The following is a 72,089-nucleotide window of genomic DNA, read 5'->3' on the forward strand; positions in this document are numbered from 1 at the left end:
CAGGAAGTCATTTCTGAAAGCATTTGTATGGAGTGTAGCCATGTATGGAAGTGAAACATGGGCGATAAATAGTTTGGACACGAAGAGAATAGAAGCATTCGAAATGTGGTGCTACAGAAGAATGCTGAAGATTAGATGGGTAGATCACATAACTAATGAGGAAGTATTGAATAGAATTGGGGAGAAGAGAAGTTTGTGCCACAACTTGACCAGAAGACGGGATCGGTTGGTAGGACATGTTCTGAGGCATCAAGGGATCACCAATTTAGTATTGGAGGGCAACGTGGAGGGTAAAAATCGTAGAGGGACACCAAGAGATGAATACACTAAGCAGATTCAGAAGGATGTAGATTGCAGTAGGTACTGGGAGACGAAGAAGCTTGCACAGGATAAAGTAGCATGGAGAGCTGCATCAAACCAGTCTCAGGACTGAAGACCACAACAACAACAACAACCTTCAGTACTCTACTGTGGGAGATTTTTCTATGTATGATCCAAGTTTCGTCGAGCTACGTTACTCGCCAGTAACACATCATGCGAAACTTACTTTAGTCCTTATCTTGTGCGCAGCAGTGCCTGCGGTTCTCAACGCTCCACAATGGCGTGAGCTGGTACCAGACTCCACGGCTGCCGTCCTGACAATTCGTCCTCCTTCCACTTTCCCGATGATGCATCCTTATGTGAAGTCATCCACATGTCGTCTCCGAGCCCTGTTGTACTGTACGACACCCGCTCAGTGAACTACTACTGCTTGCTGATTGACCCACAATGTATTTTCCCTATCCTTAAACTCGTTCGTGTTGCGGCGCCAGCCCTGTTTGGCGCAACAGTCACGGTGATCTTACGCCATGTGACGTACGTTTTCCTGTGCAAGACGACCTCTGCCATCATACCCCAGCCCATTCATTCAATTCCACCTAGTAGTTCAGATGAAGATCAGGCAAATAAAGCAAGACAAAGATAAAAAGTGAGTAAACGTTCATAACTTTAAAAGCAATCACCGTAAGTTTTAAGACATTTATCGCACTGCGAGACAATAGTGCTAATGTCTTCCTGAAAAAAATTTGCGGTTTCATACGGTATCATGATTGTACCAAGGCGTGCATCTCTTCATGCGCAGCAAATTAGCGACCACGAATGCCTTCCAGCAGGGTTCCAAAACAGATGAAAATCGTATTGCGAGAGATCGGGACCGTATGAAGGAAATGTAAGGGCTTCCCAGCGAAACTTTTAAATTTTTTCAGCGTAACATTCTCCATAATATATCGATCCCTCCCCATGCTATTTCCGTATTTTTTGTGCCCTGAATAAAGATGTCCGTGGCCGTCGATTTCCTTGGAGTGAAGAACTGTGCGCCTGGATACAATCATGATTCCTTAATCCCACAGTAAAAATTTTTCCATGAAGGCTTTGACCGTCTGGTACCACAGTGGAATATACACTGACGGAAGAAAAATGTCATAGCTCCTAGGAGGCATTGTGAGACATAGACGAAAGTTGGTAGGCGTTTTTCTACATCTGAAAGGTGTAGTCTGTTCAAATTTGACACCAGTCATATAAGACTGGCGCTAGCAGCGCCATTATGAGGATGAAAATCAGATGTGCTTTAAACACTAACTGTAACAGTCGTCAGTGTTAGCTAACTTCGAGATATGGAAATTCCGTGTGGCCAGGGCCTCCCGTGTGGTAGACAGTTTGCTTGGTGCAAGTCTTTCGAATTGACGCCACTTCGGCGACTAGCGAGTCTGTGGGGATGAAATGATGATGATTATGACAAGACAACACCCAGCCCCTGAGCGGAGAAAATCTCCGACCAAGCCGGGAATCGAGTCCGGGCCGTTAGGGATGACATTCCGTCGCGCTGGCCACTCATATACCAGGGGCGGACACCTTCGAGAATGGACGTGGTGAGATAATGTTAACAAGAACGCATTTATGACGACAAAGGCGCCATTATCATAACCTCACTGGGTTTGAACGAGGTCGTGCAATAGGGCTACGAAGGCTGGATGTTCCTTTTGCGATATTGCAGAAAGACTTCGCAGTAATGTAGCCATGAATACTGGCAGAAGTGGTAACGACAATGTACGGTCATCAGAAGACTGATTTGATTTACGGTCGCGAGAAGACTGGGCTCTGCCAGCAATCAAGGCTACATTACAGCTAAGTCTTTCTGCAAGATCGCGAAAGGACAATCCAACTTCACGTAGCCCTATTGCATGACCTTCTTCAAACCCAGTGAGTTTATGATAATGGCTACGTGGCACTACCGAGAGGGAAGACCATAGTGCTTGGAGTATGGCTCTGACAAATCGTAGTGCATCTGCAGAAGCAATTTGAGCAGCAGTCGGCACGACAGTGACACAAAGGATTGTTACAAATAGGCTGCTTCAAGGAAAGCTCCGAGTCAGGGCGCTGTTGCCTGCACTCCACTGACCCCAAACTCCGCAATTTGCTACTCCAGCGGCGTTATGCGCGAGCTCATTGGAGGGTGGGTTGAATATTTGTTGTGTTTTCTGGTTAAAAATGATTTTGCCTCGCTGTCATTGATGTCTGTGTGTTGGTAAGAAGGAGGGCAGTTGAGAGCTAACAACCAACCAGCATACGTGCTAGATACAAAGGAACTACAGCTGGAGTTACGGTGATTTCGCATGGCAACAGGAACACTCTCGAGGTTATCCTATGCACTGTGATTGCAAAATTATATATCAGTCTGGTGATTCGACCTGTTGTGCTGCCATTCATGAACAGCATTCCAGGGGATGTTTTCCAATAGGATAACGCTCGCCCACATACCGCTGTTGTAAGTCAACATGCTCTAAAGACTGTCGTCACGTTGTCTTGGTCTGCTCGATCACCAGATCTGTCTCCAATCGAGCACGTATTTGTTCATCATCAGTCAACAACTAAAGTGTCCAGAATGACATTTTCACTCTGCAGCGGAGTGTGCGCTGATATGAAACTTCCTGGCAGATTGAAACAGTTTTAATCCGCCAGGAAGTTTCATATTAGCGCACACTCCGCTGCAGAGTGAAAATCTCATTCTGGAAACATCCCCCAGGGTGTGGCTAAGCCACGTCTCCACAGTATCCTTTCTTTCTGGAGTGCTAGTTCTGCAAATTTCGCAGGAGAACTTCTGTAAAGTTTGGAAGGTGGGAGACGAGATACTGGCAGAAGTAAAGCTGTGAGTACCGGTCGTGAGTCGTGCTTCGGTAGCTCAGTTGGTAGAGGACTTGCCCGCGAAAGGCAAGAGTCCCGAGTTCGAGTCTCGGTCGGGCACACAGTTTTAATCTGCCAGGAAGTTTCAACTAAAGTGTCATCCACAAATATCATTAACCGTCCCTGGATTGAGAGACGAAGCGCAACAGGCATGGAACTCCATCCCTCAAATTGACATTCGGAATTTGTACAGCCCAATGCTTGGACGTTTTCATGTTTAAATTTGACATTCTGGCGGTTACGCCTGTTATTAATGTACCAGCATTTCACACTTGGAATGGATTATCTCGCGTTTAAATTAACCTGTGATCTCGCAGTGTTAATCACTCAACAATATCCAACAGAAATATATATTCATGCTACATTAATTACTTTTTAGTGTTGCAATTTTTTTCTTCGGTCTGTGTATTAACAATTATTGCTGTTGTTTTTGAAATAACAAACAGTTTACTTACTTTTTTCCACCTGTCTTGTTTTCATTTGACTGCCACCTATATTTTACTCTACTTCATAAAGCCCCTACTTACGTTTTGCAGAGAACTTTATGTACACAGGATGAATCAGAACTTCACCTACTAACTTTCGGAGGTGGCAGTATGTATCAAACCAAGAAGATAATATCCGTTAAACTCGGGCTCTGAAGTGCAAAAGTACTAAGAGCATTTGCTCGTCATCGCTAGTGTGAAACACATCTCATCTACTGAATAAGTGAATTCTTGTGGTATTTGCATTAGAGCCTATGTTTGCTGGATTTATTTCGCTTGCCTTTGTCCATACTCCACCTTCCTAAGTGTGGAAATCTAAGAGCTTGCACTAGACGCCAAATGTTTCGTGGTATAGAAGAGGTTATTCGGTTGAATTGGTGAAGCGGACCGAACAGTTAGGTCATCGGCCCCATCGGATGAGGGAAGGATTGGGAAGGAAATCGGCCGTGTCCTTTCAAAGGAACCATGTCGGCGTTTGCCTGAAGCGATTAAGGGAAATCACGGAAGACGTAAATCAGGATGGCTGGACGTGGGTTTGATCCGTCGGCCTCCCGAAGGCAAGTCCAGTATGCTAACCATTGCACCACCTTGCTCGTTAGTGTCGAAGAGGAGCATGTTCTCATAGTTCTTATGCTTTGCACATTCAGTCAATTTTTCCTAGATTTTTTTTTTTATTTTTATTTTTCCCAATACTAGCAGCTATGAATGTTCGTCGGTGTAGTTCTGGTTCATCTCGGATGTAATGAAGCAATATTAAATGTTATCTTTACATACTGAAAGACCTAGCTGCTCTGAAACTTTGTTTATGCTGACCATTTGTGATTTAATCAAATGAGTAACTGCAAATACATTACAATGGTAGGGAACCTGAACTGAATTTCTGGTCTTATGTATGCGAGGTGCCTTGCCAGAGTATGATAGTTATCGGTAAATGGTCAATACGTGTGTCCCCTCATAATACACAGTGTGAGGTCACCTGCGAACTCGGCGGTCGCTGCAACAGCCACTGTTAGTGGTGACGGACAAAATATTACGGCGTATATGGGAAACCGCGCAATGGCAGCCAGCGGCCGAATATCCACTGTAGTGGTCGATAGCGACGCCGACACTTGTGCCAGCAAATGGCCATCGCGGTCTGTTTGCATTATAAATAATGGGAAACCGCACGCGCTTCCCGGACCATGTTGGCGTCGCTTTTGGAAGAGTATGCGCTTCGCTTACGCATGTCATCTATTCGCAGCTGTAACAGCGGTGCGAAGTACTACATTTAATGTACCTATAAACTGTATAGTAACGCACGTGAACGTAGTGAGTTCTTACGTGTACGCTGTATCTGAAAGATATTTCAAGTATAGTGCTGTATCCCTCGATCTCCATTGCCGATGATTTCAGTCCCGTTATCGTATAATGTCTACATGCCACATGAAAATTCCTACAGGGTGTAATGGTTCTTTATTTACGTGACCATCACGGCACTCCAAACCCGGTTCTCGATACCGGTAATATCGTACTACATTTCTGCGAAGTAACAGACATATTTTTGCGACAATATTCACATTTGCTTTTATTAATGTATAGGTACTCCGATGTATCGATATATTACAGTGATATGGTTCTTGTGTGCATTCAGTTCTGTGAGACTGTTATAATCTTTGACTTACTTGTAACCATTTCGGCGCGAATGCGCACAGAGCAGTTTTTGTTTCACTTTGCAGAAGTTGTTATTTCGCTTTGTAAAAGAACAGTCAAGTCTTGTGTTTGGTTAAAGTGTAATTTAAATACATGAAGATTGATACAAAACTGTTTTCTTGATGATGTGACTATGAAGAAGAAGTATATGTGAATTTACAAGAAGTTTAATAAAAATGTGGATCGTGAACACCAAGTCAAAAATTATTTCTACCATACCATTGTTCTGATCTGGGATTGTTTGATCATTAAGAATTTCCTGAAAAACGCATTTGTTAGGTTTTCAAATATTGCTAAAATACAGATCTGGACCTTCTAGCAGTCAAGGTGGAATCACTCTAGAATCAACAAGATGAGCCATAAGAAGTTCGACGAAATCTACATGGGAATCCATTCAAGATAAGTGCCAAAATTAATGACTTTTTTACAGTGACTTCATTATTTTCATTCTGACGATACCATCCACAGTCAATAACTTTGTTGTTTCCCGATGAAGCGAACATATGCTGCATGAGCAACATCATTAATCTGATTTCTAACCTACTTTGCAAGTGGTGGTATTGTTAGAAGGGGGTGTCTGTCTGTGGATTTTGAGTCTACGTACTCCGTTTTTTACATGTTTTTTTGAGATTTCGTGTTGTATCTCTAGAGCTTCATTGATTTCCTTTCTGTTATTTTTTTACGACAGCTACATCAAGAACAACCGTCAGGCCTTTTTGCTGACGATCCTTTCCGTATGTCTGCCCATGTTTAACTGATTGACTGTTTTTTCCATGCCCTAATTATTTTCCTAAATCTAAGTTTAACACAATTGGTGACATGGTGACAGACCATTCGCCTCCTCGTCTCACTTTGTCTCGCTTCCGATCAATTCCGAGACCTCTCCCATTAATTACGATTTGGTTCTTGTATTTATTAATGGCTCCTTGATTGTCTTTTACACTGAAGATCCAAAGAAACTGTTACATCTGTCGAATATCGTGTAGGGCCCCCACGAGCACGCAGAAGGCCGCAACACGACGTGGCTTAGACTCGACTAGTGTCTGAAGTAGTGCTGAACGGAATTGACACCATGAATCCTGCAGGGCTGCCCATAAATCCGTGAGAGTACGAGCGAATAATGTTCAAGTCTGGAGAGTTTGCTGGCCAGCGGAAGTGTTTAAACTCAGAAGAGTATTCCTAGATCCATTCTGTAGCAAATCTGGACGTGCCGGTTGTCGCATTGTCCTGCTGGAATTGTCCAAGTCTGCCAGAATGCGCAGTGGACATGAATGGATGCAGGTGATCGGACAAGATGCATACGTATGTGTCACCTGTCAGAGTCATATCTAGACGTATCAAGGGTCCCATATCATTCCAACTGCAAACGCCCCACATCATCACAGAGCCTCCACCAGCTTGAACAGTCACCTGCTTACTTGCAGGTTCCATGGTTTTGTGAGGCAGTTTCCATACCGGTACACGTCGATCCGCTCGATACAATTTGAAACGAGGCTCGTCCGATCAGGCAACATGTTTCCTGTCACCAATAGTCCAATGTCGGTGTTGATGGGCCCAGGCAAGGAGTAAAGCTTTGTGTCGTATAGTCAGCAAGGGTACACGAGTGGGCCTTCGGCTCCGAAAGCCCATATCGATGATGTTTCGTAGAATAGTTTGCACACTGAGACTTGTTGATGGCCCAGCATTGAAAGCTGCAGCAACTTCCGGAATGGGCTCCAATTCTTTCAAGTTGAACGATTCTCTTCAATCGTCGTTGGTCCCCTTCTTGTTGGATCTTTTTCCGGCAGCAACAATATCGGATATTTCACCTTTTTCCCTTGTGAAACGGTCGTACGGGAAAATCCGCACTTCATCGCTACCTCGGAGATCATGTGTCCCATCGCTCGTGCGTTAACTACAACACCACGTTCTTACTCGCTTAAATTTTAATAGTCTGCCATCATAGCAGCAGAAACCGATCTAACAACTGCGCCAGGAACTTGTTGTCTAATATTGGCGTTGCCGCAGGCAGCGCCGTATTCTGCCTGTTACCTATCTGTGTATTTGAATACGTATGCATATATCAGTTTCTTTGTTGCCTCACTGTAGTTCTTGTTGTCCACCTTCATTTTTTCCAGTAAGTTGAAGAGTTTCTGTCTATGGAGTAGTAGACCTTCTTGAAGTGGACGAACGTTACTGTGCTGTACACAGACTTCCCAGTTGTTTTCAGGCACCAGGTCTGTTCAGTAAGGGAGTTTTTCTTCTTTCTTCCTGAACATTCCTTGACGTCCTTTTATCTGAGGCTGCAGCTGACTGAACAGGGTTTTGGATAGAGCTTTATATGTGACGGGTAGTATTGAAATTCCTGTATAGTCTGGGCCTGTTCTGTCTATTTTCTTGTGCAGGGGTTGTGTTAGGACTGACTCCATTCCTCTGGTACTTTCCTTGTTTCCTATGTTTCTGTGTGTTTTGAGTGTAATATTTCAGTGGTCTAATTTCCAATTCTCGGATATCAGTTTGTGAGGCGGCGGGTGGAATTATGTCAATTTTATGTTGTTTATATAAATGTTAGGTTTGCAGAATGTTAAACCAGTTCCTATTATTTACAATGTTATTTGTGCTGTCTTTCGCCGTTCTCAACACTGGCTCTCTAACTACAATATTGGCAACCAGAAAGTGATTAGCAAAACGTGAAGCCTGTAATTAGAATTCCTAGTGCCCACTTCATCTGAGAATACACTTATAGTTACAGCTTATAGCTCTGATGAATTAGGAGATTTTCTGGGATTTATAATCAAAAACGGTCGTGAAAAAACGTTCTGTATTCTGAAAGTCACAGATGAAAACAAAAGAATCCACACAATCTAACTAACAGAGCAGTTCAGAGTCTAATGTGCTGATGCAACTATAAATGTCCAAATTAAATGTTTAAATGAATACTCGCCATAATTTGATGATAAGATTCATCAAACGCCACGCTAACTAATGGTAGAATGTTTGTCCCGCGGCGGCACGTGAAAATACGACAATACGCAAACTGAAGATCGATAATTAAAGTCAACCCAGAATTAACACTTCACTCGAAAATGATTTCATGGTTACGCGTATCTCGAGTAACTTAATACGGCATCCGAGGCTGTTTGTAGCAATGATACCGACGCGACGCGATTCCCGACACAGATGGCGCGCCATTCAGCGTCTGGAAAGAACTGGGGCCTTGCTTCCTCGCGCAGCATTCTTATGTATAAAGCCGCGGTGCGGACGGCTAAGGGAACGCCTGATCAAATCGGCTCTCCCGCTGGGCTAGTAATGCACCACTTTAAGTTATTGAATAAATCATAGCTTCTTTTGCTGATGGCCGATGAAGCCCTCAATTTAAATGTGCCTTCAGCACACAGATAAGTAATCATTATAAAAGTTTGACGTGGCTAAGTTAAATATTTTGGGCTAGAGAATTAATTTAATTACATTGCATGCAATAGACGAGCTCTGAACTGGCCCTTTGAAGATACGCTATCGCTATAGTTTTATAGGTATTCAAATGAAACTTCTCACATCCTTATGGTTATAGCGGATCTCCATTCTACTTAAATATAAACATCCTAGCCTTATTTATTAGCCTACTTAATCTATCTTGCTTCCTTAATTTGTAAGACAAAAACCAGAAAATCATGAATTTCAATTAAAATCTTAAATTGTGAGATCCAGAAGACTGTTTTTATTAAATATTTATGAAAAAGGAGTCTAATTATAAATTTTGAAGTCTCTAGCTCTTTTCTGTTGCACCAATGATTTTTACAGAAAAACGTCCAAATTTCGAAAATGGCTAAAGTTATCGAACTGATATTCAACACATATTAATTGAATACTACTCCTGACATGTTAGAACCGTTTCAGGTTATTTGCTCAATTTTTAAAGTATTGCGCAACATTTATGACGTCAGAGCTAGTTACAGCGGACTGGCTGGCACACAATGGAAAGACTGATGTGAATTTACTATGGCGTGACTAGACTGCTTCCCTACATCACCCTCTACTTAATTTTTTTTTGTTTTTGAATGTTAATGAATGAAAAAAAAATTTAATTACGAAAAGGGAAGCAAGAGTACAGCTTAACTCCCTATCAAAAATTAAAATTGAATTGTAAACATATAGAAATATTAAAAGAAAACTGATTACCTACTTTAATTATTTAAATTGCGGTAATGTTCACTGCCTCTTAAGCAACATTATTACTCAAAATTTAAGCAAAGTCAATGAAACACTTTGGCATACATATTGCTTTAGACAAACAAACACACAATAATATGTAAAATTATGAAAATCTTAAATCCATTAAATACATTTTTACATACACAAATTCAAAGAAAATAAGTTATTCATGCCACATAAACAGATGATTATCTCTTAGCAGTCTTTTCTAAACCTGAAAGAAAATTTCACAAATATTTTTTTCACACGTGGTTGTAGCTGCTTTGGCTGGCGTTCTACACTTCCATTCACCAGGGTAGAGGAGGGGAAGTTGCTATGGTGTGCGTCCTTCACGTTCACTCTAAATTACATGGGGAAAGGGGAGGGGTCACTGCGAGCTGTGTCCAAGTCACTCCACGCTTTCACGCAGCTACCAGGCTGCCATTATCTGGTTTGTCCTATAGAACAAACAAAAAGAGTGCCTCAGACTCTGTTCACTTAACATCTATGGGTGGGTCACAATGAAATGGGGATATATACATTTTATCTTTCAATATTTTGCTGGAACAAAGTTAACAGAACTTTTTCAATTTTTCTCTCGTGGTTACTTAATTGTCAAAATCGATACAAAAAATGGCTCTAAACGCCGTTAGTCACTTACTAGATAAAATCTATGCTCAAGGCATACAATCATAAATCTCAATTTATTATTTCTGGGCCGAAGCACTGAACCAATGTTCGGTACATTCCTGACAAATCTGTATTTTATTCACTTAGCTAACTCATCTTTGATTACATTATTCTCAGAGATAGTACGAGTATATTTGATTAGTAGTTTTCTCAGCTTCTTTGTACATGTGAGTAACTTTTGGTAATAGTACAGTTCTGAGTGTTCAAACATACTACGTTTAGTTGACTACAAAATCCACTTATTGGCCCTCTCCTGCTGTGTCAGTTCCACATCTGCAATTATGTACTTTCTTACTTTGAAGTGTATTTATGGTGAGCTATCAATAATGTTTCACGTCTGTCATTATGTTACTTATTTACTTTGCTAGTGTATGAACTTAAGTAATACTCACTCTATTAACATTTAAAGCATTGGATAGCACATTTATAGTATACCTTTAGTGTATTGCAGCTGATCAGTTTGCTCACGTGGCAATCCATTTCCACTCGATCGGACGCTGTAACCTCTGGTAGTCTCTCTCGACCTACCACTAAAATGCATTAAGTATTTTTGGACGAGCGTAATGCTAAATTCCTTAAACCTATAGGACACCATGAGCTGCTCTGTCTCATCTAACATAAGGGTACCTATGGTCGCATTCACGCCTCCAACTCATAACCTCAATACATGTAGGTGTGTCCTGTCACACACTACACCTAAATAATGGCCAGCTCCAACCTTATAAATACTTCAGGGACGTGTCCTTCACGTCTCAACCACAAACACTGTTCAATTCTATTACACTGTCACTCCTTGCTACACAAGGTGAGTTTATTCTTACAACTTATCTGCATATTTTTCATAAAGCAACCTCTTTTATTATTTATTAGTTAGCTCTAATGCATACACTCGGTTTCACTACCACTTCAGATCCTGCTTGTACATGAATTTGTATATCTTCTTAAATTACTGTTGGTGGACCATTTCCAATAAAGCAACACTTTGTACTTACAATATTACCGTGGTTCTATACATAATTGTTACTCAAATACATTTATACCTTAATTACGTCATACTTCTCTATTGTTTGCGTCACTGTTAGGTTTGTCACATTAGGTTTTTTTTTCACTAATAGGTAGATAGAATGGTTACAGAACTCATGGCTTTATAGCCATGACGATAAATTTTAGTATTGGAAAGAAGGGGTCGAAATTTTTGTAGGTAGGAAAGATGAAGAATGAGTGAGACCTGAAATGGAAAGAAGGTCTCACACAGCTGGCACTGCACAGCTTCCACTCTGTGTAGAGGTTACAGAACAACCCCCTCCATACAGCATTCATTGGTTTCAGAAAATTTTCGTATTGGAAAGAAGGGGTCGAAATTTTATGTGGATAGGAAAGATGAAGAATGAGTGAGACCTGAAATGGAAAGAAGATCTCACACAGCTGGGACTGCACAGCTGCCACACTGTGTAGAATTTACAGAACAACCTCCTCCCTACAGCATTCATTGATTTCGGAAAATTCTCATACGAAATTTTTTGTAGATAGGAAAGATGAAGAGTGAGTGAGACCTGAAATGGAAAGAAGATCTCACACAGCAGGGACTGCACAGCTGCCACACTGTGTAGAGGTGACAGAACAACCTCCTCCCTACAACAATCATTACTTTATTATTGGCTTGATAACCATACCGGAAAATTTTGTGTTGGAAAGAAGAGGTCGAAATTTTAGGTGGATAGAAAAGATGAAGAATGAGTGAGACCCGAAATGGAAAGAAGATCTCACACAGCTGGGACTGCACAGCTGCCACACTGTGTAGAGGTTACAGAACAACCTCCTCCCTACAGCATTCATTCACTACCTATGAATTTCTTTACGTCGATCACGCTCCTGAGACCTAATAGCTTTTTACTTTTAGGGTACTCTAGCCTATATGCATTGGCATGTGGTTTTCCTATGATCCTAAAAGGTCCTTGGTATGCGAACATGAATTTCCTTGTTTCTGCATTTATTTTCTTTGATTTTTCCTTGGTTTTGACAAGGACTAACTCACCTATTCCAAAACTAGTAGGTACCGCTTTTGCGTCATGACGCTTCTTCCTTTCCAATGCTGTTTCTCTTATATTTGCCCTAGCCTTTAATTTCTACTCGTCTGTGGATATTTGCATTAGAATAGGGAATTCTACCATATCTGCAACCACATTGTGCGGTTCTTGGCCAAACATGAATTCGCAAGGCGCAAAACCAGTTGCATCATGCCTTAAGTTGTTAATTACACTTTCAAAATACTTAATGTGCTCTGCCCAACTTGAGTGTTTCTGAGCACAATAAGTCCTGCAAAGCCTATTCAATTCTCTCATAATACGTTCACTCATATTTCCTTGGGGGAAATACGCAGATATTTTCAGATGTTTCACTCCGGCCTTAGCCAGACATTCTTTAAATCTATCAGAAGTAAACTGAGGCCCATTGTCTGACAGCAAATTCTTCGGAACACCAACGTTCACGAAGAAATCCTTTTCCAATTTTTCTACCAATGTTTTTGCATTTGCTCTTTTAATTGAGTATAGCTTAACATATTTACTGAATCCATCCACAACAACAAAAACATGGGTGCAACCACCTCTCGAAACAGGAAGAGGGCCAAACAAATCACAAGCCAGTAATTCTAGGGTTTCAGTTGGCTCTACTGAATGCATATCCCCTTGTATTCTGGTGTTATCAGCACGGACTTTCTGCCACACTACACAAGATGCTAGACGCTTGGCCACACGGCGGTACATGTTGTCAAACACAACCTTCTCTTTTAATTTTGCAATGTACTTCTTTCCACCGTAGTGCCCATACCTCAGGTGTACATAGTCGATTAGTAAGTCCACATGTTGTGAGGGAAAGCACAGCTTCCACTCAGAAACACCTACCTTTTTCCTCCTAAACAGAATACCTTTATGCAGACAATAGTATTGCGAAACCTTAGGATAGTTCGCATTTCCTAAATAGCTCTTCACTAATTTCAGTTGGTCATCTGCATTCTGCTCAAGTTCTTAATCACTCTCTTTAATGCACTTTCTTCCTTTACTTCGTGCAATGCAAACATTCGAACTTCATTTAGGTCTGTTGCTGTAATGCCCGCGTCATCACAGAGCTCCGCACTTCTAGATAACCCATCAGCTACCAGATTGTCTTTCGCTTGAATATTTCTAACCTCAAGGTCAAACTGCTGGAGATACAATGACCATCTTACTAAACGAGCATTCCTCAACTTACAGGTCTTTAAAAAGGTCAACGCCTTATGGTCACTGTAAACAATTATTTTGTGACCTAATAGATACTGCTCAAACTTTTGTACCCAAATACAATTGCCAATGCTTCCAGTTCTGAGATGCCATAATTTCTCTCTGCTGCCTGTAAAGATCGACTTGCGAAAGCTATAGTCTTGTGCACTTCTTGTTCGTTCTCTATTTCTACTTGAAATACCTCCACAGCTATACCATAGCCACTAGCATCAACAGACATACAGAATGGTTTTTCAAAATCAGGATGATGTAAAATTGGACTATTAATTAAAGATTGTTTAAGCACCTCAAACGCCTGTTGACATTCTGCTGTCCAAACCCAAGGGGTATTCTTTTTCAGCAGGAGGTGAAGACAGGGCGCATTAAAAGCCTGATCACTAACAAAACGCCTATAGAAGCCGAACAGACCGAACATCGATCTCAACTGCTTCTTGTTTCTGGGAGCCTCAAATTTTTCAATGACTGCTAACTTGCCTGGGTCAGGCAGAATACTCTTTCCACTTATCATATATCCCAAGAAACCTATTTCCTCTTTAACGCACTCTGTCTTTTCAATCTTTAATTTCATGCCACCTCTCTCAATAGCCTCTAACACTTCCTCTAATAGAACTATGTGTTCTCTCCAGGTAGGAGTTGCTATTAACAGATCATCTACGTAGACTGTTATTTTATTACTTAAGGCTGGTCCTAAAACATGGCACATCACACGTACAAAGGCACAAACGGAGATATTAAGTCCGAAAGGTACCACACGGTATTGGTAACAAACTCCTTCGTACAAGAAAGCTGTGTACTTCCTTGAACTTTCCGCCAGTGACAAATTCCAATATCCACACGTGGTGTCCATAGAAGTTAAGAATTTTACTCCCTGGAACTTTTGCAATAACTCGTCCATGTTCTGCGGTCTATCACTTTCCCTAACCACTATTTCATTCAACCAACGAGCGTCCAAGACCAATCTGACACCCCCGTCTCTTTTTGGTACAACAACAAGAGGATTATTGTACTCACTGACCGCTTTTTCAATCACACCCCACTCCAGCATTCTCTGTATCTCCTTCCGAACCGCCTCCTTCCTAGCTACATGTATTTGGTATGGCTTCCTGAAAAACACTTGGCCAGGTTTCACCATTAATTGACATTCATAACCTTTGACCATGCCAGGTCGATCTGAAAATACCTTATGATGCTTTTTTAAAACCTGTCTCAGTTCTTCCTTCTGATTAGCTGAAATTTTATCGATTTCCTGCAATTTAGCTTCTATTTTGTCCAAAATAATTGCTTCTTCTTCTTCTGTGTTCAGCTTATTTTTACTAAGATTAACACCTTCGTCCCAATACCTCCTATTTTTCAGAACTCGTATAGGCAGCTCCCAATTGTCATCATTAGTTACTACATGTTTATCAATAAAAGGTACCGTAATTACTCCAGTTATCGTCAAGACCATTTTTAACTGGCTTCTTTCAAAGTCAACAACACCTTAATATTTTGACAAGAAATCTATGCCAACTAAAATTTCAATACTGAGATTATTTACAATTAAACATGGATGATCAATTAAATTACCATTAATGTTAAAGGGCAGCAAAGCTTCTTGCTTTACTGTTTTTGACACCTTGCCAGTAGCACCAATTATTCTTAGTCCTGATAACCTCATTACTGTAAGTTTGCCTTTACCAGGTAATGCATCAAAGAAGGACTGAGATTTCGCACTCACCTCACTTCCATTGTCTAAGAGACAACGTACATTAATACCCAACATATTCACTATTATTATAGGGTGGCTTATTCTAGGTTGTACAAGTGGTTCCTCAAACTCATCCAATAGTTCCTTTTGGATTTGTCTCCAACTAAAGTGATCGACATCTGTCTTCATTACATTTAGGTCAAAGTGTGTAGGGGTTTCCTGAATTACGTTTTCAGCTGCCTTTTCCAGTAGGTCTATTAATTTCAAATCGAAACACCGCACGACTTCATTACATTTAGTTTGCAGAACATGACCCAAATTACTGTAGTCTGAGCGATTCTGCGCCTTCAGACCAGGCATAACACTAGTTACAGCTAAACCACTTTTACTATTATCGTCGGGTTCCTTCTCAAGTGACAACTGCTCACAGCTACTGGGTTCATCGACCCCCAACAGGCTACCCTCTACATTCTCACTTACCTCCTGCCCCAAATCTATTAGTACAGTATCAACATCCTGCACAGGCACTTTAGATAAGAGCACATCATCCTCTTCGTAAATATAAGCATGAATTTCTTCTGCTTCTTCACCTGACAATTCAGTATTTTGTAGCTCTTCCCTACCATTACACTGCTGCGCCTTTTCTTTCTCTTCCCACTTAGAAAGCGTCTCTAACACGGTATCTATCAAATACTGTGAGTGATCTAATATTTCTGCTGTATTCTTAGATGCTACCGACCCTTTATCCACATGTTCAGTCTGAGTATTCTGATCTGTCTTACCAATTCCCGTAACTACTGGCTTAGGAAAAGTAACCGCCTGGTGAGTCTCAGTGTCCTCATAAACGGGAACTAGTTTTCCTGCCTCGGGCTACTACTGTTTCCTTTATTTCCATTATAGTTAACTGGCACAGTATTGCTTTCCGCACTGTTGGTTACCTGCATAATTTTGTCTGAAACAAAATTATTATCATTTCGATGCCATTGTTGGATCTGATAATTATTTCTCCAATTCCTACCTCTCTTAGGATGGCGAACACCTACTGTTCTGATGTTGACATTGCCATTCTGCTCGTTCTTAAAATTACTACTAGTGTTATTAGCATTTCTGTCATTACGTGCTTGCTCCTCATTGGCAGCAACACGTTCTACACGTTCCAAATATTCAATGAAACGATCCAGATTGTCTCTAGGGGCAGATATAATTGTAGTTTGCCAATACTATGGCAGTTTGGCTTCAATACCTAGTATAATCATTTCCGGTTTTAGCTTTTCCGCCAAATGTGACAAACGTGAAATCCATGACCTAGCAAATTCTTTAATAGATTCCTTGCCTGCATTGAAGCGTTTTCCACTCCAAAGTTCTCTCAACACTTCATTTTGCTTATTACTAGACCAATACTAATTAATAAAAGCTGTTTTAAATTCTGCTAATGTTTTACATTTCAGCATAACATCAGCTGACCAACGCATGGCGTTACCTGCTAAATGGTTTCTAATAAATGAGATTTTCTCTCGTTCAGACCAAGTTGGTGGAATCACATCTTCAAAATCGTTCCAGAAATCTAGCGGGTGGATATTTTTATCTGGATCGAACCGCAAGAACTGCCGACACTCGATAAAAGCGGCGTTTGCAGCTACAACTCGTTGTATACTACCATTACCAGAAGTTACTGAAGCTACTTTACTCTCAATGTTAGCAATGTTAGTACTAATATTTTCTACTTTCATTTCAACATTATCTACTCTTTGCACAATGTGAGTAGTGTCAGTTTTGATTGCATCTACTTCTGCTTGACATATGTTTACTTTTAGATTAACATCTTTAAACCTATCTGAGCACAGTTAAGATTCCGCCTCGATCTCTTCTGTTAACTTGTGCTCCAGCTTCACATCTTCCATTTGGAAGTCTCTGCGAACCTCGGCAACTTCGGATTTTACTGTTTTATACATTTCAGAAAATTGTTGAGCAACCTTTTTCTTAATATCCTCATGGTTGTAATCAATTTTATAATTTAATCTCTCCAGGTCCTCTTTCAACTTACTGCAGCCAGTCTTGAAGAAAGTTTCTAATTCAGCTTTATTGGATTCTAATTTATTGTCCATTACCTCAAACCGTTTATTAAAATTGGTCTGGCTGGCCACAGTCCTGTTATTTACCTCAATTATATCCGATTTTAACTCAGCTGTCATTCTAGCATTACTGCTTTTGACCTCAGTTATTTCGGAGTTTAATTCAGCTGTCATTCTAGCATTACTGGCTGACATTTTTGCATTACTGGCAGCTATTGCTTGTAATATAACATTTAAATCAATAGCCCCAGCATCTTTGGGTTGCTCACTAGGTGGCTTTTTATTACACTCAGGTGACAAAAAACTAGCTCAACACCAGAATCATCAAAACTAAATGAAACTTCTGATTGATCAGCCGTATCTAACTTATCCTTCTTAAACTCTACCACCTCTGTTGACTGTTTTGTTTTGAATTCATCAGATAAACTACCATCCAATAAACAATTTCTGATTTCTGCTTTACTACAGGGGTCTCTATTATTGAATCATTGCCCCTTTTCACACTACTGTCAGGAGACAATACTTCATATTTCACATTAATATTACTACTTTCATGCATATTTACACTTTAACCGTTGTCTGGGTTTACAGTCCCCTCAGCAGACATAGGTTCTGATTTAAGTATAACCACAGTGTCTTTTGGCGGTTCCATCGCCGACAATCTTTTAGTGCAGGTTAGTAAAATTTTTAACAGCTTTCCACTTAACTTAGTTCCTTCTGCACGAGGTATGGCGTTGCCGGCGTGGTGTACCAGGATTACTGATGCGACGCAGCTCGCTGAATTGCAGACGGCACTCCGACGGCTGTTGTGTGTTTGCGTGGCCCGCAACTGCAGGCGCGGCTCCGGCTGCTCCCGGGGATGACTGCGTTGCAGCGAAACTGGCTTTTCGCGATGCCGGCAGCGCCACTCAACTCAGTGCCAGCTCCGTCACTCCATATGCGTCGTTAATCCAATTGCGTCGTCCACATGCGCACGTAGCACTTTCACTGTTCTGTTACTCAGCTGCGTGTCGCATTTCACTCCGAACATTTAAAAATCACTTTCACTTTTACTCAGTCGTATTTCCTGGCCGATGCACCATATGTGGGGCTGCGGGTGGAATTATGTCAATTTTATGTTGTTTATATAAATGTTAGGTTTACAGAATGTTAAACCAGTTCCTATTATTTAGAATGTTATTTATGCTGTCTTTCGCCGTTCTCAACACTGGCTCTCTAACTACAATATTGGCAACCAGAAAGTGATTAGCAAAACGTGAAGCCTGTAATTAGAATTCCTAGTGCCCACTTCATCTGAGAATACACTTATAGTTACAGCTTATAGCTCTGATGAATTAGGAGATTGTCTGGGATTTATAATCAAAAACGGTCGTGAAAAAACGTTCTGTATTCTGAAAGTCACAGATGAAAACAAAAGAATCCACACAATCTAACTAACAGAGCAGTTCAGAGTCCAATGTGCTGATGCAACTATAAATGTCCAAATTAAATGTTTAAATGAATGCTCGCCATAATTTGATGATAAGGTTCATCAAACGCCACGCTAACTAATGGTAGAATGTTTGTCCCGCTGCGGCACGTGAAAATACGACAATACGCAAACTGAAGATCGATAATTAAAGTCAACCCAGAATTAACACTTCACTCGAAAATGATCTCATGGTTACGCATACCTCGAGTAACTTAATACGGCATCCGAGGCTGTTTGTAGCAATGATACCGACTCGACGCGATTCTCGACACAGATGGCGCGCCATTCAGAGTCTGGAAAGAACTGGGGCCGTGCTTCCTCGTGCAGCATTCTTATATATAAAGCTGCAGTGCGGATGGCTAAGGGAACGCCTGATCAAATCGGCTCTCCCGACTAGCCGCTGGGCTAGTAATGCACCACTTTAAGTTATTGAATAAATCACAGCTTCTTTTGCTGTTGGCCGATGAAGCTCTCAATTTAAATGTGCCTTCAGTCAAAATAGTGTACCAATATTTAACAGATTTTTTAGTGCTTGTATTCTGTGTATGGCCTTGTCTTTTGAAGCATAAACTCGGTGGATAATATCCTATAATATTTTCTCTGAATATTCTGCATAAGTTTCGTGTCTTGTTTTCGTTAAAATCCTCTTCCATCTCCTTCAGTTTATTGTCTTCATAACCTCTTTCTTTACCTGCTGATTATTTTGGAAGACGTCGTGTATGTCTTGTTTAATACTTCCTAATTTCGGATTTTTTTTGTGGCTGTTAAATATTTTCCAGATCTATGTTCTGCATTTTACGGCTCTGCAGCATGCCTTGGTCCAGCGTCTGTAGATAGAAATCTGTGGTTGCTACTATTTTATCAGTTCTTTCACATTTTGCTACATTTCTTTTTGCCGTTTGTTACTCTCTATTTCTAAGTAGGCTGTTTAGGTTTTTTTATTGGTAACGCCACCTCTGTATGAAAATCACTGGCTGTGCTGTGTGCAGTCTGTGGCTGCTTTGCATTGTTGTAATACTCGCCATTGCAGTGTTGGGCAGCGGCAGCTGGATGTGAACAGCGCATAGCGTTGCGCAGTTGGAGGTGAGCCGCCAGCAGTGGTGGATGTGGGGAGAGAGATGGCGGAGATTTGTAATTTGTCATGAACTGCTATATTTATATATGATGATATCAAGGTAAATACATTGTTTGTTCTCTACTAATATCTTTCATTTGCTAACTATCCCTATCAGTAGTTAGTGCCTTCCATAGTTTGAATCTTTTATTTAGCTGGCAGTAGTGGCGCTCGCTGTATTGCAGTAGCTTTAGCAGCGAAGATTTTTTTGAGGTAAGTGATTTGTGAAAGGTATAGTTTAATGTTAGTCAGGGCCATTCTTTTGTAGGGATTTTTGAAAGTCAGATTGCGTTGCGCTAAAAAAAAAATATTGTGTATCAGTTTAAGGACAGTCGTGTATAATTGTTCAAAGGGGACGTTTCATATGTCGACCCTTAGCCTAGGATACCTCACTGGAATCTTCTGATTTTTTTCTTGTAGTTTGTGTAATTAGTGTAGCTATTGTTTATTGCTAGCGTGTAATCATAGAGAGAATTTCCTTTGTAGTTGTAGTTTTTCATTGTTGTACAGGAAAACAGTTGTGGCATGCATGTAGATTTGCACCAAGTATTTCACAGCTGCGCTGGCAATTAAGTAGACATTATTTCCATTGCTATGTTATTTTATTTTGCTCTTCAAATTGCGCTTTTCTGTGTTATCGTGTGAAATACTGTGACAATAATGGCGTGTGAAAAACGTAATACTAGGCTCCAAAGTAAACTGAGAAATGACAGTGAAGACGAAAGCAGCGTGTTAGCGCCGCAGAGTAATGAATTAACTAATGTTCAAAGTAGTAATTTGGTAATTGCGCATAGGGAAATGGAGCGGGCGGCAAACAATGGTGTAGACAGTGAAACAGGTAGTGAACAGGGAAGCGTTATCAATCGATTGGTCGGCAACAGCTCGCCTCAGGAATCGGGAATGACAGAACACAATATTGCAAATACTGCAGACTCAGGTTTTGGGTTCCCACCGTTTTCTCAAATGAGTCAAGACACATTTTCCACTTGTCAAAATGTGAATGTTGCCGGTGCAACTTCACTGCCGAAAAGCACTGAGGAACATGTTTCGGACACCAGTGCATTGTTATTACAATTAATGCAACAAATGGGACAAAAGCTTGAAAAGTTAGACACAATGGAACAACATCAGAGACAAACACAGCAGCAGTTAGACACAATGGAACAAAATCGGAGACAAACACAGCAAAAGCTTCAAAAGTTAGACACAGTGGAACAAAATCTTAAAAAGTTAGACTCATTGGAACAAACACTTAAACAAACACGTGAAGATTTAACTACTGAGTTACATAACATTGAATCGAAATGTCAAAAAGTCTATAATGACGTAAAAACACAAATTTGTGAGCATTTTCAACCTATTTTCTCGCGGCATGAAAATGCATTACAGAATCACGAAGCAGCCATAAAAGAACTGCAAATTATTGTTCATGAAAATCATGAGACCTTGCAAGCTAAATTTGACTCAGTTGCATCTACCGATTCGGTTACGCAACTTGCAAAAACTCAGGAAAACTTTAAGGACACGGTAGATACTCTGAAACTTGGTTCAGAAAAACACACTGAAGAAATAAGTACACTATCGGAGAAAGTAGCCGAACTTTCGGATCAGGTCACTAACTTATCTACAAAGGTATATGATGATCTGAATGACACAAGACCCATAGCCTTCACTGACACAGAAGAGTATGAACAAATAAGAAAATTCAAACAAAATCAGAATCAAATTAATACACAACACCAAAGAGAAATCCGGGAAGTACTTGATCAGCTGACACAGGTAATACAAGAATTACGTATTTCAGAGGACACTGGCGCTCCAAACACGGGAAGAGGGACTTAGAAACACGGAAAAGCCGCAAAATAATAACACAGGGCATTTCGGAAGTTATGAAAGAAATTGGCAATGTGCACCGAATTTTGAGATGGAACGGCCGACACGACCTAACAATGACCGATATGCGACTCGCCGACATGATGATTTTGACTATAAGCTGTTCATTACTACACGTAAATTCAAAACATTTAAGAATTCTGGCAACGACATTCATCCACAAGCATGGCTCCATCAATTCTCTCATTGTTTTCCTCCCAACTGGTCGTTGGAACACAGATTAGAATTTACGTGTGGGTACTTAGAGAATGAACCAGCTGTAAGAATGCGATCGGTCATTCACGATTGCCGCAGTGAAGGAGAATTTTACCATGCCTTCCTCTCAGCATATTGGTCTCAAGCCACACAAGACCGAGTAAAACATGGTATCATAATGATGAAACATTTCGAACAATCTGAATTCTCCAGTCTTGTGAAATATTTTGAAGACATGTTGCACAAGAATCAGTACCTGTCAAACCCATACAGCCCCTCAGAACTCATCCGCATTTGCTTAATCAAATTACCTGAACATTTACGGCATATTATTTTAGCAGGACGTTGCAAAGACGACATTGAAGCTTTTCAGGGACTGTTACAAGAACTAGAAATTGACACTGATAATCGCGGAATGCGAAAACAAGGACACAACAATTACAGGTCACATCCGTCACAATTCCGTGACGACAGAAACAATAACCGGACACGACTGGTCTATTCTTACAACGCAAATCGTGACCAAAATTGACACCACCCGTACGACAACCGTTGGCAGAGTAGTAATAATTACAGGGAAAGATCACCTCTCCGCGGTAGTGACTATCACAGAGACAATTAGAGAAACAAACAATATGGGAACCAAAATAATTATTATCAAGGGAGACAGAATAACTTCAGACGCAACAGTTCAGCGCGCAGTTACGATTCAGGGAGAAATTCTCCACCACTTAACCGACAAGAAAGAAACTACAGGAACTACCGACATGACGACAGACGATGTGATCGTAACGACAGACCTGAATTGCATCAGAACTGGCGGGATTCAAACAGAGCAGGGCCCTCTCGAGGAGGTGAATTTGTAGAAGTTAGGTCTCCAAATCCCAATAACGACGCGCGCCAACAAAGAGACAATAGGCAATGACTCACCCCGCTGGCAGCCACAAAACGTTCTTATGACACTAACGACGCAGCTGCCGTAGCTAGTAATTACGTAAAAATGGAAGACATTAGGGACATCTTACTCCAGGAACACGACGTAAAACATAACAACATTGCATATCCTGTGATTCACATTACTGTAAATGACGTAAAATTTACGGCAGTACTTGACTCTGGCAGTCCCATTTCAGTAATCAGTGAAACAGCCTTTAGCAAATGCAACAAATCGAACGATTGCCCCACACTTCCGTTACGTAAGATTAAATTACAAGGTGCAATCTTTGGAAAAAGTGTAGATGTACGCCTACAAACCAATTTAGAATTCTTTTGTCAAAGCCACAGCTTCTCTATGAACTTTCTCATTGTTCCATTATTGTCGACGGAAATTATATTGGAAGTAGACTTTTTGAATGAATACAAAGCAATTTTAAACTTTCACGATGCTGAAATAAGTTTAGAGAAAGAAGGTAAGTCAATAGCTTTGAAATTTGAAGATTGGCTCTCAAACCATGACGAGGAAAATAATCGGCTTTACCTTCTGTTAGACAACAGTTCGGACTTTTCTACGGAACTAGACACTAACAATCACTCTGCAAGTACTGACAGGGATGATATCGACGGCGCATTTGACACTAATAAGTTAATTCAGAATAAAATTCAAACAATTGAGAATTGTAATGACACTGATAGGCAGGACCTTTTTGAGATTTTACAAGCACATTCCACAGTTTTTACTCATAAAACAGGAACAATCAAGGGATTTCAATACCAATTTCGTGTTCGTGAGCATATTAAATTTTGTGTTAGACCATACGTAATTCCGGCGCATTATAGGGACCGTGTTAGAACAGAAATACAATCTATGCTTAATGAGGGCATTATTGAGCCTGCAGTAAGCTCATACAACAATCCATTACATGTTGTTGAGAAGAAAAATGGATCGATCAGGCTTGTCTTAGATTCGAGACAAATCAATACGATCATTATTCCTGAAACTGACAGGCCGCAAACGTTAGAAGAACTTCTTCAAAATTTTAATGGTGTAAAAGTGTTGTCTTCCATTGATCTCAGATCCAGCTTTTATCAGATCGAACTTCATCCAGAATGTAGAAAATACACAGCTTTCCTTTGTTTCGGCGTTTGTTATCAGTTTCGGAAACTTCCTTTTGGTTTGAACATTTCTTCGGCAGCATTCATTCGTGGGTTAAATTCCATATTACCTGAGTTCTTAAAACGTCACATCACCTTATATGTGGACGATATTCTGATAGCAGAAGCTTCATGGGAACAACATAATCGCATCCTCAACAGTTTGTTACGTATTTTTGCAGAATCTGGAATTACAGTTAACTTGGAAAAGCCTGAATTCGGTAGGACAAAGGTGAGGTTTTTGGGACATATTATTTCTTCTGAAGGCATTCAGCCGGATCCTGAAAAGTTAGAAGCAATCAGAGCCATTCCAGTGCCATCCACAAAAAGACAAGTCCGCAGTTTTCTAGGTCTCGTAAATTTTTACCGTCGTTTTCTGAATATGCAAATTCTTGTTACACCAAAACTTTGTTCTCTCACTGGAAAAAATACTATTTGGAACTGGGACGAACAAGCACAGTTGGAATTCAATTCTTTGAAAGAAGCGTTACTTCACGCGCCAATCTTAGCTCATCCAGATCTGTCACAAGATTTCTGCCTTAGCATGGATTCTTCTAAAGTCGGTCTTGGTGCCCATTTATTTCAAGAAGCCATAGAAAATGGCACTACCATTCAGAAAACCATTGCTTTTGCTAGCCGAGTGCTAACAAAATCTGAAAAAAAATTATTCCGTTACTGAATTAGAAGCTTTAGCTATCGTTTGGGCATTTAACAAATTCCGTTTCTTTCTTTCTGGTAAGCACGTAAAAGTATACAGTGATCATCGTGCATTACAATTTCTTATGTCTTCAAAATTAAATCATGACAGGTTAAAACGTTGGGCATTGTTTCTGCAAGAATTCCGCTTCACAATAGTCTACATTCCCAGCAAGGAGAACATTGTTGCGGACGCACTGCCACGCGCACCGGCTGGGCTTGAGAAAAGTACCACAGAAGGCAACCTCGAGAAAAATTTCAGTATTCTTTACATTCAGAAAGTCGCCTTTGAAAACTGCATCACCACATCGTTAAAGGACATTGCTCATGAACAAGATAAAGATCCGATTTGGAAAGACATCAAGAGCAAATGGCATGAAAAGACACACACACAGATTCGGCATTATTGACTGGGTAGAAACAACATACTGTTCAAACGCTGCACTGTTGATGACAAGCTATGGGTACTTTGCATTCCTGACGATTTTGTTAATAAGCTCATTTGGTACATTCATTTCAGCTACGCACATTTTGGTCCACGAAAATGTTATCATATTCTTCGAACGACTTGTTATTTTAACAATATGGGAAAGAGAATTCGAAGAGTCTTGTCTATTTGTAAACTTTGTCAAAAGGCGAAACCATCTCCTGTCTCACATCGTGCTCCGTTGTTTCCTATCATTCCTTCTAAATTAAAAGAATTTGCTGCTGTTGATCTCTTGGGACCGCTTGTCAGAACATCTAATGGATTTTCGTACGTTCTAGTCGCTGTTGAACTTACTTCAAAATTTGTTTCTTTCACACCGTTACGTAAAACCACTGGACGGTCTGTATCCAACGCCTTTGTTAAAAATTTCTTAGGTGAAGTTGGCCACGTTGCTAAAGTCATTTCAGATAACGGACCGCAATTTAGATCTGCTGTTTGGTCACGCATGCTTCGCAACCATAAAATCAAACCTGTTTTTATTTCATTGTACTCACCACATTGTAACCCCTCCGAACGGATTATGAAAGAAATCAATAAGCTCTGCAGTCTTTATTGTCACAGAAAGCATCAGCATTGGGACAGATATTTACACTTATTTCAAAACGTGCTGAATGAAATGCCTCGTGATTCCACTGCTTTACCACCTACTCTTGTACTGAAGAATGAAGAACCACCGAACAGAATCAGAGAGCTTGTACCTTTCCCGAATACACGTAAACTTCGACAAAAAGACATAATTGATTTGGCTCTTAAAAATATAAAATCTGCAGCAGACAAAAGGAGAAAACTACACGGTAAAGCAAATGCAAAGAAATTGTATATTGGTCAGAAAGTTCTCATTAAAGCTCATTCATTGTCACATAAGAAGAAACACTTGAGTCACAAATTCTTTCTAGTTTACAATGGACCATACAGAATCCGACGTATACCACATAATAATTGCGTTGAAGTTGAAACTCTGCGTACTAGGAAGAGTAAAGGTTTACACCACATTTCACATGTAAAACCATTTATTGAAAGATAATCTGCTTTTTAACTTTGTCTTTGCCATAAAACTTTTCACTTCACATTTCTAGTATGCTTTGTCACACTTAAGAAACTGTTAACATGCAACAATGTTTGAAGTTAAATATCCAGTCTAGAACCTAGGGAACATTTTTAAACAGAAATTACGAATGCATTGTAATAGTGAACAGACGACACAGTGTTGTATTTGTACATTCTTGCTTGTTAGTTGCACGATTACGTAACGACTATCAGGCTTACATACTTAGGACACATACTGGCACTGCTAATGAGATTTTAATGCAACATTTTGGTTTACTTGAAAATACATTCTGGGTTTAATGTACTTTCTGTGAGATACCAGACGACACAGTGGTTAGTTTAAGTGACAACTACACGGTTTTATCACGACGCTTCTAATGAGTGACAATTTACAATGTTGTTTTTGTAGTGTTTCTGTTTTATTTCTGCACAGTTTTTCTGTTTTATTCTGCAAAGTGAAACATGTTTTAGTAGTAACTTTTGTGGTATAGCTACAATGAGATTGCCTTTTCCGTAGCACAACAATACGTTACAGCACAGTACTTTCTTCATCATGGCAATAAGCGTAATAACTAAGATATCTATACATAAAGCATTTCACTTTTGTTTATCATGAGGTAAGTACATTGACTTCTGCAGAACTTAGCTTTCAGAGGACGATAAGTACGACACTTCCACAGAATTATCTTACAGCAAGACGCACATTTAGCGCTACAGGACACGCATTTGAGAGATTAATTTTGTACTTAAAACATTTATTTTTAAAGATATTTGAAGTACAATGATACAAAGGTTTTCAGTGATACATTTCATTTCATTGCTGTAATCTGTAACACCTGAGGGTATAATTACATTAATCCTCAGGGGGTTACACACTTACTTTGTGTACCATGTGTTTGGCAACCACAAGGAACCCTAGCTAATATGGTATTTGCTTATACAACTTTACACACCAGTACCATATTTCTCTAACACACAAATTACCCAGCTATCTGATCATTTAACTGAGAGATAAACATTTTTTTTACTACATCAGTGACACATGTTTACGCAATACACAGTTGGGTAACTTCACACTTATGAAACTGTATTTTGTCTGTACTTTGTAAACTGTTCATATTTTTTTCGGAATCATTGTGATACTATGAGAGCTTTGAATGATGTATTTGGTAAGGGAGCATGATTTTAAAGTACGTTTGAGGAAGATGACACTATTGAAATGAGCAGAGAATTTTTTTTAGGTTTTGAAATTATTGCAGAAAGCTACGACGTTTTTGAGATTTGACTGAGGTGTTATGATGTTATTATTATGACGACGATGTGTACTATGCTGTTGAGATATGTTTATGATCAATAAGATGATGCTACCGTATATGAGGAATAAGAAGTATGTTGGAAACCAAGAATCGTACTTTAAGAGTTATGAAATGTGCGTAAATTCGTGACTGTATCACAATGCTGACGAATATTTTATTTGGACACTTATATTTATAGGATTTTCTTTCTACAGATTTGCAACGCTAATTCATGACCTGTGAAATATTTTTATGTGAGACTGTCACTGTAGCAGAAACTGCTGTCGTAAATATTTCCGTAAGAAAGTTAAGTGACCACCTGCACGTAATGCGTCGTGGGCACCCACCTGGGCGACAGCCGCCCGAAAAAAAAAGCCATTAGCCTTTCAGAGGCGCAGGTGGAGAAAAAAAAAAAGGAGAGACCATTAACCTCGCTATTGACATTCCTTTGTGGAAAGCATAGCAAATAAGACACGCTCATTACTTGGAAACATATGATTATATTGTGGAGTGCCTACTTTCTGCTACTTACTGAAATGCTTATAAACTGATGGGAAATATTCTTACATCTGCAAACCTGATAATGACAAGTGTCTTTCTACGAGAGTTGAGAACTACTGACTTATGAAATGTCACATGACTATTGAATGATATTTGTATGCTTTGGTTTGCGTAATTGCTTATTTCATTTGATACCTGTATTCCTGTTGTGTTACAGCATTAGTTTTATAAAATAAACTTAGATGCATTTGCTAATGTGAACACTTTCTGTCAACAGATCTATTAAATCATAATTTTGTAATCCACATTCTTTAAAAAAAGGAGCACTTGGAAAGGAAAGAACAATAAGAAGGGACTAGTAACAGTAACTGGACACATAATTTTCTTTTCAAGTACATGGTAATATTTTTTTTACAATAAGTTGTTGTGGTGCACCACTTTAATTACTTAGACATTAAGATGTGATTATATATTTCCCTTATCTGCATTGTTATCTTTAGTGTACAATTTTTTCTGCTTGAGCTATGTCATGTTTAGGTATAAGTTACTGCTGTTTGCCAGGCATAGTGCTACTGAACTTTAATTTGTGTTACTCTGCTAAGCCAGATTTATTTTTTTGTTTGCTGCGCATTGCCTCATATTAGTTGTAATGTTGAATTGCTTGGTAATTTAGATTTACTGTAGCTTGCTTTGCGATTTTCCATTTTTTTTATTGCTGTTTATGTTAATTGTTTTATGTGCTGCTGCATTGCCTCGTCCCTTAGTTTAGCATCTGAGCTCAGTAGATTTAAGTTAGCTTAAGAGGGGGTAGACTATATAAGAAACCAACTATTATAAATTTATAAGAAATAGGATACTGTACAGTGGAGAAAAACTATTATTGACAGAGGATGTGAACAAAATACAGAAGGCAGGCTTAGATAGGACTTTTTGGGAATAATGATGAACAAAGGGAGATCTCCATGCAAAATACTGCAGTAAAACAAACCCTGTCCTTTCCCTTTTGTGTTATCCCACTATATGTTTGTGTACCCTTGTGTATTTGTTTTCTTCCTGTCTCTGTGTAGTTTCATATAATTTTTTCTTCTTTTAATATTAAGCTACATTCACTATGATGAGGAATACTGTTATCCTCAAATATAATTTGCATTAATAATATGTTATTTACCTTGTAAATATGCTTAGACATTATTTATTCTGGTTTGTTGCTCACATGTGAAGGTGATGTTCCAAAAGTTCTTGTGATCTTTATGTATTTACTTATGTCATAATTCCTGTAACACTGATGTATATGTCTATTTCTATTCTTTTGTAAAGCCTGTACTACAAATGTTATCTGCATTATTACGTTCTTTAATGATGTATTTTGTACCTTTGTAATTGTATTTTCATGTTGTAAATTTATAAAATTGTAATTGACACCAGTTCATGATATTATTAACTTGTTAGTTACATTTCACTGCACACGTTTCTGTTGGTCATAGTATATGGACAATATGTGAGAAGTTGGGACTGTTAGTGTTTGCACGTGTGTTACTAATTCAGCAAGGGACTGGATAACAGCATTGCTGGTTCTAAGGACAAATCCAAAAACTTTGTGAATGCACAAGTGGTGGTTATGGACTTGCTATATTATTCGCAAGACTCTTCGATGGTGATTGTGCACCTGCACAGTCGCAACAGATCGCAACAGATGGCTGCTGGCCATCTCTACAAGGACTACAGTGTGTCTGCATCTTTGATGACCCACCATGCCATTATTTCTACAAGGACTGCAGTGGGTCTGCACCTCTGGTGGCCCACCAATACCACAATCTCTACCAGGACTACAGTGGGTCTGCTCTGTGATGACCTAACTACCAATATTCTTCAAAACGTCGACTGACTCTGCTGTGGGTTTACTCTGTTGTGGCACATTACCTGTCTGCATGTCGAGTCAGCACTGTCTTTCCGTTGGAAGGACAGCACTACTTCTTCAAGACTGCATGGAAATCCACTACGTCTGTGTGCATTGTCTTTTACTGCTCAGACTTTGAGAAAAACACTGCAATTTTACTGTGACGAATGATGAGGACTGTCTTTATGGATTGTGAGAATATTTTAGCTTTTGACCAACATTGTATCAATAAGTGTCTGCCTTTGATTTCTTTGTTATTGTAATTGTGAAAAAAAGTTTTAACAAATATGTATTGGCCAGTGCCCAAAAAAATTTGTAAAATTTTTTTGGGTAGCATGGGGGCTATGTAAGTAGGCTGTTTAGGTTTTTTTATTGGTAACGCCACCTCTGTATGAAAATCACTGGCTGTGCTGTGTGCAGTCTGTGGCTGCTTTGCATTGTTGTAATACTCGCCATTGCAGTGTTGGGCAGCGGCAGCTGGATGTGAACAGCGCGTAGCGTTGCGCAGTTGGAGGTGAGCCGCCAGCAGTGGTGGATGTGGGGAGAGAGATGGCGGAGATTTGTAATTTGTCATGAACTGCTATATTTATGTATGATGATATCAAGGTAAATACATTGTTTGTTCTCTACTAATATCTTTCATTTGCTAACTATCCCTATCAGTAGTTAGTGCCTTCCATAGTTTGAATCTTTTATTTAGCTGGCAGTAGTGGCGCTCGCTGTATTGCAGTAGATTGAGCAGCGAAGATTTTTGTGAGGTAAGTGATTTGTGAAAGGTATAGTTTAATGTTAGTCAGGGCCATTCTTTTGTAGGGATTTTTGAAAGTCAGATTGCGTTGCGCTAAAAAAAAAATATTGTGTATCAGTTTAAGGACAGTCGTGTATAATTGTTCAAAGGGGACGTTTCATATTTTCTTAATTTTTCTGTTACCTTTTTCTTGTTTGTTGGTTCTTTGGGGCTGTTCTAACAGCTGTGCTGGTTCTCTCGATTTTTCTGTTAGGTATATATTTCGCTTTAATTCAGAGAAGATGATAATCATGTTCGAAACATTCTGTCCTTGTTCTAACACTAACAATTTCTCTGGTGTTCTTCGTGGCCACCACTATGATGTCTATTTTAAATTCTCCTAGGGCATTGCCGGGAGGATTTTCAAGTCAGTAGTGTCTTATGCAGTTCCTGGAATTACACTGACAGTTTTGAGGTCGACATTACTGCAGAATATTATGAAGTACTGTCCATTATTGCGTGTCCTGCTGTGCGCAGCCTGTTTTCCTGTTGTGGCTCTGAATTTCTTTCGCTGCCTAACTGGGCCTCAAAAATTGCCTACTAACGTTTTTAAGCGCTTCGTGTGCATTTTGCTGGTGGTTTCTACCAGATATTTCCAGAAATCTTCTATCATTTACTGCTTTTTATTGTTGTTGTTTGGGGGCATAACCGGGGATTAGTGAACGGGCTTTGTTTCCAGATCGTATCGTGAGTGTCAGCTTTTTTCCTGATTTTGAAGTCAACAGTCTTCTGACTGGTTTGATGCAGCCCGCCACGAATTCATCTCCTGTGCCAACCTCTTCGTGCACTTGCAACCTATGTCCTTAAATATTTACCGGATGTATTCCAATTTATATCTTCCTCTACGGCTTTTTTCCGTCTACAACTCCCTCTAGTACCATGGAAGTCATTCCCTGGTATCTTTGCGGATGTCACCACCCTACCCCTTCTCCTTGTCAGTCTTTCCCACATGCTCCTTTCCTCTCCGGTTTTGAGAAGAACCTCCTCATTCCTTACTTAATTTTCAACATTCATCTGCCGCACCACACCACAAATGCTTCTATTCTCTTCGGTTCCGATTTTCCCACACTCCATTTATTTTAACATAAGATGCGGAGCTCCAAACATATATTCTCAGAAATTTCTTCCTCAAATTAAGGATTATTTTTGACACGAGCAGACTGCTCTTGGCCAGGAATGCCCTTTTTCCCAGTGCTAGTCTGCTTTCGACGTCCTCTTTGTTCCATCTGTCGTTGGTTATTTTACTTAACTTGGTTATTTTAGTTAACTTCATCTACTTCGTAACCATCAATCGTGATGTTAAGTTTCCCGCTGTTCTCTTTTCTATTACTTCTCATTACTTTCGTCTTTCTTCTGTTTACTCTGAATCCATATTCTGTACCCTGTAGACTGTACTCTCCATTCATAAGATAGTGTAATACTTCTTCACTTTCACTCAGAATAGCCATGTCATCAGCGAATCGTATCATTGATACCCTTTCACGTTGAATTTCAATCCCACTCCGGAAACTTTGTTTTATTTTCATCACTGCTTCTTCGAAGTAAAGATTGAATAGTAGGTGCGAAACACTACATCTCTGCATTACACCCTTTTTAATCGTTCTGGGTCATCTGTTCTTAATATTACCTATTAGCTCTTGTGCATATTGTTTATTATCCGTCTCTTTCTCTTAACCCTAATTCTTCGGAATTTCGAACATCTTGCACCAATATACATTGTCGAACCCTTTTTCCAGGTCCACAGTTCCCATGAAAGTGTTTTGAATTTTCTTCAGTCTCTCATCCATTATCAATCGCAACGTCTAAACTGCCTCTCTGGTGCCTTTACCTTTCCTAAAACCAATCTGGTCGTAATCTATTACATCATTAATTTTCTTTTCCATTCTCCTGTATATTATTCTTGTCAGCAACTTGGATGCCCCAGTTGTTAAGCTCATTCTGCGATAAGTCCCGCACTTATCACGTCTTACAGTCTTCGGAAATGTGCGGATGATATTTTTCCGAAAGTCAGATGGCATGTCGCCAGACACATACATTTCACACACCAACGTCAATAGTCGTTTCGTTGCCAATTCGCCCAATGATTTTAGAAATTCTGATGGTATGTTATCTATCCGTTCTGCTTTATTTGATCTTAAGTCCTCCGAAATTCTTTTAAAATCTGACTCTAATACTGAAACTTCTAAATTGACTGCTGTTTCTGTTCTATCATATCAGACAAATGTTACCCCTCATAGCCTCATAGGAGCCTTTAATGTGCTCTTTCCCCCTATTCGCTCTTTCTTCTGCAGTTAACAGTGCAATTGACGTTGCCCTCTTATTGTTACCATCGTTCATTTTAATTTTACCGAAGGTTGTCTTGACTTTCCTATATGCTGGTCAGTCCTTCCGACAACCATTTCCTTTTCTATTTCTACGCATTGTTCACGCAACCATTTCGTCTTAGCTTCCCTGCACTTCTTGTTTATTTCATTTCTCAGTGACTTGTATTTCTGCATTCCTGAATTTCTCTGAACATTCTTGTACTTTCTTCTTTCATCGATCAAGTGAATTATTTCTTCTGTTACCCATTGTTGCTTCGTAGTTACCTTCTTTGTATCTATGTTTTCTTTCCAACTCCTGTGACTGCACGTTTTTGAGATGTCCATTCAACTGCACTGCCTACTGAGCTCTTCCTTACTGCTGTATCTATAGCCTTCGAAAACTTCATGAGTATCTCGTAATTCTTTAGTACTTCTGTATCGCACTTCTTTGCTTACTGATCCTTCCTGATTAATCTCTTAAACTTCACCCTACTCTTCATCACTACTACATTGTGATCTGAGTCTATATCTGCTTTTGGGTGCGCCTTACAAACCAGTATCTGATTTCAGAATCTCTGTATGACTTTGACAATGCTGTAATATAACGAATCTTCCCGTATCACGCGAAATTTTTCAATTATACCTCCAACTCTTGTGGTTCTTGAACGCTATTACTAGCTGAAATTATTACAGAACTCAGTTAGTCTTCCTTCTCTTTCATTCCTTGTCCCAAGCCAATATTCTCCTGTAACCATTTCTTCGGCTGCTTCTCCTACTACTGCATTCTAGCCGATCATGGCAATTAGACTTTCGTCTCACTTTATATACTGTATTACCATTTCAGTATCATTTACTTCCCCTAGCTCTTCGTCTTCAGCTTTCGACGTCGGCATGTATACCTGAAATACCGTCGTCGGTGGTTGTTTGCTGTCGATTCGTGATGGCCTGTTCGGGAGGAGTTTAGTTTAGGTGATATTATTCTATACTCATCAGGTCATAAATCAATGTCTTCTTTCCATTTCACTTCACTGACCCCTACTAATCTAGATCGAACATTTGCATTTCTCTTTTCAGATTTTCTAGCTTCCCTACCACGTTCAAGCTTTGAGATTCTACTCTTCGAGTCGTAGAACGCTATGCTTTCGTTGATTATTCGATCTTTTTCTCATGGTCACCACCCCCTTGGCAGTCCTCTTCCTGAGATGTGAATGGGGGACTATTCAGGTACCTTTTGCCACTGAAGAGACCAACATGATACTCTTTCAGCTACAGCCAACACTTTATGTGTCTTTAATGCAGTGGTTTCCATTGCCTTCTGCATCCTGATGCCGTTGATTATTGCTGATTGGGGGCAGTTTCCTACCCCAAGTTCAAGAGAATGCCCTGAACTTGTCCGTTCCTCCACCTGCATGTTACATAGATCAGTATCAATATTTGTACTAGAATAAATGTTCTTAAGAATTTGAGACTTCTTCTTGATGTGGTTATGGTTTATAAATAAAGAAATTTATTAACTTATCTAGACAGGTTTAATCACAAATATCCGCATGTGCCATTCAGTAAATGTGTGTGTCACTACATTACTTTAGTATCCTAATCTATATGACAGGAAAATCTCTCATCAACTACTAACTATCGGAACGGCACGTAAGGGTCTCAGTGCAAGAAAAGTGCATACGTGGAGGAAACCTGTACTGGCGTGCAGTCCTGTACCTCTCCTACGCGTTACTTCCTCGATGTGACGGGACCTAAAATTATCTTTTAGGTTAATTAGACACTTTTTAGAACATAAGGACTGTTATACTAGTTACATTAGTTGAGCATCCATGAAGTAGCGGACTAGAGAAACATTCTCTATTTATTTGCATCCCTAACACATCTCACAGATTTCAATTAAACACGGGTTTTCATCAGTGGAACATTCTCTGTTTTTTTGCATTCCTGATAAATCTCGACAGATTTCAATTAACCATGGATATTGTTTAGTAAATTAATATGTTTTTGATCCAGTAGTATTTGTCGGTAATTACTTGTACAGGGCGTCGCTGTAGTCTTTCACTTATTCTGTTCGCGTGATCTGAACAGAAAACAACATAATTTTTCGGTGGATAACGTTTTTCCCACGTTGGCGTTTTGTCGTCTACAGTGTTCTTCCCTGTTTCTTTGCTCTTCAGCTTTACTTCTACCGGTTCTTGTCGGTTCCTGACTTCTTTCCACACACCATTATTCCTATGATACGTATCTCTCAAATTTCGGTAAGTACCTCGTGTGATGATATTTCCTTTTTATCTTGTTTAACTTATCACACAATATTCAACCCCTGCTTATGTCATTTGTGATTTCGCACCCCAGCATCCTCTTTTCCGGATCTATTGATATGCCGCGGTGATCCGAGTTGTCCACAGACACTTTTATCACTGTTTAGCTTTTTTACCTTTCTCGGCACCGTTTCATGTCGTTTGTAACTACATACAGAAGGGACCAACCCCAGGAAGGGACATTTCCTCTATGCCACAAAATAATTTACTATCTCATCTTCCAGTATAGCTGCTGCCTCATGCTCCTTTCCAGTCTTTTGTTAACATGTACCTTATTTTTAACCTGCTCTCAAGGTAATCGCCTCCTGTGTCACGAGCCATCTCTTCGTACCGCCTCTGATGTCAGTACGCTGCTTGTCCGTTTCAGTGACGGCACGGAAAATAAGTTCGGCAGAGATGGAGAGAGTTTGCAACGCCCGTTCCTCTATAACGCGAGTGCCACGCGTTCACCACAAGTGCACCGTACCGCTCCGTCTTCAGTTAGTTGTGGCTTTGTGGCGCGTAATTTCGTAACTGCTCTCTGGTTGTAGTAGTGCTCCAGTAATGTTAATTACCAGTATGAAAATGGTACCAGATGTTGGCACGTAACTAATCTGCATCCAAACGCACGTACGAGCCGCGAGTTAAAATGTTCGCACAGGACGGGCGTATCACAGCGCTCCACGAATTACCGAGTTCACCAGTGTTTGCAGTTTAATAAAGATTCTGCACGCTCCAAACTGTAATTAGCAAACATAAATTGATGGTTCTCCAAAGCTGGGTCACTGACACTCGACGACCTAATATCCGGTTGAGTGCAACCGCAAAACCGCAATTAAGCGATGACGTCTGAGAACGGGAATTTCTATGACAGATCGATGACTGAGAGCATGCGCAGAATTTGCTAATGACTCAGTCATTATCATCACAGTCATCTTCATCAACAACATGCACATTTCAACGAGCAGCCAAACCACAAACTGCGAAAATTATATACTCGTATCTGTCTGTCCTCTATAATGCGATTAAGGCGCATGGAAATTGAACACAATTGCCCTTGATTTATTCTAGCTATTTCATTTTCTGAACATAATTTTATCTGTAGTTTTTCTTGAAAATTGGGGTCACTTCTGATGGCTACAAGGTTACAACACACAACAATTCTAAATGTTGCATTTTCCGGGGGTTATTGTTCCTTCTAGCGGTATTGTAGATGAGATCATACGGTGCTTGATACTTCCTGCATCGCGGTCACCATCTCTCCTTACCATCTTTAGCTTTTTTCTACAGCATTTCAAGATGTCAGAGGACGGTATCTTTTCTTTCTAGTGCCGGAACATTGTTTATAATCATTTTTCGTAGCCGATCTTCTTCCTTTCTCACCTCCCGTCCATACCACTCCTGCAACTCTTAACCTAAAAATTAGACTTTAGGTTCTTTCATTTACATAAGATTTCTTAATTGCTAAATTTACACTCCCTGTATTCTTGCACTTATGAGAGCTGATATGCTCGTTCCAATTCTTCCATGTCTAAGGCTTCAAAACCCACATTTTGCTTTGTTGGTAATATTTCTTTCCACGCTAGTAATGGAATTAGCAGTTGATCTTTGTTCTCTTTTACAATTTACTATGTTATAACAATGATGAAATTGTCCTATTGTCATTCCTTTAAGGACACATGTCTCGTTTACATGGAGCACTATCCATATCGACACTGCCCACATTCCTGTTCATTTTCTCGTTTTATATATTAAACTGTCATACATTGTCCCTCACAAATGTTTGAATTATCTATTCTCTACTACGTTATAAAGACAAGTCGTTGTTTGAAGATATTATCAAAAATCTACTTTCTTATTAATTTTAAACTTTTTCATTATACTTGCAGGACATAAAATTTTGTCACCAAAAATCTCGAAAGATCTACAGCGATATATATATATATATATATATATATATATATATATATATATATATATATATATATATATATATATATATATATATATGGAGGAGAAGGAGGATATTAGTGTTTCACATCCCATCGAAAATGAGGTCACTAGATATGGAGCACAAGTTCAGATTAGAGAAGGAAGGAAATCGGCCATACCCTTTCAAAGGAGCCATCCTGACATATGCCTGAAGGGATTTAGGGAGATCACAGAAAACCCAAATCAGGATGGCTGGGCTTGAGTTCGAACTGCCTTCCTCCCAAATACTAGTCCAGTGTGGCAAGAGCTGCATCACCTCCCTCAGTCATATTTATATATTTTGATATGCATAATATGTAAGTCTATATGTAATATGTAAAGGCGAAACATTTTAGCCAAAATCTAGAAAAATTCTTCACCTTATTACTTTAGTTTTTTTCATAATACTCTAATGGTCATTTGGAAACGTGTACAGTATATATTTTCCAATATTTAAATACATATAATACAGGAAAGGGAAGCTGGTTAACAAAAATCTTGAAAATTTCTTGGTCGATTTACATGTTTTTTCATGAAGATTTAACAAATGTTCAGTTGGACAGACAACTTATAAATATATATGTAACATTTAAATGGAAACATTGCCACCAAAATCTTCAAAAATTTCTTGATGAACCTACTTCATACTTTTAAATGCTACTCTACTCAACATTATAAATTATATAATATATTTATGTACCTGTAATGTGTGAAGTAGAAATGCTGTTACCAAAATTCTCAAAACCTTCCTCACCGATTTACTTTAAATTTTTGCCATACACACTTTCTAATATTTGGATGGACGCTGGCTATGTATTTTTAAATATTCATAATACATAAATTATGTATAATACATGAAGGGGAAACATTGTTATCAAAACCCTCAAAAAATTCTTGACTGATTTACTTGAAATTTTTGTATCATACACTAGTATACATTTGAACAGGCATATGTTATATTGTTTTTAAACGCCAATGTACAAGTTTTATGTTAAAAACGAATGTGAGGAAGGAAATGCGCTATTCTGTGATACTCAGGTTTGATTCCTGTCTTGAGTCAGTTTCTACCAAGATAAGGCAGCATGTAAACAATTAGACATATTGTTAATCAAATATGTATTTTTTCTCCCTATATATTTTTGACAAAAATTGTATATTGAACAATGTGCCATTTTTTTCCACACTATCAGTTTTAAATGAGTCATGACAATGATCCTTATGGCTTATTGGCTTATGATTAGAATACTTCGCAGCAATGTGAATCATCTGAAATTTTTTTTCCTAGCCAGTCGCATATTCAAACTATGCAAATTATCTTATTGAAGCTCCTATCCTCATATATACAGTAGATAGCAGTAACTGGCCGCTTTTGTCACAGTGAAAGTGTCTAGTAGTGCTTTCAGGACTTTATCGTCTTTTTTCAACACCATATTGTAATCTTTCCTAGAAAACACTTTCTTAGAGTATAGCTAATCAAACTGGATTCAAATATTCATCACAGTTCCTTGCACCGGATAACTACTCTTCTAAAGACACTGGTGTACCTAACAGGATTACAACCCAGTCATTGTTCTTCATGTTTTACTTCCACAAATCAGATAGTTACAGTTGCAGTCTCAGACCTTTCGCAGATGATGCAGTAATCTATATGACAGTAGGTTTTGGTAATATTTTTCATGAAAAATAAGTCCACTCCAGTTGTACTTGACATATCTTTTATTTGAATAAAATCGCACAAACCACCAAGGATTCAGGATGTAAATTCCATCTTCAGGCGCTATCAAAAAAGAATAAAACTAAGAGGATTCTTGATCAAATTAAGGGCTGCAGTATATCACGAACGCCCACTCCGACCAGTCAACACGCTGTGGTGCAAACCCAAATAAGACTCCATGGGAACTGACAATGAGTGTGGGTGGAACCACCCAAGAAATCATAGCTAAGAACACTGCAACATTCAGACGTTTTCTACGAAATATTACCTGCTACTAAAAGTGCTAAGACATCCATACTCATGCATGGAATAAGTTAAGGTAGGCCTAGTGCAGAGCAAACAATATAAGCAAGTCATGCAATGCATTATCCAACTGTCAGGAAAGAAAAATAATAATAAGGTGTAATAAAATTTTCAGGAAATAAAACTAATAATACCATACAGCAAAATATGTAGTTAATGAAACTAGCACAGAGTATGAAAGTGGCCTGACACACCACAAATTATACATGATAAAGATATGTCAACATCAGAGTACATCATATTAAGAACATAAGGTTACAGATGCAGATAGTGCAGCACAACATAGGGAAACCTTCATAATCAGGGCGCATAAAGTAATGGAGAACCCAGTGTGATTAATGAGCACCAAAAAATGCTAATTATGCTCACAGCTGCAGAGTTACACTTTAGGCCCTAGAATGAGAAATAATATATTATGTACAACCCATTACAAGAAAACTTCAAGATAGTTTTGAAAACATTGTGCTACATCACACAGTCGACAGAACCACCAAGATAAGGGAATGAGATGTTAGACATACAGCTTATGCCAAGATGACCAAATACGAAAACCCGTTGTACAGGAGACAGCTGTAGCCCATTGCAATTAGTTGCTCAGCGTCCTCTTATGTTTAATTTAGGTTTTCACATTGTGGCTACTGTCTGGATGTTGAAATATGCACTTCATAATTTCTAATTCTTCAAAAATGTTAAGGACTAGGCCTCTTGATTGTATATGCAAGATTTCTAAGCTATCCTCAATGTCATACAAGCTGTGAGTAGTTATCATTTGAGAGTTCTGTTGCTAAGTGAAAAACTAGTGAAAATACTAAATTTTAACACTAGAATTTTAAAAGTTAAATTTTATAATCCTCACTGTTCTATTAAGTATCATTTTCTTGAAACATTATCTTAACTGTCGTTTTCTTTCCTTTGAAAATACTGAAAAATACAAGAATATTATTTTGAATTTCCACCTCATGGTTAATAAATAAAACGGTTAAAGTTGACAAATTAAATTTATTCGTTATTTTTTAATAATTTTCATGATAACCTAATTTTTGATGTTTCCAAATACATTTTACAAAAAATACAAAAATATACAACTTTTTGATAATAATCATGTTTTGTTAAATATTTTCTGTCCTTTTTTCAGAACAGTGATGAGTATATTTAGAAATATTTTTAACTACTGTTTTAGAAATTTCACAAATATATGTTTGATTATCCCAATAATGAATTTTCATATTGGATTTATTCCATAGAGAATTTTTCTTTTTCCTCAAAAGATCTGTTATATATCTAAGTTTAGTAAGATGGTGAAGATAATAGAATCAAATAATTGAATATACAGAATCAAAAATTAAGATAGGATAATCTATTCTCAGTAAGATGATAAAGGTAATGGTATCAAAGATCTAAGATATTCAGTCACTAGAATCGAAAATTATGGAAGAACTAGTTCAGATCTGAGACAATAAAACTATCATTACAGTCATTATAATCAAAATTAAAACATATCAAAAATTTTCAATCATCATTAAAATCAAAAATAGAAAATTCCATAAAATAGTTTCTAAAAAATAATTAATGCTTTTAAAGTAAGTAAAAATTATATTGATTTTGAGGTAGAATATTAGCTGAGGTATAAGAAACAGTAAATGGTTATAATGTTGTTAAGAAACAGTATGTAATAAAATAATTTGCCAATCACTTATATATTCAACTATTTTAACACAATTAAATGATTGTTTTAATAAAGAAGAATAATAGAATTTAATCAAAAAAGTCAAATACACTAGTACTTTGACTTAATTTAATAGTTATGTAACTAAAATGTTATTTCATGAAAAGATTAATGAACTTAATGAAACTAATCTAACCAATTACTTCACAAACAAGGAAACAGGAAACAATTTTTTTCGGATTACTTCTCAAAGGTGTATTAACTAACCTTCAAAATGAAATATGTGATAAACAGGTGAACTTTCTTCTATAAAAGGAAATGATCGAAAAAGGCGTAATTTCGATGAGTATGACTGTATGCTTAAAAAAATCGTTATTATTATTGGAAAAGTAAATAAAAATTGTATTTTTTACAGTTTCGATATTTTGTTAAGTGTACTTGATAAATTTCAGAAAATAACCAAATCTATCAAACCAATAAGAGTATTTCATGATTAAAGTTTTATTGCAGTAATATTAATAGATTCTACTAAACAGTACTAGTATATTTAAAAAAAATTTTACTTTTTGAATTGTTGTTAGAATCAAATGAAGATGAAATGTTGGATCTGTAATCATCTAACCGATTTATTTATTAAACTTGAAATGGGAATTCAACAAAATCCTTTTGTAATTCTTAACATTTTCAAAGGAAACTAAATGACAGGTGAAATAGTTCTTTTAAACCAAGTGACAGAAGAACAACCAAGAACTTCAAATCTAATCATTAAAAGTTATGATTTTAACTAACCGTTCACCTTGAACTTTAAAACATTCTTTTAACCAAAACCTAAAATTTAACCATTAAAACTTAATATATTAAACGAATTTTCACATGGCATTAGAACGCTCAAATGATAACCACTGCTGTGCATACTGCATGCCAAATGCACCATTACACCTGACTTCAGAATCTCAGTGGCACCATCTTATCTAACGCTATTTAGAAAATTTCTCCCTGTATGCTCGATATATCCAAACCCATATTGTGGGTATTTGACACTGTAAAAACCATTATTATGAAAAATTTATTAATATGAAAAATTATAGCAACAGTGGTGGCTGTCTCACAGTGAGTACGTTTTTGGTAATAACTGAAATATTATGGACTCAGCTGCGACAAAATACCAACGTGGTTCAAATATTTGGAGCCAGCTCTTGCTGCAGGGAAATGCGAAATTGTGCACTTCAGGAAACGTATAATTCATGCGTCCTTTCACAACAGGATTAATGAATCATAACTAGAATCAGCCATGTGACACGTATGCAAGAAAGTACAAACACATACAGTCATGAAGTGGAACATTTACGTAGGTTCATTTGGAAGTAAAGTTTATGCCTGCAAATGATTCGTTGGTAGAATATTTCGAAACTTCTAGTGGACTAAAAAGTAAGTATGTTGTGCCAGAAATTTACAGTTCCTAACACAGTTACTTTCCCTCCCCAGCTAATGGAACTCCAGCAAAGGAACATGGGTATCCCCAGTCACTCAAATAGAACACATAGCAATCAATGCAGAAACCAGGAATTGGATTATGAATGTAAGAAATTCCCCTGGGGCTGAATGTGGTTCCGACCATTTCTTGCTTAAAAGTCAACCCACAGTCACTCTCATACCAAACCATAGAAGTAAACTGAAGAAAGTGTCACGTTTAGAAATAGAGAAAGTATCACAGGGAGAAACCAGAAATGAACTTCAAGTTGAGATAAGGAATCGTTTTATTAAAGTACTGCTGGAAACAGAGGACTCAGATGTAAACCAGCAGTGGGAAGAGATTAGAAATGTGGTTACAAAGGATGCAGGAGCGGTCAGTGGTAAAAGTAGTGGCGAGGAAGAAGAAATGGTTCAATGAGGTTTGTGAAGAGGCAGTCAGTAGGAGAAAAGAAGCCCATCACAAGTGATTACAGACAGCAACCGATCAGAGCAGCAAGGCAGAATTTGACAGAGTCCGAAGAGAAACACAAGCGATATTGCGGAGAGAAAAGAGGAAGTTCATTGTTACAGAAGCAGAAGAAGACTTCCAGGGAAGGGAGATGAAGAACATGTACCAAAAGGTCAACTATCTGAAGAAAAAATACCAACTCCAGGAGAAATTCATAAAAAATGCCGAAGGAGAGATGCTGACAAACGAATATCAAATTGCAAAGAGATGGGAAGAATATTTCAGTGACTTGTTAAACAACGACACTCTTTAACTTCCCCCTACCACAGACAGCACACCCTGAATACTTACCGCCAACTGTAGATCAGAAAGCAGATAAAACGGCTTACAAGGGACAGACGCCCTGGAGGATATGACATCTATGTTGAAATAATTCAGGAATGGGGTGAATACCTTGTCACAAGGATTCACAAATTAATAAAGACCATGTGGAACACTGAAAACATTCCAGAAGACTGGAGGAATGCACTAATCTGTCCCATCCACAAGAACAATGACCGAATGGCTTGTGAAAACTACTGTGGCATCACTCTGCTTAATATTTGTTATAAGATCTTCTCAATCTGTCTTCCACATCGAATCCAACCATTGGCAGACACTATTATTGGAGAATATCAAGGAGGATTTCTTCATGGGAGATCTACTATCGACCAAATCTTTGTCCTACGTCAGATCGTAGAAAAATGGTGGGAGAGTGGCCAAGAACTACACATGCTGTTTGTCGAATTAAGAAAAGCGTATGACTGCATTCACTGGGAAAGTATGCTGAGGTGTTTTGAAGAGTTCGGTTTTGCCAAGAAACTATTAAGCCTCACGGAGGCCTGCCTGATGGATACTACAGCAAAGGTAAAAATTGTAAATAAGGTGTCTGAAACATTCAAAATAAAAACTGGGCTATGGCAGGGTGATGGACTCTCACCTGTTCTTTTCAATCTCGCAGTAGAGAAGGTAATGCGAGAGATGTCGTCTAATGAACTCATGGGAGTCCAGACTGTGGATGTGAACATAAAGTACCTTGGATATGCCGATAATATAGTGCTACTATCTGGGTCGCAAGAAGAATCAGGGAAAATGGCTGACTTTCTGGAAACAACAGCGAGGAAATTTGGACTTCAAATCTATCGTGACAAGAGGGAATACATGTTTCTAAATTGTAGACATAATGAAACAGAAGAACCACTTCCACCCTTACAGACAACTAAAGGTTCTTACCGTGAAGTCAGCGAGTTCAAATATCTGCGGGCAGTATTCAGAGATGAAACATCCAGTAAAATGGAAATACAGGCAAGACTACAGGCAAGTAATCGTTGTTACCATGGCCTTAATGCTCTCCTCAAAATCAGAAGTTTGTCAAGACATTTCCAAATAAACATCTACAAAACACTCCTACAGCCAGTAAGTAGTACTATATAGCTGTGCCACCTGGTGTACAACCAAGCAAGATCTGAACGGACTTATGATATTTGAAAGGAAAGTCTTTCGGAAGATTTTTGGACCGGTTTACCATTAAGAGTGAAAAATGGAGAATTCGTCACAATACAGAGTTGTACGATATTTACGAAGAGCCGCACATCATGACTATAATGAACACACGATGACTCCAGTGGACAGGGCATGTTGCTCGAATGCAGGACAACTGATGGCCGAGAACTGTACTCAAAACCAAACCAACCTTCAGAACGTCCTTAAGATGACCTAGAACTCGATGTAGTGAGTGCATACCCAAAGACCTTCAGAGAGTGGGACTGCTGGAAGGATGGCAGAAAGGAGCTGAAGACAGGCTTAAGTGGAGGAAATCTCTCAAAGCAGCATGTGGTCCAATGGGCCTGATCACGTAAATTAAGTAAATCTAAAACTCAATACCGAAGGACATTATGAACGACGCATAAAGTGAACTGCGATGTTATACTAAGGATATCCGCTAAAATTACTGCTACACTCAGAAGAAATCAACTGTTTGAAAATATCAAAATTAACGCACTTGTTAACACAGCACAACCCCTGACAATCCTGAATACACTCTGTTTGTTCAAGAGTGTGAGGTGAGACCCGCCCTGAAATAAAAGTGACTTACCTTTTCTCAGCATGTTGTTTTTGAGTGTGCAGTAGTGGTGTTCTCGAAAGGAAATACACATCAGCAGATGCAGCAGGTATAGGTAAATAATGTACTCTAAATTATTCTTGTCAGAAAAAATCTGTTGCTTTGTGCGGCACTGCACACACGATAAAAATTCAGAACTTCACTATGAATCATGGAGGTAGGTTTTACTTTAAAGAAAATTGTTTTTGAGGAATCAAACTACGATTATTGACAAAAACTCTGCACGGCATAAGAACGTTCCTAACAACTACTAAATTCTCTCGTTACAAAGCAACTGCAAACATACATTTAAAATTTCTCCAAAATCTTCTCTATCGATAACATGAACAAGAAAGCATTATATGTCAGTTTTCATCTTGATAGTAAAGTATTCTAGAAAGATTATCCCAGATTCACTGAAAACATGTCTCATTCTTCGAAAAACTCAACTACACGCCACTATGCCTGAAATAAGAAATTCTTAGCACTGCACAACGGACTGAGTAGCATGACAACCACAGATAAAACTAAACACAGAGTCAAGGATCTCATTCATCTTTGTCCCAGTAGACTAAAGGTGAATTACTCACAATAGCTGAAGACATATGAGAACCTTACATTATCCCCTGCGCCACAGAAAAATGTCATACCGATTGTCTTAGCTGTGGTAAGGCTAGGAGTAATTACAAAGAAGTAAGTACAATAATTTATAGTTATAAATAACATTACTAGTGTTAGGATTAATGTTACAATAGGTACAAAAGGATGTTCTGATTTGAGTGTGCAGCTGAAGGTTGTCTTTACACAGGGAGGAAGTACACACACTATTTCCTGCATTCAGCAGAGTATAGGTAAAAGTTGTATCACACAAAACCGTCGAATATCTGCCTCAATGTGTTATATCATTAAACTTGGGGCTAGTACACAATTACGACTCAAGGTAATATGTTGCATCACTCACCGCAAGCAAGAATACAGGTAACATCTCTTGTCATTAATCTTGTCGCCAAGGAAACGAATCTGACTAGCAAACATTCACACAATTCTTGAAGTACGACCATTGATGAGGTCACTGTCGCTGTGGTACTAAACCCACAGCTTACAAATATGAAGAATATATCGGACTCTGGGGCAGCCAGTAAGGTAACTGAATTTCTGTCACTGACTATACACTAAAAATTGACAGTAAATGTAGAATCAAACCCGAGCAGACTAAGGGAAGCAGTTTTCCATTGACATCTCACATGTCCAGCTGATGTCTCGAAGATAAACTCAGTTCTACCATTTCCTTTATGTATATGCGAAACTTATTATTACCCTGGGATCTTCACTGAACATGTGATTTACATTACAAATAGGCTCTGTGAACCGCACATCCAGTATCGTCTGTCTTAGAAACGATCTTATTCCTAACAAAATATTTGAAATATCACAAAATCATTGCATGGAAATGTAAGGTGAAAATTATGTACAATACATGGATATTTGTAGATTAAAATTATCAATATGATTAGAAAACATCGACAGTTAAAAAAAATTATAGAATATTTTGTGTCCGATACTCAGTAAATTTAACAAGAGGAGCCAGGAGCAAAATTTAATTTTCTTCTAATTGTGAGAAATTACCATGAAAACGTACAAGAAAATCTAGTGAGCACAAAATCTTTAGTTACTCAGAACGAACTATTGACATGTAAGACATAGGAACAATGGAAGCAAGTTTAAGAGGCGGAAGCAACAAAAACCAGTAATAAAGGACAAACAAACATCGATCATGTAAAGGAAAAGGAAAAGGAATTAAGCGAACTTAAAAGCCTAAGTCTTAGTCAGTGTGTCTGATATTGTGGTTTCATTTAGCACTCAAATGCATTTCACATTGCCTACATTTCACTGCATCATCATTCCCATACAATAAGTCACTTTCCAGCTTGCCTATACGTATATTTCCACACTACAGTCAGATTTCTTTCTCACTTCTAGATGTTTCTGTTACATTTTCAACTTACCTTTTTCCTACAGCTATTTTAATAATTATGTTATGTCATGACCTTATTTGTAACGCGTTATGCTTATCTTGTCTTAAGTAAGCTAGTAAGCTCTCCTAAAACTATAGCCGCCACGACTACCCCGCCCCCCCCACACACACACTTATATATATATATATATATATATATATATATATATATATATATATATACATGTGTGTGTGTGTGTGTGTGTGTGTGTGTGTGTGTGTGTGTGTGTGTGAGTGTGTGTGTGTGTGTGTTTGTGTATGTGTGTATGTGTGTGTGTGTGTGTGTGTGTGTGTGTGTGTGTGTTTGTGTATGTGTTTGTGTGTGTGTGTGTGTGTGTGTGTGTGTGTACCTTGTGGCGCTTACTGTTTTAGCAAATAAAAAGTATTTCATCAAAAATTATATATATTCACAAAAGTGTTGTGTGAGAAATTCAATGCAGCTAAATTCTTTATCATATATAAACAGGACAAATGTTTCATCACAAAGGCAGGGCAGCAAAGTTTTTTATCCTACACAGATAATGCAAAAATCATTGTGGTAAGTCAGTGAACAAAAATAAAAACATCTTCATAGGCTAAGACAAGTCATACATAAAAGTTTCATCACAATAGCGATGGCGCAACTGAAGTCAAGTATATTAGAACAAAAATGCAAGATACCAGTATCATCACAAAACGCCATTAAGAAGTTGGTGTCAAAAGGTATGTTGGTGCACCAATGATTGTGTGTTGTTGTTGTTCTTGTTGTGGTCTTCTCTCCTGAGACTGGTTTGATGCAGCTCTCCATGCTACTCAATCCTGTGCAAGCTTCTTCATCTCCCAGTACTTACTGCAACCTACTTCCTTCTGAATCTGCTTAGTATATTCATCTCTTGGTCTCCCTCTACGACTTTTAACTTCCACGCTGCCCTCCAATGCTAAATTGGTGATCCCTTGATGCCTCAGAACATGCCTACCAACCGGTCCCTTCTTCTTATCAAATTGTGCCACAAACTCCTCTCCTCCCCAATTCTATTCAATACCTCCTCATTAGTTATGCCATCTACCCATCTAATCTTCATCATTCTTCTGTAGCACAACATTTCGAATGCTTCTATTCTCTTCATGTCCAATCTATTTATCGTCCATGTTTCACTTCCATACATGGATACACTCCATACGTATACTTTCAGAAACGACTTCCTGACACTTAAATCTATACTCGATGTTAACAAATTTCTCTTTTTCAGAAACGCTTTCCTTTCCATTGCCAGTCTACATTTTATGTCTTCTCAACTTGGACCATCATCAGTTATTTTGCTCCCCAAATGGCAAAACTCCTTTACTACTCTAAGTGTCTCTTTTCCTAATCTAATTCCCTCAGCATCACCCAACTTAATTCGACTACATTCCATTATCCTCGTTTTGCTTTTGTTGATGTTCATCTTATATTCTCCTTTCGAGACACTGTCCATTCCTTTCAATTGATCTTCCAAGTCCTTTGCTGTCTCTGACAGAATTACAATGTCATCGGTGAACATCAACGTTTTTATTTCTTCTCCATGGATTTTAATACCTACTCGGAATTTTTCTTTTGTTTCCTTTACTGCTTGCCCAATGTAAAGATTGAGTAACATCGGAGAGAGGCTACAACCCTGTCTCACTCCCTTCCCAGCCACTGCTTCCCTTTCGTGCCCCTCGATCCTTATAACAACCATCTGGTTTCTATACAAACTGTAAATAGCCTTTCGCTCCCTTTATTTTACCCCTGACACCTCTAGAATTTGAAAGAGAGTATTCCAGTCAACATTGCCAAAAGCTTTCTCTAAGTCTACAAATGCTAGAAACGTAGGTTTGCCTTTCCTTAATCTTCCTTCTAAGATAAGTCTTAAGGCCAGTATTGCCTCCCGTGTTCCAATATTTCTACGGAACCCAAATTGATCTTCCCCGAGGTCGGCTTCTACCGGTTTTTCCATTCGTCTGCAAAAATTCGAGTTAGTATTTTGCAGTTGTGTCTTATTAAACTGATAGTTCGGTAATTTTCACATCTGTCTACACCTGCTTTCTCCGGGATCGGAATTATTATATTCTTCTTGAAGTCTGAGGATATTTCGCCTGTCTTGTACATCTTGCTCACCAGATGGCAGAGTTTTGTCAGGACTAGCTCTCCGAAGGCCGTCAGTAGTTCTAATCATTGTCTCTGTAATTTCTGTTTTGCCATGTGTTCTGTGGGCTTCATCTATCAGAATTGTATCCATTAGAATACGAGCTGCACGCGTAGATGTTCTGATCACTCTGACAGTGTCTGTACTCGTTTTCATAGTATCTGTTCTGTCGTCTACCGTGCTCATTATCGTCACTATACGCAAATTGCCTCTGTCATGATAATTGTTTTGGTTTCCCAGTGTGAATCGCATGGATGATACCTGTTTCGTCGCCTGTAGTTCTCTATGATAATTAGTTTTGCAAGGGCGTTCATTTTTATGATCATACAGTGTAAATGAATATCGCGAGCAGCGAAGTTTGTTGTAATATTTTCAAGTGATACGGTTGTCCGAGCCTAGCTTCAGTTCTTGTAACAAGCATCAGTGCCATCCTTGCATCTTCATGCCAATATTACGTGACGTAAATGTGAAGACAATTTCGTTGAGCAAACGCCTATCAACACAGGCGGACTTTGGGGGTTTGTGAGATACTGGTACCTATGTAACACCTCTTTAAAAAATTAGACTCTGTTAGAAAACTCGGATTGATGAAAATTTTTCATCATTATTGCACAACGCTTTATTCGATCCTGATTAGCTTGCGCCGAACACGCAGACTAGAAACTGTGATAAAAATCGCATTCACTTTGACAATCTCTAATTACAGACCGCATTCTCACACCTGGATCGCTACAAGATACTTTCCAGCTTATGCACTCAAGGCCAGTTTTGTGGAAGTCAAAACAAAAATTGATCTAACCAGGATTGTTGTTGTTGTTGTGGTCTTCAGTCCTGAGACTGGTTAGATGCAGCTCTCCATGCTACTCTATCCTGTGCAAACTTCATCTCCCAGTACGTACTGCACCCTACATCCTTCTGAATCTGCTTAGTGTATCCATCTCTTGGTCTCCCTCTACGGTTTTTACCCGCCACGCACCCCTCCAATGCTAAATTTGTGATCCCCTGATACCTCAGAACATTTCCTACGAACCGGTCCCTTCTTCGTGTCAAGTTGTGCCACAAACTCCTCTTCTCCCCAATTCTGTTCAATACCTCCTCATTAGTTAAGTGATCTACCTATCTAATCTTCCGCATTCTTCTATAGCACCACATTTCGAAAGCTTGCTTTCTCTTCTTGTCTAAATTATTTATCGTCCACGTTTCACTTCCACACAAGGCTACACTCCATACAAATACTTTCAGAAACGGTTTCCTGACACTTGGGAGTGAATATTATTGCCAAAATTCCGAAAAATGTTTTATTTACGAACAGTGAGAAAGTGCTTGTAATCAAAATTACTGCTTTGGTGAGAGCTAGGACGTTCTCTATAGCGCCTGATCGGCGGCTCAGTATTATATATTATCGAAAAATATTGTTCCCTGAGAAAGCCACAAGGACGCTACAAATTGTTAGTTTCAACACAAGCTTCAGATTGTGGGTGCGAATGTAACACTTAAACTCATTAGTATCATCATTACTATTTACTTTGCGTTCGGCCCGCGTCAACTGTTCTGGCACGTTGTTTATGCCTTTATCTGTTGTTGACTCACTTTAATCTGACTTTCCTTAAGATTCTTATGGGCGTGATATACTGTTGTGGGAGAGGATATGTGATATAAGAACTATTGCGATATTAGTAGAAAAATTTGCCATCTTTGTTGGCAGATCTTCGACATTATTTGTTAATGTACAAAGTAGTGCCTTTTCTTGGTCACAGTTCAGTTTTAATGCGTCAACCTCTTTACTAACTGTTTCAACAGTGAATTTAAGGTGATCCCGATGTTCTATGATTTACGAGACTACTGCGATCCCTACAGTCGTATTTATTTTTGCGAGAACCTCTTCTTTGTCGTTCTGTTGTGTAGTTTGTGAATTATTTTGTCCAGTTTCGACGCTGCGTAGCCCGGCCTCAAGCTTCGTAATAATAGGTTCCAAGTCATTTCTAATCCCTTGTCGAATTTCTGCAGAAAGGTTCAGCTGTTTTTTTTTTTTTTTTTTTTTTTTTTTTTTTTTTTTTTTTTTTTTCTCGAGCCTCATGATATCTTTAAGTATGTCTTCTTGTGATTTTGCATTTTGTTCTGCGTTTTGTTCAAGTGCTTTGTCTATTTTCTGAAATTGTCCTGCGTTTTGTTCCAGTGTTTTGTCTATTTTCTGAAATTGTTCAAGTGCCTTATTCATCTTTAGGAGCAATTCTATGCTGAATTATGAACTTCCGCTTCCATGTTTACTTGATTTCCAACGAGTGAGTGTGTATTGTTAGTAGTAATTGATCTTGTCTTTTGTACTATCCGATTAAAACAAATGGAAGCAAAACGCTAATAGACTGTCTCTGTAAGTGGTTGTAGCGAAATGTAGCAGAGGTGAGGCGACTTGTCACCTGCCTATTCGTCTTCTGAAATTACGTATTGGAAATCTGCTCTGCTGTATTCCCTAATAAAGAAGTGGTAAGTGTTGGACAGTTATTTCCACTCTCTTAAACCTCAAATGATTTATTTATGTGTAACTACTGTTGCGCTTCATCTGTTTCATTAATAATTGCGTCATTACATCGTGACGTGGTTTGCGATCTCATAGCACGAAATTTTCTATTTCTAGTTAAATAATAAAATGTAATAACTTTTTACGCAACTGAAGTTCTACGAAAAATCTGTTTAAGACTGAACAGTTCACACAGTTTGAACTATTATTCTCCTACGCAACATAGGTCTTCGCACTCAACACTTTTGCAAAAGGACAAAAAAAATTTTTTCAGGCAAAATGGCACACAGATATGACAGAGACCTTACAATAGCCCACAGAGAAAATACAAATATCAGTACATACACGATAACGCTGATTTGTTTTTGAGACCCTGTGTTGCAATCTATGTAATCAAAGAAAGCCAGAGGACTATCCTAGACTAGAAGGTCGACATGTATGAACTTTCTATAAAATATGGTCTGCACAAGACAAAAATGAATGCATTGACTTGGAAAATTTTCTCCTGATGTAACATGTATTTTAGATAACGTATATAACTGCAGAGCATAGAACTTTAAACTTTGTGAAATGCAAAATATGAAACAAAAACAGTCAAATTGACTGCCAAAAGAAACTAATTGTGTGCTCTGAGCCGTGTGCGGCTCGCGTTCTTGCCATTCTTAACTTGACGTCATGTGATAGCGGTAGTGGCGTCTCGATTCCTTCTTGTGTTAATTGTGCCACTGAGTTGCTAGTATTGTTTGTCCGCGAGTGGCAGCAGCAGTGGTTATCGATAGCCAGTTCTGTGGTACTGTCTTTGGTGCCACGGCTAGGATTCCGGGCCGCCGTGTGTGTAAGGCACTTCGGCTTCAGACGGAGCAGTGGGGAGGTCCTCATTGCGGGAGCAGGCCGGGACAGCTGGTGGCTTGCAGGCAATGTCGGACCGAGAGACTGTAGCCGACGACCGAACCCAGGACGTTTGAAGTTGAGTGAACCGTGTCCTGTACTGTAACCTCCACTGTTTGAGATCCAGCTGTTATTTGCGTGTTGCTGCTCCCTGGGTCGGTGAGACCAACCGCAACAAGTGGAGTCTGTCAGGTTGTCGGAAGCTATTAGCTGCCTTCTGCTCTTTGATGTTAATTTTGATTTAGTATTATTCTTATTAGTGAAGTGCAACCAGCGGTATTTTCTGCCTTGTGGCTGCTAGAGCTCCAGTTACCGGCCCTGGAGGTTGGCGTACCTTTCTGGCAGTGCACATTTCCTCGTCGTGTTGATGCTGTCTGGCGCGGAGTGTAGTTCGACAGCCTCTTGAATTGACTGTGCATACGTTTTTGGGAGGTCTACCTTGGTTCTAGTGTTTCCTCGCGCCTTGGGTGTGGTTCTGAAGACGTGGTGCTGGCCGTCTCTTCACCCTTGCCTAAAAATATTCCAGCGTTGTACCGGTGATGGGCCGTTAGACGGATTGGTTAGTCGGTCGGTCGGCACTAAGTTACCCCTAGTGTGAGTTGCCATCCTGTTACGTGAGTACAACTCTTGGCTGCGTGTCTCACTGCTTACGTAGCTGTATTCACCTCCCTCAGGTCGATCCAGGGATCACTCCGTCTTATTTGGACAAGTTGTCATATGCCCGCATCTCGTGGTCGTGCGGTAGCGTTCTCGCTTCCCACGCCCGGGTTCCCGGGTGCGATTCCCGGCGGGGTCAGGGATTTTCTCTGCCTCGTGATGGCTGGGTGTTGTGTGCTGCCCTTAGGTTAGTTAGGTTTAAGTAGTTCTTAGTTCTAGGGGACTGATGATCATAGATGTTAAGTCCCATAGTGCTCAGAGCCATTTGAACCAAGTTGTCATAATTGCTTAAAATTTACTCTATTGTTTTAAAATGCTATTGCTTTCCCCACTTGTGATTCCGGCCTTGAGCAGTTAATTGTTTGTAACTTTGCTTGTGGCCTTCAGCTGACAAATAATTTTCAATTCAGTTTTAGTGAGGCCCTCAGCCGTTACTATGGCTTGTTACCGTCTTGATTGTTATGAAGAAAATTTCTTAGTATTTGATTCATAGGTTCCTGGGAATTACGCCGAATAATATTCTTAAAACCGCACAATATTTCAGCGAGACAACTGCCCGCCAACATCAGGTGCTACTGCCGCGTCGCTGAGAAGCTCGCCATTATATAGGTTGGCTTTCTAGAACAGTGCAGGCGCCAGTGGGGGCATAACGTCATCGAAGACAATCGAAGACGGCGTCGTATACCAGACCACTCTGCTGGAGGAACGGGTCGCGGTCTGCAGAAGCGCGCCGCGGCGCGGGAAAATGCAGCCGGGGGCGACGGACGCCGTTCGACCGCGCGAGGTGTTGGCGCGCGATTTAAGCATCTGCGTTGCAGTTTCCCATCTGCGTGGACTCGGTGCAGTTGCTAATCTGCAGCTGACGATTCCTCAGTGCCGCCGAGGCTGTCTCCCAGGCTTTGCTCAGGTGAAACCTCGTGTCTGTTTATTATGTCTCTGCTTATATGTATTTCGACCGCCTCTTTGATGATGGAGTCCCAGCTCTGTTAAAGACAACCTCGGCAAGAGGGGACCAGGAATATATGAAATCCCGTGCCACTGTGCGAAGTCTTATATTGGCCAGACGTGTCGTACGGTTAAAGACAGATGCGACGAACATAAACGTCTCACGAGGTTGCGTCAGCCAGAGAAATCAGCGGTTGCTGAACACTGCCTTGACACGGGACACGGCATGAACTATGAAGAAATCAAGATCCTCTCGTATGCTTCTACATACTGGGACTCCATCATCAAAGAGGCGGTCGAAACACGTATAATCAGATACGTAATAAACAGAGACACGTGGTTTCACCTGAGCTAAGCCTGGGAGCCAGCCTCGGCGGCACTAAGGAATCGTCAGCTGCAGATTAGCAACTGCACCGAGTGAACGCAGTTGGGAAACTTCAACGCAGATGCTTAAATCGCGCGCCAGCACCTCGTGCGGCGTCCATCGCTCCAGGCCGCATTTTCCCGCTCCGCGGCGCGCTTCTGCAGACCGCGACCCGTTTCTCCAGCAGAGTGGTCTGGTATATGACGCCGTCTTCGATTGTTTTCGATGACGTTATGCCCCCGCTGGCGCCTGCGCTGTTCTAGAAAGCTAACATATACATTGGCGAGCTTCTCAGCGACGCGGCAGTGCCACCTGATGATGGCGGGCAGTTGTCTCGCTGATATATTGTGCGGTTTTAAGAATATTATCCGGTGTAATTCCCGGGAAACTATCAAGCAGATGCAGCGCCGGGAAAGCCTCAAACAACACATCTTAGTATTTGTTAATGTGTAACTGTTTCCTCACTTGTAATTCAGGTCTTCAGCCGTTGTGTATTCTGAAGTTCCTGCTGGCCTTCAGCCGTTAATTGTTTGTAACATTCCTTGTGGCTTTCAGCCGACAATAACTTGCAATTCTTCTAATAAAGTTTTCACCCGTTAGTACAGTAAAATCTTTAAAATGGTAGAGAGTTTCTTTTGTTTTTGTTTTTTTAATAAAGGGTATATGTTGTCTGTGAAACCAACGGCAAATGATTAGGCCCCGTCTACACTTTTCCTGCTTTCCCTAAGTTCCACGTTTCACTCAGCGAACACTATACAACTAAAAATCAGTACCGAAGCACATTATGAACGAAGCGTAAAGTGAAGTGGAATTTTAGACCAAAGAAATAAATTAATTAATGCTTTCCTTGGAAGAAATTAACTCTTTGAAATCATCAACACTGTTGACTGAAAATTAGTGCACTTACTACCCCGACCCCTGACAATCCGGAGTACACAGTGTTTGCTCAAGAACGTAACGCGAGATCTACCCTGAAATAATAGTGGCTTACCTCTTGCACAGCATGGAGTTTTTGTGTATGAAGTAGTGATGTTCTTGAAAGCAGAAACAAAGCAGCAGATTCAGCAGCTAAAGATAAATAATCTGTTTTAAATTATTTTTGTCAGAAACAATCTGTTGCTTCGTGTAGCGCAAGGTGCAACGCACAGATGATAAAAATTCGAAACCTTAATATGAACCACTGAGGTAGGTTTTTCTTTAAAGATAATTGTCTTTGAGAACTCAAACCGCATTACTGACAAAAAGACTGCACAGCATAAGCAACTATTAACAATTACACAATTTTCTAATTGCAAAGAAACCCCTAACACATGGTTAAATTCCTCCAAAATCTTCGCTGTTGATAACATATATAAGGAAAAGTTATGCATTCATTTTCCTCTTCGTAATAAATAACTCTAGAAAGCTTCTTCCAGATTCACAGAAAGCAGATCTCACTCTTTGAAAAACCCAAGCGCACATTGCCGTGTCTCAAATAAGAATGTCTCAGCACTGCACAACAGACTGACTAAAAAGTCAGCCACAGATGAGACTGACCACAGTCAAGGATCTTATTTACTACTCCTACATTATGCACATTTCTCTTTGTCCGAATAGAGTAAAGGTGAATTACAGCAGAAAACGTAAGAGAGCCTTAGACTGTAAGGATTACACGGTCTCAAACCGAGAAAACGAAGAAAGAATACGTTTAATGTGAAAAGTGGAGATGAAAGTGTAATATTTTCCACTTTTACAGATTAAGAGCAACACAAAGAAGTACCTTATGACACTATTTAGATAATTCATATTAAAATCAGTTAAACTAATACACAGATAATGGATAACGGACAAATCATAAATAAAAATGAAAAACGATAAAATCTTGAAAACCATTCAACCAGTTCAAATATTAAAGACAATTTACTATAGAAAATCAAATAAAGAAATAATTATAATTACGCTAGAGTGGATTTACTAACGAAATCTAAGCTTTCGGTCTGCCAGGAAAGTAAAATTTGCAATCGGAGAGTTTGTCCAGTATAATAGTGTTGTATGAGGGTTCAAAAAGTGAGTCACACATTGTTGCTGGGCTAAGTAACTTTTACTGAACACTGCACTACATTTCAAAACGATACAGATATTGACACTGTTTTTCAGTGTAGTAAACAGGTCTCTGAAAACAACGGCTGGAACATGATAGCTATCGGCGGTAGAAACCCGCACAGAAAGAAGGATCCATTCGAGAATCGCTGTGTGAATTTTTAATCATTGGAAGATCTCTTATTCCCAACTGTTGTTCCTCGTTTGCCTGAACAGAGGTGCCTGTGGTGGTTGTCGATGGCCTTCCTTCCCCAGCAGTGTCCCCGATGTTATGTGACCTTGGTAAAACTGCTAAAATTGTTTCACTAAATTTGTAAGTAACATTGCATTTAGTTCCTATAACACCAGAATTTCATGTTGAATCAGGGTGACTGAAATATCTCACGCTGAGAAAAGAGGAGAAACGATTAGTTTTACTCGGTAAAAATTTTTCTGTACTCAAGATCGGTAAATACATACTTACTTTCGACAACCTGTTTCGGAAGGCTTTGCAGTCATTTTCTGTTCTTCGAAAATGTATGTCACAAAACGTGTTCATTGTGAGCTGGAATCCCGTGCCAAGTTGTCATATAAGTGAACACAATTTAGAACATTATCCAAAGGTTTGCCAGAAATAAGAAGTTTTATTTATGACAAACCTTTGCATAATGTACTGCATTTTATCCAGAAATATGATGACTTGACAGGAGGTTCCAACTCATAATGAGCACACTATGTAACACGAATGTTTGAAGATCAGAGACGACAACTACGTTTGTCGAAGCCGGTTGTCGAAAATACCTAAGTGTTTATTCGATGTTGGCTGTAAAAGGCTTTTAACCGATCTGTGCGAAATGTAGATGATTTGCCCATACCGATGCTACTGTCCTTAGCCCTTCAGTTTTGGAGTACGGTTCCAGTTGCAGTACCATTTCACTCGCACGCTGTGAAGCATCTGTTTACCCGTGCCACAGCAGAACTGTGTTTGCTGGATACTCCGAAAATGAACTCACTTCTGACAATACGCAAATCTTGTTGCCCAAGGTCAGGTGAATTAATGCTGTGGGCAGACCACGGAAGTTCTTTGCTGGATCCTAAGATATTACAAAATGCTAGATGTCGACATATTGCGACAAAGGCAAATTAACTTAGTAAACTCGCAGAAGGAAAAAGGATGCATTAGCTGAAGACTGTAATGAGTAAATAATCCACAGTGCCACTTGATATAGCGGGGTATGTGGAATAGTTACCGATTGCAATGGTGAAATACCTTTGAAGGAAATTTAGAGCGAGAACCAGAAGAGGGCACTTACAGTTGATTAGAAAATGTAAGCAGTTCCTTTCTGTCCCTTCTAAGTCAGGCACTAGAAATGGATTTATCTACTAATTTATCCGAACCAGAAACCTCCGCATCGAGTGTCACTGCTTCGTCGTCAGGCTCCGCTACAGATGTGGCTTAGGGGGTGATATGGCGTACGGAACTCCAGCAGACAAAGTCCTTGTTAAGCCTAGCTAAGATCCACTTTCCCTCATGTTGTAAACAGATTTAGCGACTTGAAAATTCCACAAACTATCTGCGGCCTGCAAAAGCCGGTTGTACTCCCAGTTTTAAGCCACTTATCTAGCCATTCCCTGTCCTTCTACTACATCAACCAACTCACAGTTGCTCCTGTAAACCCAACAAGTCGACAGTAGCGTGACGCAAAGGGATCTTATCCGCCAATAAACCGGTGCAACTATTGATCCATGAGTGAGTGTACTCTGGAGAAGAACGTAACAAAACTCAAAGCGTTCCCAGCAAATTTCAAGGTTGTAAATCTACATCCGTAAGCTGTAAACACTCCCAAGAGCATGGCAAAGGATACTACGTGTTTTACCAAGTATTTATGTATCTATGTGTACCATTCACATACAGAACGAAGAGAGACGTTGCGTGCTGTAATTAATTTAATCTTGTCCGTACAGGGACGATATTTACTTGACTGCAGTATATTGTTAGATACTTCTGTTTAAAGTTTTTGTTACAACTCCATAAATCGTCAGGTCTCTGCTGATTCAGATTTGTCATTATTTTGGAAACGCCGATGATTTAAACAAACCTGTTGCTCAAATGGTTCAAATGGCTCTGAGCACTATGGGACTAGACATCTGAGGTCATCAGTCCCCTAGAACGTAGAACTACTTAAACCTAACTAACCTAAGGACATCACACACATCCATGCCCGAGGCAGGGTTCGAACCTGCGACCGTAGCGGTAGCGCGGTTCCAGACTGGAGCGCCTAGAACCTCTCGGCCACATCGGCCGGCAAAACCTGTTCCTATCAGTGCTTCTTTTGATAGTGTACTTTCAATATCCCCCATTATTCCAATGCTCTACGAACCACAAAAACCTAAGACGTATTTGAGGTTGATTAGCACGACTGTTTTGCAAGCTATGCCATTTGTATATTGAACGCATTTTCCCAGTATTCTGCAACGGAACCCAAGTGTGCCACCTGTCTTACCTGCGACTGACTCTGAGACATCATTCAATTTCATATTCGAGAAAGAGTTACATCAAGGTATTGGTATGTTCTTATTGAATTCAGTAGGGACTCATTCGTACGGTAACCGTAGTTTGTAGAGAACAGAATTTCACGTTTCGGAGCATTTAAAGAAAATTTCCAATCTTTGCTCTACTTACAAACTTAATCGCCTTCTAACTGAAAATTTGAACTGCTCTTTGCATATCTTAATTATAATTCTATATAAAAAGTTATTAATATGCAACATGAACAGCAAAAGTTCCATGGGGAACCTCAGAGGTCACTTCCATAACTTCTGATAATTCTGCAACCAACATCAGGTACTGCAGGCCCCGGGTAATAAATACTTAAGACAGTCAGGAATTTCTTTGATAACCCTTATGCACTTTCATTACAAAACTTTGATGTAGTACCAAATCAAATACTAGTTCAGTTACAGCTGAATGTTCTGCATCACCTTTGCTTCGTCGTAACAGGTCTGAATCTGATTCTGAAATATTCGTGGAGACTCCAAGAATACGTATTCTGCAACAGCATCCATACGTGTTTTCATTGATAGTAACTTTCGATTCCTTTACAAAACGGCTGTTGCGGTTTCTGCAGTAAATTATCGTTAAGAAATAAAATCGGTATTACTGAGTTCTTACGTCCAGCTTATTCACGTTGTAAATAGACTCTAAGACAAAGAAGCCAAAGAGAGACTAGCCACAGGGGATTTATCCGAATGGGACCGAAGTCGGTGGATATGACGTACATGTACAGACAAACAAATGATTAAAATTTCAGAAGAATTTGATGGTTTTTTTCAAGAGAAGGAGCTTCACAAATTGATCAAGTCAATAAGTCAACAACGCGTTGATCCAGCTCTGGCCCTTATGAAAGCGGTTACTCGGCTTGGCATTGGTTATAAAAGTTGTTGGATCTCTTCCACCTGCGGCATATTGTGTCAAACTGTGTCCAACAGGCGCGTTAGATGGTCAAAACCACGAGATGGTTGGAGGGCCCTGCCTATTAGCTTCAAACATCCTCAATGAGGGATCTCTCCGGCCAAGGTAGGCTTTGACAAGCACCAAGACAAGTAACAGAAACTCTGTCCGTGTGCGGAGGGGGGTAGGGGGCGGGAGAGCATTATCTTGCTGAAATGCTCAGAACAGCAAATCGGGGCGGGGAATACTGTTGACGTATGGTTGCGCTGCAAGGGTGCCACGGATAACTAACCAATGAGGTCCTGCTATGAAAATTAATGGCGCTCAGAGATTAATTCTGTTTCGTGTGTCGAATGGAGGGCGATAGTCCACTTGGTACCCCACCGCTACCCATGGCGTCTCCAGAAACGACTTTGTGGGTCGTGAGAGCACAATTGGAAGCCAGACTCGTCACTGAAGATTATTCTCCTCCAGTTGATTGTATTACAGGCCGAAGACGTTTCTGAAGAAACCCCTGACAGTGGTGGAATACCAACCTGGCTGTCGCCCGCCATACAGTCCGACAACAAGGAGTGACTGGTCTGTTCATAGCAGGACCTCTTTGGTTGTCTTCCGCGGCATCCTTACAGCACGGTGGTAATGCTTCGGCGTATCGACAAGCGCCGGCACGAAGATGCAGAACACAAGAGCAGAGAACGCTATGAGACGACGTCCGCCAATAGCCCACTGACTAGGACCGCACCACGACGGGAGCGGCTTCTACAAGACGAGAAGATAAGTGCCGCTCCTGCCAGCCTCGGCCGCACAGTACTAGACCGGCAACAGAAGAGCACTACGATAGCAGTTATTAGTGATCCATATCCGCTGCTTGTATGGACATAGTATGTAGAGAAAGACACTGACTGTTTGCCTGTCGCCCATCGTTTGCGAGACATTCTTGTAATACAAAGTTAAGTATTGTCTACCTTCTTTATTGTAATAAAAACTATTAATGTGATTTGTTCGAATTGTTGTATAGAATTTCGGGAACGCAGCATCTTCTAGGCACCCTATACGAGACGAGTGGGCAGGACCCCACAGGTAGGTCTACGGTATTCCTACGATATGTCCTTCATGGGAAACCATCCTGGGTTTGGAAGCCATCCTGGGCTTGTATTTCAACAAAATAATGCCCGCCCGCTGACGGTGAGAACGTGTATGCCCTGTCGCTACCAATCCTTGTTCCGGTGCCGGAGCCAGTACTTACTGTGTGAATCACGTCCTCATCGTCCTCAAAACGTCTTTTATCCTTTCTTGCCCCAAACAAGTGGAAGTCGGAGGAGGCTGTGTCAGGTGTGACAGCCGTGGATGGTCCCCCCGACCGCTGCAAATCGTGCAGCTCCGCCGAACCGCCTTCTGATGACCTCACCCTCCTTACCCAGTGACTAACTGCACTTCCGTAGACAACAGCTGCTCTATAGACCTTGCATAAACGCTTGTGACTGTTCCCACAGTTTCTTTCACTACAGTGAGAAATTCAATGATGGTACGTTGCTTGTAATGTCCATCACCTATAGACGCCATTTTGAAACTGTCCATCAGCTACGTTACCTGTCGAAAGGGACGCAAACTTGGCGCGCTTACTCATGAGACATTAAATAATACATAAGTAACTTTCCGCACTCCTAGCATTGTTTTAGGCTGAGAAAAAAATGATGTGCATTGCCTTCTGAGCAACTCTCGTAAAAAGTTTTTCTATGGTGGAGAACGGCTTAAGATCAGTAGTAGTATGGATTACCGCAAGAAGAAGCAATTAAACTAGAGATAACCACAGATTTTCGTGGTATAACCTTGTTGGCTGTGCTAAATTAAATTAGCTGCGTCGTGACATATAATGTAAGTGACAATTACAGAGCAGCGAGATATGGGTATGAGAAGGACACAGAGAATAATTGAAGACTGTGAGTTCAGCATACATTATCTGATTATCCGCCTATTCCAGTGTGTGGAATAGATCACTAGACGTCCCAAAGGGCAGACCCACAAGTATTAAAAACGAGGCAGAGAATACTGTGTCGGTATAGAAGCTGTAACAGCAGAATGTGTCTGTCAGGAGAAAGATGGGTGTCTTCCAGTATGGAATATTAGTTGGATGTTACCTGAGCAACAAACCCATGAGGACACTTCGAACATTCTGAAGTTACTGAACTCGTCTCTTGGTGATGTGATTCCAGGCAGACCGCATGTGTTGACGGAGGGAGACTGTCGGGCATTGCTGAGGGTAGCTGTAAAACAAGTCACATAAAATCCACGGAAGGAATCACTTGTGAGTTCCAGCAGTCCGTCCGTAGCTCGTGGTCGTGCGGTAGCGTTCTCGCTTCCCACGTCCGGGTTCCCGGGTTCGATTCCCGGCGGGGTCAGGGATTTTCTCTGCCTCGTGATGACTGGGTGTTGTGAGCTGTCCTTAGGTTAGTTAGAATTAAGTAATTCTAAGTTCTAGGGGACTGATGACCATAGATGTTAAGTCCCATAGTGCTCAGAGCCATCCAGCAGTCCAGCTGGCAAAATGACGATGTGTAGGGAGTTATATGGAATGGGATACGATGGTGCAGCAACTCCTCACAAGCTATTCATTTCTGTGGTCAAGCTTGGGCTGTTGTGTGTGTGTGTGTGTGTGTGTGTGTGTTTGTGGTGTGTGTCTGTTGGGGCTTACGGGCGCTTATTTGGGCTGTTGTAAAGAACAATGTCAGTGCACAGTGGATTGTTGATATCCTGTGGTAATCTGATGGAAGAGTGTGAGTGCCCAGCCGGCTGGAGAATATTACCTGCCGTTAGGCGTAGTGTCAGCAGTAAACAAGAGGTGGTGTTAAGATATGGGGATTATTTTGGCAGTGCGTCTCCTTTTTGTGCTAAGAAAAACGCTGATACGGAAGGATATGAGCACAGTTTATAGCTCTGCATACGGCCTACCGTAGCGGAATAGCTCGAAGACCATCACTGTTTCGGCATGACAATGCAATCCATATTAAAGCAGTATCTCTGAGGCAATGTCAAAGACGATCGCTGTTTCGGCATGACAATGCAATCCATATTAAAGCAGTATCTCTGAGGCAATGATTTGTGATCAGAAGCTTTCCTGAAATGGATTGGCGTTACTCAGAATCTCGACATGAACCCAATGGAACACATTTGAGATGAGTTAGAACTTTTACTTGGTGCCAGATTCCAGCATCAAACATCACTACCATTTTTAGTTTCGGCTCTTGAAGAATAATGGGCTGCCATCCCTTCACAAGCATTCAGACACGTCATTGAAAGTGATCCCAGAAAGTGGTCATAAAAGCGAAAGGTGGACACACCCCATATAGATGTCATTAGTACGTGTCCAGATAATTTTGATCACAAAGCGTACATATAATCTCAAGATTACGGTTTCAAGAACTGTCGCTAACCTTCAAATAATAATCGTGTGACAGTGAAAATGATAATGTTTTTCTAAGAGATTTTTTATGTTGTTGTTTGAAGATGGGAGACAGTGCGAGAAACCGACAATCTAGAAGTAATAAACAATAGCGAACTGACTGAAAAAGTTTATTTTCTGAAGCTTTCTTCAATGAAAGATCTCTACTGATACCAGGTATTGGTACTGAACTGAGGAAGATGTTCCTTAATGTATAAGCCTGGAGAACTGCATTATATGGAAGTGACACGTAGCCCACTGGAAATTTGGTGTCACTAATCTAGAATGTTGTACTGTTGCAGAATGTAAAATAATTGCGTAGAAAGGTAAAGTACGAAATAAGAAGTTCTAATAAGAAAATATATGGAAGAACTCTATGAAAGTAACTTAACATACCGTACCCATTGTTGGTTAACCCGGTCTTGGAGGGAGAAATGTAGGGTGAAAAATACTAGAGCATGCAAAACACATTGTAGTGTATTGGTTGTAATAGCTACGTAGAGATTGAAAAGATTAGCATAATATAGAAAAAATTAAGGGAACGCTAAAGCCAGAGGATCGACGGGTTGTTAAAAGGACATAGGGATCTCCCAAGCACCGCCACGGCCTTGACATGTTACCGCCCACGCGTTCCGAAATTATTTGACGATGTCGAGTTAGTGCATTGCATAGCTACAAATGTGGGGCGCACTTGGGATGTCCTAGGTTACTTAGTTACATGCTCCATAGATCACTGGAACAACTATTTTATCGAAATAATGTGGAACGAGTTAGTTTATTTGCAGGATATGTATCTATGATTAGTGTTAACATTAATGAACACATAGCCCTAATCATGGAAACGCGCTTAATTTATTTTAGTTCATTTTATTTCATTTTGACTGGCTATCACCTTAATTCGTCAATGGAATTGGAGCTGTCCAGGAGAAGTAATTTTAAATTAGATTTAAAACTCGCTTCCGTACCTATCAGACATTTTATGTTATTCGACAAATGATCAAAAACTTTTGTTGTAGCATATCGAACTTCTCTCTGAGCAACTGACAGCTTTAACAATGCGTAATGAAGGTCACTTTTCGATCTATTGTTATAGTTATGTACAAACTGTTCTTTTCAAATAGTGATGGATCACTTACGACGAATTCCAATAGCGAATATATTTTTTCTAACGCCGCAGTTAAAACGTCTAGGTCCTCGAAGAGGTAAGTTATAACATCCCTGGGACATTAATCTTACAGCTAGTTGATGCAGTCATTACTTTCTTTACAAGTAAGGCGATAAGTGAGTGATGTTTGAGAAATGGGTTGCCATGATCGGACAGCTGGTTCCCGAAGTATTCGCTTGGGAAATACGATAGCAATCGTGTTAGGAGACCCATTTCGTTCCGTGTGAACCATCACCACACGAGAATATTTCTATCACGAGCGTGAACGGTGCCCATTTGACAAGCTGGGTGCCGTCGCTCGTGGCCGTCTTTGACATGGCGCACCACATCAGTCTGTGCTTCGTTTCCTTTTTCATCAAATCAAATGGCTCTGAGCACTATGGTCATCAGTCCCCTAGAACTTAGAACTACGTAAACCTAACTAACCTAAGGACATCACACAACACCCAGGAATCACGAGGCAGAGAAAATCCGTGACCCTGCCGGGAATCGATCCCGGGAACCCGGGCGTGGGAAGCGTTTTCATCCCTGCAACCTACAATTAGCAGATATCGGTCAGTGAACCCTTTATTTGAAAGTGGTATCTTTGCCAATTGTATGATTTCCCCTGTACTGAAACCACAACGGCACTGCATCGCTTCCTCTCGTCATTACAGTGTCACAGTCATTAATGTGACTACCTCTGTCACCAGCACGTCGTTGTCCACATTAGCCGATTCTCGAGTCCTGCACCTTATCGTAGACTGAGTGTTCCATAAATGAGGCATCCGCGATCTGGCCGCCGTCAGGTACACACACGTCCATCACGGGCTCGACCGCCAGACAGACGATAAGTCCAAGACCTGAAGTCAGCCGGTTACGACGTAACACACTAGCAACGGCGAAGGGAGTGCTCTATTTGTCTGTAATTTTATGCAAATATCGTTTTTACGTTAATCGACTTAGTAGATGGTGGAGGTTACCACATTACAGATGCAAATCCGTCGGTGATCGGTTATGTTACAGTGTGACATTTTTGCATCTCTCTGTAGTCATTCTTCCTGTCTAAGGCGTCATACTAGCAGGACACAAATTTCGACTGCTCCATTATTTTCATATCTACGCTTGGTTATGAAAATAAGTGTGTGTTAAGGAAATGATTCAGCATCACTCCATTCATGTAATATTGATACTTTAATTAAAAAGGTAGAAACCTTTAATTCCTAGAGTACTTAGTTGTAGTCCATTTCTGTTCTCACATTATCATTAATATACTATACAAGCGGAAAAATGCTTCTACCGGAGCACAAAGAAGGCGAATATGCTCATGTTTAAAAGACTCTGAGAAGTGGGATACCAGTGGCCTCAACTTACCTTCCTCAGCAAAAATGTTCTCAATAATTTTTGCATGCTTCACGCTGTTTTTAAGAAGCAACTCACCTCTCACTCCCACAAACTTTCCTAACTGCAACTCTCTCACACCCACTAGTCCATCCCTTTAAGTCGCTCACACAATCCACTTCCACTTGCCCATTCTCACTCACTCACTCAACCCAATTCACTGTCTGTATCTCTCTAACTATTGCTGTCCCCTGTTTCACAGCCACTGTCTCTCTGGCACAGCGCTCCCACTGTTGTCTCGTCTCGCTCTCATTGTCTCTGACTTTCTCCCTTTTGTTGGTGTTACCTTACACATTCCTTCCCATTGCTGCTGTCTCTTCTCACTGTCACTATCTCTCTCTCCCCCGTTGTCATTCGGATTGACTGTCTTTCATTATCACTGGCTCTCACAAACTTCCACTTTCACTTCTTTATTGCTGTCATACCGGTGCTGCCTCCTTCACTAATTTCCTTGCACTGTTGTGTCTCTGTCAGCTATGTTCCAGCGCCATTGTGTCCCTAAATTTCTCTCACACTGCCAGTGTGTCCTTCGCTCTTTCTATACCACGTCCACTGTCAAACATATTCCAATATTTATTACAATTTTGTCTCCCACTCGTTGCCACTGAACACTTTTCTCTAAGTACAAACAAGCACGATTATTTTCTCATTGTAAAATTTTATGGAAAACTTTTAACGTGCTGAAGAAGGCAGAATAAAGCAGCTGGTACGTCACTTTTCAGAGTTGTTTAAACAGAAGTATATCGCCTTTTTTGTGTTCCAATAGGAGAATTTTTCCGCTGATTCCGTTCTTTTCCCTACTCACGGAAGGGCTTTTCAGTTATACGAAAATACGAAGCTGTAAAGTATTGATTAATCATGTGAAATCTAAATAATGCAAAACTAATTTTACCTGTCATACCAAATTTTACGTGCCGAAAAATTTTCATGTGCTTCAGTAGTACAACATGGCGTTCCCACAACACCTTATGGCACATTTCTCCGTGACATGTGACATTATAAACTAAGTTTCCGTACTCACACAGGATTTTACGTTAGTATTTTAGAGTAATAGTAGTGTAACTTTGAACCTCTGTATCTCAGAAACGAAATAAGATAGCAACAAAATTTTCGAGAGTTTTACATATCGTAAAAAATTACTGTTACTAGCCGTCTTGGAATTTGCGTCTCGGCTTTGGTACGAAAAAATTGTGAAGAACCCTTTTTTCTGGGGGGCGGGTGAAGGGGACGTGGGGAACGGTTCTAACGAACAGCCAATGAACTAATGTTGCCTCCGTAAGCCCCTTAAGACTTGATTCTACCTTTCTGTCACGAGCAGAAGGCAAGGTAAGCGTCCCGGAAGAGTCCCATTTTTGTGCACGGCGTTTTGGAACATACTAGGTAGCTCTTGCTATGGTAAACGTACGGATTCTTGAGCATATGTTCAGCCCAGGAATGCCAGGATTTGTTGTGTTCCCGCTATCTTTTCCTAGACAAACAACTGCAGGGGCGAGGGAGAGGTTAAGTAATCCTCACGCAAACATTCTTTCCTCGAAGAATAACTTGTATTGTTGTCAACAATATGTCAGCGACGCAAAAACGTTTATAGAGCAATAGCGACTTCCACAAATCAGTATTCAATATCTGTATAATATCATCATCATCATGTAACATCTATTATGAAACCGGACGCCACGCCACGTCCCAAACATCAGTTACTTGTTTATTGCTGGACAGTTCATAATTGACAATTGACAATTGACAATTGACAATTGGTTGATATGACGCCATAAATATCGTAAAATTGTACAGATTGGCACAATACTGAGCTCGCCCCTGCGATACTGTGGGTTGTTTCAGAATCGTTTTCGTGAATTGCCACTAAATAAATTTCATTCAATTTTATTCACTCTTTTCTTTATGCATTTATTTCACCCGGTCAGATTAGACGCTATAGATCCTCTGTTGAAGAAGATAGTTCCTCAACATAGCTGTTATAATCATAACAATAATATTAAAAATAATCATAATGGTAGTACAGTACTGGACTTCAAGGTGTATCGGAGGATAATTCGTGCAGAACCCTGTAAAAGTGCCTTTTTGTAATTTGCAGATGGGTAATTTACTAAGTGGGTAGCAAGGTATTTTGGGCGATGCTCGCTGTGTGCCGAAAACCACTTGCATAGCTTTCACAGATTTACAACAGAGTTACTGTAGTTAGATTATCAAGTCATCTTATCTGTCAGATTTCCGGTGGTTTCTCTTCGATTCTGCTATCGCATGTGTGAACGTAGGTGGTTCACACTTTCTTTCGTTCCTTTTCCTGTAGGTGACTTTAATTACGGCCTTTCCTTGGATATCCCTTACATTGCCTGCCATTGCATGCATCTCTTCCTCCGCTGTCCGCCTCACTTGCAAGAGCCCTCTACTGCCTGTCTTCCTGGGTGAGTACAGCATTTCGACATCACTACGAGAGTGAAGCCAAAGTTGCGTTTTCTTGTTTCCATTTCGAGATTACCGAGATCTACTTATGTTCGAATACTGATAAAATATGAAATCCATGACACTGATCTCATTCGCTGTTTGTATTGTGTTAATGACAAGACATATATAGTAATGAAAAACAGAATTTGAGTAATGTCACCTTTATTAATATTGTGCTAAGCTATTTCCCCATTATGTTCTTGTGGAATGAAAGTAACAGGAATGTGTGGCGGTGGTGCAAATGGACTCAGTCTGGAGAAGAAGCTGCCTGGTCATAGAAGAAGCCAGAAGTAATATGTTAAGAATAAAAGATCGTGTGGAACGATGAAAACAAAAATAGAAACAGGAACCAAAATGATAATATTTATACGACTACTTCAAAGCAGTTTTCAGGTATGTTGGCTAGTACTCGAAGACAAATTTTAAAAGATTGTGCAGTTTAGGGAATGGGATAACTGAATTCAAACTTTTGTACAGTAATGAATGAAACGAGAGTACGGAAGTGTCTCATAAATTAATGGATTACAGTCCTTACGCCGTTACTGATAGCGCTGTGGAAATGTGTCTACAGCTCTGGAAGGATTACACTGTAATAATGAATTCTGAAAAACTATCTCTTGCATTGGATACTCACTCATTACACGCACTACTAGAGTGTACAAATCCCTCATCTCACAGCATTGTAATAAGCGGTATCTGGAAGGTATACCACGCGGAAAAGCTATTCCACGAATCGTGATGCCGTAACTGCTTTTCTGTGAACTCTGTGCGTGAAGTGTGGGCTGTGCAGCTGTTAAGGACAACTCTTCACCTCTCTTCTTACTGAGGTCAGATCAATGTCTTCTGCTGCCAAATAGGTTTACAGTCACGATCAAAAGTATCGGTCGGTGACAATTGTCTTGAATTCTATCTGGAAATAGGCTCACTTACTTGCACGGGGTTTGTATTAAATGTAAACACCACGCGTTCATTACTTTCGGAATCACAGCGAGGCATTTTCGCAAGAACTACATGTAGTGTGTCAACAACTACTCAGAATGCCGCAGGTAAGACTGGCCACCTGGTATATACACCCAGAACAACTTAATATATTGACGTGAGGTATTCATGAACGATGTTGCGAATTTATCTAATGTACCTAAGTAACAGTTAACTTATACACCGAGTGGTTACAGTCGAAGTATAGCTACTCTCAAGGCCGATTGTGGGCTGTAATTATGATACAGGAACCAAACTTTGTAGATATGCTAGAGCGTTAATGCGTAATAGAATTTCCGCTGGAAAAAATTTGTTCCAATTTTGGCCAACAGGTGCAAATCTGGCACTCAACAGGCTATTTATATGACGGTATGACATCCATGCTGTCGTAACGTGAGTGAACCCTGTGGCTCTCGAGAAGAGAGTCTGTTTACTTTAGTGAAACTGTTTCATGTCAACGGTAGCTATTCCAGGGCTGCATTCAGAGAGTATCGCCGACTGAAAGGTCTGAGGAGTGGCCTGACATCAGCTAGTCGTTTAAAGAAGTTGATAATACAATTGGAAAACATGAGTGAGCTTTGTGTGGCACAAGGAAGATGAAGGCGTCCTGTCTCACTGGAAGTAACTGACGAGGCTACTGTTACTGTAACTGGCCATGCAGCAAGTGCCGGAGGCAATGCTGGTGCTCGTGCAGTCTCACAAGAATTAACCATCCGACGGTATAGACTGTGCGGCTGGTCCCGGCGGAGGTTCGAGCCCTCCCTCGGGCATGGTTGTGTGTGTTTGTCCTTAGGATAGTTTAGGTTAAGTAGTGTGTAAGCTTAGTGACTGATGACCTTAGAATTTAAGTCCCATAAGATTTCACACACATTTTTAAACATCCGACGGTAAACAGGACACGGTTTATATCGCACAGGTACCCGTACAAAACCGACACGGTGCCAGTAACCGAAACATCATGGTTATGATCCGCAGCAACGTTCTCTTTCTGCTCTTCGGATTCTGGCGAAGTTGATGATGACATGTGGCCGGGCAATATTCTGTGGAGTGACGAGAAACATCTTACACTACAGGATGTAGTGAATGCACAGAACTGCCTAATCTATTGTACTGTTAAACCGCGTATTGTGCACGAAGAATCATTCCACTCGTTCTATTTGACTGTTCTCTGGATTCACAGGAACATTTTTTCTTGGTCTGGTCTCCTTTGAGGAGAATACACCCAGATGGCCTGTAAGCTGTACCGTGACGTCTGCACGTTATTCGAGACCTACTTGTACAGAGTGTCATTCCTGCTTTGGAAGGGTGCAACTGTGTGGAAGCCACCGTTTTGGAGCAAGATCGGGCAAGACATCGTGTCGCTCGCCCAGTGAAAGACCTGCACAATGCAACCATTCACAACCGCCTAATTCTTCAGACGTTTTCCAGATGCACTGAATGAAAATCACCTGTTCAGACCCCATTTAACAACTGCCTTTTTGGATATCTAAAAGAACGCGTTTATCAGGATCTCGTTCGGCTTCTACCTGGGCTGATGGGCAATATACAGGAACACACTGCTCAGAAACCACTGGAGCTGCTGCGAGCAACTGTTGATCACGATTTACGGATGCAGGATATTGTCCACGTCTCCGGTGCTAATACTGAACAAATTGTATAAGCGGCGGTTAACAGTAAAGTAAACATTAAACCTTTCTCACTTGTTGGACCTTTTCTGAATACGTCCGTTCCTAATACATTATATATAGAAATATTCCTAAGTGCCTAATTTGCATTCATCGCACAAGATTTGCACCTGGTGGCCAAAACTGCAATTGAATTTTTCCCATGTAAATCAGTTACACATTAACACATTAGCATATCTACCAAGTTTAGTTACTATTCTATTATTACGGCCCACCCTGGACCCCTGTTACTAACAACTGACTTTTCAGTACAAATATATTATTAGTCTGTGGCATTGGACAGAAATGTGTGGTATTTGATCTAGCAATAGCAGCACGATAGCACAGCAAACCACGCTCCCACAGTAACGAGAAGATATCACTCAAACGTCTACCCCACTGAATCAAACGTAAGAAAACCGTTAACTCAAGTAGAGCTTGTGAGAGCTCGCGAGCTTGACTTTCGTAGATATGTTCGCTGCAGTTACAGTATCAGATCGATGTATTAAATGTGCTCGAAAATGGGGGGGGGGGTTATCAACTATGAAAGAAAAGTCAAGGAGTACAATACACTCATGATTTCCTTGAAAACAGCATAGCAAATGTTGAAGGAATCTAACATTCATTACAACTTGTTCAACGAAAACAGGTTGCAGTCAAAACTGATAATTCTAGTTATTCATTGGCAAGGTTCTGAGCGGAAGGAAAGTAGTAAACAACAAGTACATTTTTCATCATCGTTATCTCATCAAGGAGTTATACACTGAATACGCAGTGATTGCAAGAAGAAAGTAGTAGCCAATTCCCGCGTCAGAGCGTCTTTGATAGAAAAGGTAGGGCAAACGTAGACGGAACATCATTCCTGTTCTGAACTCCTTATTT

Source organism: Schistocerca serialis, chromosome 8 (genome assembly GCF_023864345.2).
Source record: "Schistocerca serialis cubense isolate TAMUIC-IGC-003099 chromosome 8, iqSchSeri2.2, whole genome shotgun sequence".
In the NCBI taxonomy this organism is placed as follows: Eukaryota; Metazoa; Arthropoda; class Insecta; order Orthoptera; family Acrididae; genus Schistocerca; species Schistocerca serialis.